At 34.2% G+C, this 71,434-nt stretch overlaps 7 protein-coding genes across 13 annotated transcripts in view; 4 read left to right on the forward strand and 3 right to left on the reverse strand.

Annotated features, from left to right (window-relative positions):
- Window positions 1–4,606: 4,606 nt before the first annotated feature.
- Window positions 4,607–7,471, forward strand: LOC119632186 (nuclear hormone receptor HR78). Of its 3 annotated transcripts, none has more exons than XM_038024988.1 (4): window positions 4,607–5,116; window positions 5,196–5,498; window positions 5,780–6,106; window positions 6,165–7,471. In XM_038024988.1, exons 1-4 carry the CDS (start codon window positions 5,077–5,079, stop codon window positions 7,394–7,396), a joined length of 1,902 nt encoding a protein of 633 aa, XP_037880916.1. In that variant the 5' UTR covers window positions 4,607–5,076; the 3' UTR covers window positions 7,397–7,471. The 3 variants fall into 3 exon arrangements, with proteins under 3 accessions (XP_037880916.1, XP_037880915.1, XP_037880917.1); XM_038024987.1 differs by having other exon boundaries at window positions 4,608–5,116; window positions 5,196–5,504; window positions 6,165–7,469; XM_038024989.1 differs by having other exon boundaries at window positions 4,609–5,104; window positions 5,196–5,504; window positions 6,165–7,467.
- A 64-nt stretch (window positions 7,472–7,535) lies between these two features.
- LOC119631515 (probable aminoacyl tRNA synthase complex-interacting multifunctional protein 2) lies at window positions 7,536–10,807 on the reverse strand. 2 transcript variants are annotated; one of them, XM_038023800.1, is made up of 5 exons: window positions 10,529–10,807; window positions 10,328–10,450; window positions 8,350–8,535; window positions 8,057–8,285; window positions 7,536–7,996 (listed from the first exon to the last, which is right to left on the reverse strand). In XM_038023800.1, the coding sequence occupies exons 1-5, from the start codon at window positions 10,628–10,630 to the stop codon at window positions 7,620–7,622; spliced, it is 1,017 nt and encodes a 338-aa protein (XP_037879728.1). In that variant the 5' UTR covers window positions 10,631–10,807; the 3' UTR covers window positions 7,536–7,619. The 2 variants fall into 2 exon arrangements, with proteins under 2 accessions (XP_037879728.1, XP_037879730.1); XM_038023802.1 differs by lacking the exon at window positions 10,328–10,450 and having other exon boundaries at window positions 7,537–7,996.
- An 87-nt stretch (window positions 10,808–10,894) lies between these two features.
- Window positions 10,895–14,219, forward strand: LOC119632107 (U3 small nucleolar RNA-associated protein 14 homolog A). The gene is made up of 2 exons (XM_038024855.1): window positions 10,895–11,411; window positions 11,477–14,219. The coding sequence occupies exons 1-2, from the start codon at window positions 11,010–11,012 to the stop codon at window positions 13,403–13,405; spliced, it is 2,331 nt and encodes a 776-aa protein (XP_037880783.1). The 5' UTR covers window positions 10,895–11,009; the 3' UTR covers window positions 13,406–14,219.
- A 7,465-nt stretch (window positions 14,220–21,684) lies between these two features.
- Window positions 21,685–31,668, reverse strand: LOC119632549 (serine protease filzig-like). The gene is made up of 13 exons (XM_038025501.1): window positions 31,525–31,668; window positions 31,157–31,465; window positions 30,874–31,085; window positions 28,118–28,189; window positions 27,900–28,039; window positions 26,127–26,133; window positions 24,412–24,672; window positions 24,134–24,341; window positions 23,654–24,044; window positions 23,521–23,596; window positions 22,690–22,771; window positions 21,905–22,203; window positions 21,685–21,822 (listed from the first exon to the last, which is right to left on the reverse strand). Exons 2-13 carry the CDS (start codon window positions 31,449–31,451, stop codon window positions 21,688–21,690), a joined length of 2,178 nt encoding a protein of 725 aa, XP_037881429.1. The 5' UTR covers window positions 31,452–31,465; window positions 31,525–31,668; the 3' UTR covers window positions 21,685–21,687.
- Window positions 31,499–39,303, reverse strand: LOC119632552. Its single transcript, XM_038025508.1, has 7 exons — window positions 37,989–39,303; window positions 36,881–37,050; window positions 36,381–36,789; window positions 36,017–36,316; window positions 35,395–35,606; window positions 35,239–35,335; window positions 31,499–31,620 (listed from the first exon to the last, which is right to left on the reverse strand). Exons 1-7 carry the CDS (start codon window positions 38,458–38,460, stop codon window positions 31,499–31,501), a joined length of 1,782 nt encoding a protein of 593 aa, XP_037881436.1. The 5' UTR covers window positions 38,461–39,303.
- A 3,737-nt stretch (window positions 39,304–43,040) lies between these two features.
- On the forward strand, window positions 43,041–48,622 carry LOC119631479. Its single transcript, XM_038023731.1, has 3 exons — window positions 43,041–43,321; window positions 43,378–47,029; window positions 47,086–48,622. The coding sequence occupies exons 2-3, from the start codon at window positions 43,431–43,433 to the stop codon at window positions 47,147–47,149; spliced, it is 3,663 nt and encodes a 1,220-aa protein (XP_037879659.1). The 5' UTR covers window positions 43,041–43,321; window positions 43,378–43,430; the 3' UTR covers window positions 47,150–48,622.
- Window positions 48,623–57,910: 9,288 nt separating this feature from the next.
- The window catches only part of LOC119632694 (nucleosome-remodeling factor subunit NURF301), a 30,173-nt gene continuing 16,649 nt past the window's right edge, over window positions 57,911–71,434 (forward strand). For all 4 annotated transcript variants that reach the window (XM_038025730.1, XM_038025731.1, XM_038025732.1 and 1 more), the window contains exons 1-8: window positions 57,911–57,947; window positions 58,014–58,351; window positions 61,065–64,949; window positions 67,256–67,609; window positions 67,670–68,044; window positions 68,126–68,235; window positions 69,570–70,562; window positions 71,061–71,313. In XM_038025730.1, coding sequence (XP_037881658.1) covers window positions 58,114–58,351; window positions 61,065–64,949; window positions 67,256–67,609; window positions 67,670–68,044; window positions 68,126–68,235; window positions 69,570–70,562; window positions 71,061–71,313 — 6,208 coding nt within the window. In that variant the 5' untranslated portion in view covers window positions 57,911–57,947; window positions 58,014–58,113. The remainder of the gene's footprint in view (window positions 57,948–58,013; window positions 58,352–61,064; window positions 64,950–67,255; window positions 67,610–67,669; window positions 68,045–68,125; window positions 68,236–69,569; window positions 70,563–71,060; window positions 71,314–71,434) is intronic.

The raw sequence follows: 71,434 nt of genomic DNA on the forward strand, positions 1-71,434 counted from the left end.
TCTAAACCTGTCTGTCTGTCTGTCAGTTTCTATATTTTTGCGTTGAACTTACAAGTAGAAATTTGTGAGACGTATTTTGACCCAGGGACAACCTATGTTGTAAATGGATTGGATCGGACTACTTTTTCGACTTTTACGTCACATGGACACAAATACCATGGTATTATGGTATTTTGACATTCCAAATTTAAAATGAAAAATATGGATCAAATGGGGTAAGAAAGAGGAACGTGAGAAAATTGATTTGTGAAGTTTGCGTATTTACCAGCAATGAGTAGGAAAGTTCGACAGTGCTTTCATAATGAGTGCGGGTAGAACGCATTAACGCGTTAATTTCGCCCAATCAATTGCTTCTCTACGGATTTATACAAGAACTCAAGTTTATGCATAACAAACGTGGTTGTGGACGTACTATTCCTGCACTGAAACTTCATCTATAGTAAACGCCTAAGAAAATATAAAAGAGTAAACTTTCGAACTCTATCTAACTTCTCGAAGGGTGTGGTGAGAGATCCAGCAAATGGCAACAAACACACAATTCAAAATTCACTCAGCCTTTCACCTAATTCATGGAATCATATAACTAAGCGAATAGTCGTCCCTCTACTTGGTCTACAAATGGAAAGAAAAGATGGAAAATCTACATAAAGTGTAGCGTTTTTTACAAAGATCTCAGCGAATTGTCGATTTTTAGTTTGCTGAATAACAGAAGAAGGAGAAGAAGAAAAAGAAAATCTACGTAGGTTTAGACTGAATCTTCAAATCCTCTAAGATTTTTTTTATTAATTATGACTGTTAAAATTGACGATCACAACCAATATGGTTTTACTAAACATATCGGATCTGAATCGTTTATTAATGAATGTTTTTAATTTTTCTTCGGGATTGTTCGGCGTTTCAGCCCATTTATTTATTTTTTTTTTTTTTTGTTTATTTTCAAACTTCATCTATCAATGTTTGATGATTCAGTTTTTTGCGCTTATATAAAGTAACTGTATTTGATAAATATATCTCAGTGATATGATGTAACCGACAAATAGTCTTAAGACAAAAAGAACCATAGAAGCTATGAAAAAAACGCGATGCTTAATAGGTTAACAGCTTCTACATTAATCGATTTTCATGTTAATTTATTTAACAAAAAAAAAAATCCAACAAATGATCCTTGCAATCATATTCCGGCATTGTGAACTGTCACTAATCACAATGGCTGGTGAGTGCCTTTGCTTGCTTGCTCGTTTCCTGTAATATTTGTAGCCTCTTCGAACTAATAATTTTCCAAATGGAATTTTGTGATAAGACATAACCGATGAATTATAAAAACCAATTGAATTGAAACATTCAGTGGATGTAATGAATCCCATAATAATAGTCCTTAAGTTAATTAACGAGATTTTCAGAGAATTCGATACATTAGTCACAATATAACTCTCCCCGTCAATGTTGCCCTAAAAAACAGGCACAAAAATAAAAAAAAATTTATGATTAAATCAAACAAGACGAATATTATATTCGACTATGATCGAATCTTTTATACCCACCATCTTTATATAATATTTACTTGCAGTTTATGACTAAATAGGAAAATATCTATTTTTTTTTTTGCCTTTGCAGACAGAAATGTTCTCACTTTACCAGGAGAATATTTTACAATAGACATTACGCAGACGGACAGGCTGACATGCTTAAATCGATTCAGAATTTGATGCTAATCGAGAATATATATACTTTGTAGAGTTTTTAGAGCTTCCTTCTGCGCGTTGCAAACGTTTTGACAAAATGAATATATCTGTAATCCATCTATGATGGGTATAAAAATTAAACAAATTTCCACACACAGTTAACTTTCATTTAAAACTATTATTACGGACAAATTTGCAGTAGAAAATATTAAAAATAAGACTTTTTGCTAGATAACTGCTTTAAAAATTTCAAAGAATTGATCCAAATATTTCATATAAAAATTTCAGTACTTAACGATTTTTTCCATGTAACAACTTTTTTATACATCAAAGCTTTATATGCGGAGTAATCGAAAAAGTTTTCCAATTCCATTCCTTTTTTTAAGAGGATTTGTTCGTCGCGCTAAGAGACATAAGTAAATGAAATTTCGACAAAATATATCAAGAATTACAAGCTATAGACGGAAGACGATAGACAAACAGACAGACAAGCAAGCCGGCTGACAGGCGGAGAGACACGTTCAAAACAAATCATCAGAATCATTTTCCGAATCGATCAGTACAACAAAAGCTAGGCCTGCCAGTCTTTGTAATGCGCAGTGAACAATGTAAATCGAAAACAAATTATATTTTTAATCATTTATTGAGCATAAGATAAACAAGATAAACAAGTTTAACAGGATATAAAAGTGAAGTGAAGTGAATTAAATTGGACTTTTGAACCTTTTATCTTAAATAGAAGACTAAGGTACCTTCACCCTTCCTCATCTCGGATTTCTTTTCAATTTCTTCTTGTCTTCTTTAACGAACACTTTCATCAGAATTCGTTAGACTCCGTTTCAATATTTGATATCTTATAATCAATTTCAACTTGGTGAAGCTGCGAAACAAAACCCATGACTTACTTTTTTTTATTTAAGATTTATTGGTATTTCAATATCGGAAAGCTCCTGCAGCATTCGAATCGTTTTGTTGAAAATAATTACATAGTTTGTTTCCTATCACAAGACTCTCAAGGTTTTTACCTTTGTCCTCTATGCGTGCAAAAAGGTGACCGTCACAAAGAAGTGAGCAAAAAGAAGCCGATAAGGAGAAGGTGACCGAAGCCAAGTCGCTAAGTCTTATCATCTTTCTAACTAACTAAGCACTCGCTCAAGCTACAGCCAAAGTAAGCTCTAGCATACGTAAGATTTGAACTCAGAAACGCTGACTTACCTGAAAGGCTAGATTCTTACCCACTGAGCTACTTATACTTGACACGTCTGCGCGGTGCAGTACGTATGTATCGTATATATTAGGAATATATTGAACTGGGTTCGGTAAATATAAATGAATGTGAAATGAAAATTTGGGTTTTTTAAGATTTTATTTTCTTTGGAAATTTTTTGAGTTCGAAAACCGTGTAAGGTGCGAAACATGTAAAACGAGTAGTGTACATACCGGAGGATAAGCGCGATACCTTTATATGCTTTCCTAAATGTCATGATATATAAAGCGTGTCTGCTCTTTCGTTTTTTTTTTTCAGATTCTATACGGTGATAAGATTCCTCCTTTGTACACTTTTCCTTTTAAAATTTATAGTCTGACAACACCACATTTCTTTCCCTTTTTTTTATTTCATGATTTTTCAATAATTAAGACAGGGATTTTGGACAAAAACCACGCATTTAGAAAAAGATTTTAGACAAAAACCATATGGACGATGGGAAGCCAGATAAGATGGTCCAATATTTTTTTTTCAAAATACAAACTAGGTGATTATTACGAACCGTTTATGTTTCTTTTATCAATAACAGTAGTAACGCTGTTAATTAGCTGCAATTTGTCTGCTTGCTCTTTCATTCTCGTTCTTTGTATGGGCAAAGATTCTATTAATAGCTCCTCTGCATAGCAGGAATAGAATATTCTAGAACATCCTAGAATATATGCTAGAATACGCTAACTCATATGTGACGTGAAAACTTTCTGAAACATATTAAATATGTATGTAAAAATTTATATTATACAAAGCCTGACATACCGTATACGTCATAAACTTAAAAAAACAATTTCCAACACTTTTTATCTAACACAATACTACGTACAAGTAAATAAAGAATTTTCACAAATTTATAATATAGCTAGTGCACCTCAAGATGGTGTTGCAAGAACAATCCTGTACACAATCTTTACATCTAATATGCCTGTCACAAATAATGTTTTACTCGCAATCTATGCAAATGACACTGAATTATTAGCTACTAGCACAAATTCCAACAATAGCTTAATTCACTTGGAGCGAGAACTTCATGAAAATTTGAGAGATTGCGTCGCCAGTCTTACTAGTATTATTGATAGCAGAAACATAAAAAGTCCGCAATAATCTCCTAGTTTGGACTTTGAATAAAATGCTGAGCCATCATGTCATTTAGTTGTCTCTGATAAAACCTTCACCAATTAAATTGAACAAATTTGCCGTTCTTAATAATTACTTAATGGGTAGCACTAGATGAGGTATACTATCTTTGTAGAAAAAAGTATTATCCTTATATTTGAACAATAAGCACAGCTAAGAAACTTTGCCTTTTACCCCTAAAAATGCGAAGTTGTGCTTCTAACGCAGTGTAAAATTGAAAAGAGAATGTTGAAAGTATCCAAAAACACCTAAAAAGACAAAGAACCCCCAATTAGCACACATTTAACTCATATTACGCACATAAGATTATTAAATCATTTATTTATTTACTTTTAATTTGAATCGCAAAATCACAATTTTTTTATTAAATATATTACGTTGTAAAATACCATCTTCATTTTATCGGTTAAGGGGACATCAATTATTGACGTTGGCAATACCGCAATACGGAAAAAACGGCAGATAAACGCAATTAATTCATGCATAAGTAAATAGCAAACAAAAGAGAAAGAATTCTGATTAGACAAGCATTTTATTTTTTTATATTAGAAAAATATTTTAAATTTGATTAGGTAAAATCTTGCAGTGCGAATAATCGTCGATAGTAATAATAATAAAGATGTAATCAAAATTAGTTTTAACTGTGCAAGAGGCAGTCTTTTCATAAAAAGAAAATTTTGTGACTTTCCTGGCAAGAATGTGATTGACCTCGAGTTAAAAGAAAAATACATGTATAATAGTGAAGAATAGGAGAAAAATAACATAAAAGTGAAGCAACAATTGCAGAAGCGAACAGCAACAACCTAAAGCGTATCTTGTATCTATGAAAAGTAATAGACTAGAAAACAAGTGTTCTGTTTTTCAAAGCTCTTGGTATCGTTAGCATAGCATAACATTTTGAAGTGTAGAAAAAAGGTCAATAATTCAAGTAGAATTTATTAAAACTAGCGAACCCTGAAATAATACACATTTGGAGTGGGGGCTTAAAGCTCCGACAATATGGGCACAAGTGGTTTTCAAGCTGAAGGTGAGACCCAAGGTATTGTTAAACATTACTTGTATACATAAATTATTTTCGATTTTTTTCTTTTGTTTCTTTGTCTTCCTTTTTTATACAGATAATAAAACCTTTGTGAATCACACAAGTGCGAGTGCTGGCGGTGCAGCCAGTGCTAGTGTTGGATCTTGTACATCCAATAGTAACATGAGTGTGGAGTTGTGTTTGGTTTGCGGTGATCGGGCCTCAGGGCGACACTATGGAGCAATTAGTTGTGAGGGTTGCAAAGGTTTCTTTAAGCGTTCCATACGCAAACAGCTAGGCTATCAGTGTCGAGGAGCCATGAATTGTGAGGTCACCAAACATCATCGCAATCGTTGTCAATTCTGTCGTTTGCAGAAATGTTTGGCCAGCGGCATGCGAAGTGATTGTAATTTTCATTTAAATAATGTCGACCAACATTTAAAAAAAAAAAAACACATCTTTCGTATAAAATCGACCTTCCGATCCCATTCCCCATCTCTCTTTCCTCTCCTTCCGACTTTTTTTTCATCAATTAAAATGAATATAAATTCATTTCAATATATGCATGTTTATCATTTTACCATTTTGTTGTTGCGTCTCTCTACGTTGTTTTGTTACGCTCTTTTACTCATTTACTTAATATTCCCTTTACTCTTTGAATTTCCATTATTATAACAAAAGCTGTTCAACACGAACGTAAACCCATAGTGGATAAAAAAGATACAGGAGGAGCCGGCCCATCAACAACGTCGACAGTAACGACGGGTCTGACTGTATCAGGCGGCGGAGGAGGAAGTTCATCTCTGAAGTCCACGCCCAGTCCCGTATACCCAGCACGTGCAAAAACTTCGTCCCTTTTTAGCAACAATATGAATGCAGCTGCTGCAGTGGCAGCTGCCACGAGTGCCGCAAATGCGGCTGCCGCCTTCTCACTGGACAATAACATAGCTGCTGCGGCTGGTATATTTCCAATGAGTCTAAATTTTGCTGAGCTCACCCAGACATTAAGTATGAAGAGTTTTATGTCTCTTTTTAAAAATGTTGCAATGTACTTTTCTTGTTCTAGTGTTGGCTACTCAGCAGCAACAACAACAAGTTCAGCAGCAGCAACAGATGTCTACCCAGTCAACCAGCTCTTCCAATAAACCGCTCAGCTATTCACCTGAACCCAAAAACATTGACGACAATGATGACGAAGAAGACGACTCCTTTGACAATACCTCGACCTTATGTTTACAAAACCTTTCGACAACCGCTAACAATAATAACACCCAGAATTTGAACTTTAACATGGATACATTAACTCCGAATCCTGCCACTGCTGTAGGCCTTATACAATCATCTTTAGATAAACGAATTATTGAAAAGGCCTTAAACCTACTACAGCCTATACAACAACAATTAGAGCGCATGGCGTCAGTTGGAGGCAATGGCTTACTTATTAAAAATGAACTACAAGATGATGAAATGGAGGTGGGTGAACACAGTGGCAATGAAGACGAGTTCAACGATTCTATGGACTTAAACGATTTACTACAGCACGAGCATCGTGAATTTTCTTTCAATGAGTCAATATTTGATAATGATTTATTAAATCCTCATCAGGTCAGCTTTAATCTCCAGACACCCTCTCTGGTTTCATCATATCTAAATGTGCACTACGTATGCGAATCGGGCTCACGCATTATATTTCTCACCGTTTTTTGGTTACGTAAAGTAAATGCATTTCTAGAATTGCCTCAACGGTGCCAAGTGACACTGTTACGTAACTCTTGGCCCTCGCTGCTGGCTTTAGCTGTTGCTCAAGTACGTAATTTGTCACAAGCTACTATCATCAGCACACTTATAAACAATGTGCGGCAATTGGCTGACATAGAGAAAATCGATCCCTTGAAAATCAAAAAACTAAGCGAACACATAGCTCGTTTAAATTCGTTTATTTTAAGCGTGCAAACACTTGAACCGACAGACACAGAATATGCTTATCTACGCTTGGCGTGTGTTTTCAATCCTCATACTTTTTTGAAAAGAAAGGATCATCAAATTCGTTCTTTTGTTCATCGTGTACAACAGTACGTTTTAGCTAGTCTAAGAAAATTGATAGCGTCCAAAAATCTGTCTTCGTATGAGGTCGAAGAACGTTTCAACTCTTTAATTTTGAATTTAATGCCGTTGAGTGCCTTAGAGTCCGACTCCATGGAAGATTTATTCTTTGCCAATTTGGTGGGTCAAGTTCAAATTGACAATATGTTGCCGTACATACTGACATTAAGTGCCACAGTTGGCAATTTAAATTAATTAAAACAACTTAGCTTAAGAAGTTTGTTCTTATCAATTTAGACTGACTTGATAATGCTTTTGCTTTCCTTTTGTAAATGTATAAATATAAAAACTTATCCGTAGCTTATTTACTGACTTAATATAAAATAAAAATAATAAAAATTCAAATTTTGATACACAAAACGATAAGTTGTTTTTATTTAATAAAGAGAGTATTGAAAGCAACGCAACTATTCTGTCTTTATATAAGAGTTACCTTAGCCGCACGATTTCGCCATTCAAGCAAAGCTGGCGTTAAGTCTTTATCACTTATGCCAGGCATACGTTTAAGGGAACTGTGTACACCAATATCGGCGACAGACATTGTGTTGCCGCCAAAATACTGCTGATTTTTTAAACGATTATGTAAAGCTTTTAGCATGTTGGCTTTACTCTTGGGAATCGTGCAACGTAACAGCTGATAGCATATATCCAAAACGGCATCGATTTCATTGCATAGCGGTGAATTTTCATACCGGTACTCTTGAGGTCCAACTCGAGCCAAATAACGTATGATATTTACTTCGCCATAGATAGGTACATACATTGTCGGTGAGCTAATCATTTCGGTGTGTTCACCTGAAATTCCGCACCTTCAATTAAAATCGTTCTTAGTGTATTTAAACTAAATCAACTTACAATTTTTCCATATCAAAGTGATAATAATTTTTGGGTTGTTAGTATTCACAGGCACTGTTTTTAAAGCCTGCTCAAAATCTTTGGCTTCTGTTCCAATATCGCTTACGGTTGCATGAGTGAACGTCTTCACATCCAGAGTATATAAATCTTTCCAGGCGTTTTTCAAAGCTAACAAAGCATAGGGTATAAATTTCGGATGGCCGTTGATCACAATATCATGTAAAGGCTCCTATAAAACGTTAACGTTTTTTAAAACACAAAAATGTTATACAAGTTACAGGTTGAAGGTATACCTCTCTTAAACCGCCGTTAAGTACATTGAGAACATATGATGACTTAGCCATATGTGATGATTTCTCTTCCTTTTCGTTAAAACCCAAACTAATTCGAATATCGCACAATTGAGCTTTCAAGTCATTTAATTGTTGTAAGATTTTCTCTTGGCGCAAAATCACCTCTTGAGCATCATCACCAGATATCTTTAGTTTGCAATAAAAAACATTATTTATTTTTCTCTTCTTTTTTTCGAACGTTAATATAATTCGCGCAGCAAATTTTGCGGCTAAATGACATAACAGCACATTAATATCATTCTAACAATAAGTTTGTCATTAACTTTGAAACATCGCGATCTACGAAACACACACCTTATAGAGCCCAAATATTTAATCGATCTTAGCTTTCATTTCGATTCAACCGAAATCCTCCATCATTTTACCTGTCGATTGGAATACTTACAGTCAAAATTAAGGACCTAAGCGACGCTTATTGTATATCCTTTGAAAAATTCTCTAATGGTAAGTAAAACTTCAAACGTCAACAACTCCAAGTAAATTTCGCCTTGTGGTCCTGAACTTTGACATATGAAAATCGATAGTCACAATTTTTTGCATACCCGGTCAAGGTGAGTACTCGAAATTCGTTCTAACATGAAAACTTTCTTATTTGGTTTTTTATACCCATCGCAGGGTGACAAGACTTGCCAACTACTTGTTGTAGCATATAAAAATATAGATTAGATCAATAAACGCGAGCAATACCAGAATCTAATTGGCAACATACGCATGGCGATCTTAACATTCAACCTTAATTTTTCTTCAATCGCGTCAATTAAAGTGGGAAAAAATCATCTAACTGGAGCAATTGGTCTGCCACCTATTATCAATTGCTAATTTTCTTGGGTGGACGTGACTGATTTTTCGCTATTTTAATACAGATACTGTAGGGTTATAAAGGGTTTGTTTGTTCTCGTAGTACCCATTGTAGCTTATGGGTAATAAGCAAAAAATCACTTTTTCTTTGTTTTGAGAAAACTCTCTGATGGCCTCTGTTTATAGTATAATAAAAGCGTGTATGTTATTTAGTCAATTTGGCCAATTTTCAATACAAAATTGCACGTAAGAACTTCCAACGCCTTTGTCAACTATATGCACGATATGTCATATTTACTATCAGGCGAATGTTTACCGCAAACATTACGCAGACGAATGTCTTTGTGCCAAATGACTTGTGGGTGTTACAAAAGTTTGAACAAAAACGACTGTGCATTCATCCTTAGTAAGTGTGTATAAAAATGTATTAGATTTGAAAAAAACCTATCCAAACTAACTATATGTTCCGTTTTGTTGCATTACATGCCCTGGGAAATTAAGATTTCTACTTTATTATTATAGTTTCATAAATCATCAGATTAAAAAAGTTTATTTGTTATCATCCGCTTTTTTGTATAATTATATTCGATAAGGATAAGTAAGGTTAATTTACCGCATACCAGAAATATTTATGCAAATGTACACAATGTTTGGTTGGAAAGCATTTTAGTAGGTAAACTTAAATGATATATGGAGCAAAAAAATTGCTGGTATAATTTGACAAAAATTGAAAAAGCAAGACATAAGAGAGGTAGATGTTTACGATGGTCATGATACTGATGAATCATAATAGGGATATGTTAGATATTGGCGATAAGTTGCGAAAATAGAGCGAATTAACGACTAAAAATCGATATACACGTAAATAATTATTTGAGGATAATGGTAGACGATGAGTGTATGGTTTTAATCAAAGTAAATGGATATGATTCTCTAAAGCTAAGAGCTAACAGCATCAGCAGGTAATGTTTGTGTTACAGCCACGTCATTGCCACGCCTCTTTTTTAATTAGGCACATATATACGAAAGGATTTGGTTAGTGTTCATTTTTAAATAATTTTTGAAATTTTTCTTATGCGATAATAAAAGGATTTCTTATAGAGGATTTATAGTGAGTAACCTTTAATAGTTGTTGTTGTATCTGTAAAGCCAGCATATCCAAATCCAAAGGACAACATGTGCTAACTGCAGAGGCGGTAGGAGTAGACGTGACCTGGCCTGCACCAATTTTACAAAGTAAACCCTTGCGAAATACACGTGTTTTTCATAAATTTTATAAAAATTCATATGCGGGATTACCGATTCCAAAAACAGAACTCACCTGCACAGAGTTCTTATTTTTTGTAGTGAGACTTTTCATTTCGTACATACAAGTGGGTAACTGTATGTCGAATTGCGGTAATAAAGTTTTCATTTCGTACATTATTCAACTATTTTAACACAATTAGACAACTTTTACAGTTATTTCCTCCACTAACAAAACACACTAAAATAAATATATATAAATATATAAGGACTATAAGAAACTTAGCTGAAAATCGTAGCAAAGAAGATGCTCTTGTTCTTTTTCAACACTCATTAAACTAAGGCTCCGAGACAAAAAATTTAGTAAAAATTGTTACCATAGTTTATTAAAAATCGCAAATTTATGGTTGCCAACTTTACATATACAAATAATAATAATAAAGCAGTTTTCTCTCTCATTCCAGTAGAGTTCTTCTCATCCTTGCTTTCTTTCAGCAAAATAAGAAACGTGTTGAAGTTCTTCTAACAAACAAAAAAATAAAACTTAAATTTGTATAATGAGTGATGATGAAGAAAGAATTAACCAAAGGGCTCATAAACAATTGCTACAGGCAATCAGCGGCTTGGGGAAAACTCAGCACATACGTCATTCAACTCGCAATGAGCCCAAACAGCAACAGGACGAATTCCAGTTAGTTAAAGGAGGTGCAAGTGTTCTTGAAAAGAAATTACATCCAGTAGCTGTCGGTGATATTGTGCAGATACTTAAAGGCAACAAAAAGCATGTAGAAGCCGGCAAAGAATTAAAGAATGTAGTGGCCACCAAGAAGGTGTTGAACAAGCCCTTAGAGAAACCATCTGCTGAAAGAATTAAACGTACCATTGGCTATGAAAATGTGAAGAAAAAATTAGCAAGATGGGATGCTGTAGTAGCTAAGAATAGAACCGAAGAAACCCAAGTATAATATTCAAATATTTTTATATTAGATCTTGCCTACTTTTTTTTAACTATAATTTCCTCTAGATTTTTCCTTTGCGCTATGAAAGGGTTTATGTGGACACTTCTGCTAAGCGTACACTAAATTTGAGTCTGAAAACAGATTTGATGCTACAAATGGAGGAAACTGAAAACAAATTAAAAGCGCTAAAACACCAAAATGTAGGTGATCTAGAAGAACAAGAGAAACAAGAACAATTGCTATTACAGAAGAAATTAACACGTGAGGAATTAACTGCCAAGCGAAAAGAACTAGCTTATCTGAAGATGAGAGAGTCTCAAAAGTCGGCTAAAGCCCGCCTTCAAAACAAAATTAAATCCAAGAAATATCATAAACTCATGAGACGTCAAAAATTGCAGGAGCAAATAAAACAATTTGAAATATTGCAGAAAACCAATCCCGAGGCAGCCTTAGAAAAACTGGATGCCTTAGAAAAATCAAGGGCATTAGAAAGAGCAAGTTTACGGCACAAAAATACAGGATCTTGGGCAAAAAATTTGCAAATACGTGCTAAATATGATAAAGATGTACGTAAGGATTTATCTGAACAGTTGCAAATGAGCAGGGAGCTAACTAATAAAAAACATGATATAAGCGAAGATGAGGAAAAAGAGGAACACGAGAACGAAACGCCGAGCGATACAGTGCATGGAGAAGAAAATGATCCGTTTAATCCGTGGATGAAAGGAAACGGTAAATCTAAAGATTTGCATAAAGAGGAAGAGCAAAAAACACATTGGCGAAAATATTGGTTGGAACGTAATGACAATGCGAAAATGCTCGAAGAATATAAGAAATTACTAGAAAATGATCAAGAGAAGGAAGATGTAGAGCAGGAGGTAGGGGAACCACCTTCTAACGAAAGTACCAAGAAAATAAAGAAGGTCAAGCAAACTTCTAAAAAATCAAAAAAGCCGAAGAGGACCGTTAAGCCTGCAGTCATCGAAAATGGTTGGCTTGTAGAAGAAGTAGACCCCACTACCGAAATATCTTTAGATGATATCTTTGATGCTGAGGAAGATCGGATTAAAGAAAGCCTCAGCAAAAGATTGAAAAATCTATCTGAACAGTCGAAACGTATGAGTAAACTAAAGTCGACACAAAAAAAGACAAAAATACTTCCTGACGCTTTAAAGACACTAAATGATTTAACTTTTAGTACTAACAATAAAAAACCAATCATTGATGAAGAGTTGCAAACAGAAGACCACGATGACAAGAACACATTTTCTAAAAAAATGGAAAATTTAGGAAAGACACCAGCCGAAAAACAGAGCAAAGAAGTTGAAGTTCCCTCCGACTATCCCACTATAGAGGATTCTATAGATCCAACTCAAGTAGCCACGATAAAATTGAATCAACATCTGAAAGACTTTAATGTTATCAATGAAATAATTGACGATCCGAATATGGAGGAAAGTGACAAAGAAGATGCTATTAATCGTGAGCAACAAATGACAATAGCTGAGGCATTTGAAGATGATGATATAATAGCTGACTTTTCGAGAGAAAAAGCGGAAAATTCAGCACTTAAGAATACCGATATTGAGCTAACAATGCCCGGTTGGGGTTCTTGGGCTGGTCCCGGTATTTCCGAAGAACAAGCGACGAAGCGTAATAAACGTTTAATACTAAAATTAGCGCCACCTGAGAAAAGACGTGACGAGAATAAAAATAACGTGTACATTAACGAGGAGGCTAGTAAGCATTTAAGAAGCCACTTGACATCTGATGTACCCTTCCCCTTCACGTCCTTGAAGGATTATGAGAACAGCATTCGAGCCCCTGTAGGCCGCAATTTTGTAACCGAAACGTCGTTCCGTTTACTCACTCGCCCGGCGGTTATAACACGCAAAGGTCAAATCATAGAGCCAATGGATCGTAGCGAGTTGGTGAAAAGGCCACGCAAGCTTAGGAATCCAGTCGATATAAGAATTTCCAAAATGTCGAAATAAAACTATTTTAAAGTTATTGGTACACAGCGGCAAGAAATTTGTTTTTAATTCTATTTTGTGATTTCATTTCGAAACAACAATCAGCCTTAAAGTTTAAAGGAGAAGCTTTTTCATCCGAATCGAATTACATTCCAATTTCAATGAATCAATCGTAAAATTACTACAATTATCAATCAACGCTATCGTTGATTGTGTGAACTGATATCGCTGTTCATATCACCTACAGTTAACCACAATTTGATTGCAATCTGTTCCATGATGTTCTCCAGTGATGGCCGCGGTTTTACGCAATTAATGAGACTTACTCTTACCACATTACTAGAAAAAGATAAATGCGACAATATCTACTTTTAAAAAATTTCTTCTGTATTGCTCACCTCAGAGTACTTTACTCAAGAAGACACGAAGCGACCAATGAAAGACCACTGATGGTTTCACTTATTATGTCTTTGGTTAATGACAATAATAGGCCTATAAGCATCAATTATTTACACTTAACAAATAAATTCAGTTAAAATATAAAACAATGATCAGGAACAATTAGAATCTATGTTAGCAACGGAAAATAGAACATATTGTTAACTAATTTTGTGAACACAACGTGAAGGAGCTGTAAGCATCTGCCGCAAATACTGCGAAGAAGGCCAAAGAAGAGTCCCAGGATTCTAGGCAGGCTTGATCTTGAGCAAGTTAAAAGATTTCTTGAAATATGCTTACCGTATAGTACGATTTTTGCCAACGCAGTGCCTCTTATGCTTTCCACGCCTTTGCTGCTTGAATATCTCGTTCCGCATTTTTGTGCTTGCTACTGCTTCTAACGGTATTACCCTTAACGAGGAATGTTCAACCTCTTGAGTACCCGATATCGCAGATCTGCGAGAACATGTGATTCAACGGCGGGAATTGTCGCAGAGCTGCAACCCGAAAGAGTTTATTTAATAGCGATTTTAAAATGTTTCCGATTTACTTTCATTTTTGAAGAAATCATGTTCACTCTCCTTTGCAACAAGTTACAACAAGGTAGAGCTTCGTTTTTTTTTGCCATTTTTACCAGGTTAATATTTAAACAAAAAGAATAAAAATAAAAAGAACTAGAACTAGAACCAAAGGACACGTCCCATAGCTCCGATAGAAAATTTTGAAATGAAGTTAAAATACTTTCAGTAATGAAATTAGATTGTAATCAGTTTATAGAAACTGAGTGGCCACGCTTTCTTTTCTCGGCCTACTTTTCGTTGAAAGAAAGCAATTGAGTTGATATAGAACAAGTAAATATTTTGGCTACGACACAACCTTTTGCTGACTTAAGGCATAAAGAAGCCTATAGCAAGAGACCGACACGATAACACTCTACGGCTTCAAATGTAAGGAAATGATGGCCGACAATAGCGGATAGAAAATGGTAATGAACATTTCAGGAAAGAAGAAACGTTAACGAAATGCTAAATTCGTACGGTTTAATTATGCTTAAGTGGTACCTTTACGAAACTATGGCTCAAGAACAAAATGGATTTCGCAAACCAAAGATATTCGTTGAGCAGCTTTAAAACTTCGTTTCGATTCGAGGAAATGGGAAGAGAGAAGAAAAACATCCAGTTGTCATATTCTCAGTCAACAGAGCGAACAATTGGATGGTTTTTACGAACAAAATAGTGTACACTTCAGAGGGAGATATTTATTTTATTTTTAAATAGCAATTGTACTTGAACCAGTACACATTATGTACAACGTAGCGATTTTTTGTTGACGACATCGAAAAGTAATAGTCTTTATATATTGGATTAAGGAATAACAAAAAATCTGAATGCAAACAATATATAATAAATATAAGCCAATTATAGTTGGGTGTGGCTGGATCTTTTATGTCTAGTATCTTTAACCTATTTCCGTTATTGTTAAAAAAATAATAACGAAGAAGGGAACATTTCAACACTCCCTAGATTTGAGTGGGTGTGAACTTTTCCCGTTTATACTAAGCTGAGGTAGGCTCACTCAGAGAATTTACCAAACTGCGAACCTTCACCTTCAAGCTCGGCATCACTCAACTTACAATTATGTAATTTCAAATTTTTCATAGCGCCTTTGGTCTATTTGAAGGTACATTCCTTGAAAAAATGCATTTGAAACGACGTCGTGTGCAGTGATAAACTAGCCTGGGGATTACTGTATAATAACGTCTCCCCAGGGGCGTATTTTTTTTTGGCTAAAAATCTGGGCTTAGGTCGAACAATCTGAACTAATAATAACACTGTATTATGAAATCTGGTTTCAACTTTTTAATTATGCGAAATGTTATAATCGTCTGAATCGCGTCCAAATTTCAATACTTTTGTGTGTAATTAGATTAAAATTTTAATATTTAAAAATTTTTCAAGTCCATTTTACATCTTAATGGTTGCTCTTGTTCCTAAAATTCCACCTGGTTGCGTTTTAATGTGATCGATCTTTTTGACAACGTTTACCACTACCTTCTTCTTGTAACCGTCGGCGTCCATATTGCTTTAGCGCTGCTAATAGCCACCACATGCTGAATATTTAAGCGTCCGAGTATGGCTGCTGGTGCATCGTTTAACGGATCGGATTTCTTTAATATAAAGCCAACTTCGAAGAATGACTCGATGCTTTTGCAGAGCCGAAACGCCACCGCTGATAACGCGAATATCGGTCGTGAAATTGATCGCAATACAAAGGTTTATTATTTAGACAACGTATTGTCCATGACTCAATTCTATATGAGATGAACAATATTATCTACCAAAGTTCAATTTAAGGCTTTGCCTAATGTGGTCAACGAGTCTGAACAAGCACAAATTCGTGTAGCCCGTAAATAGCAACTTAATTTTACTGAAGATTTGGCGGAGGAAATCAATAAGATTCAACAGAAATAGACACAGCGTGGATACTTTCGGTGAAAGTTGGACCAACGATAGCAAAAGTAATCTTAGTTTAGCGTCCGAAAGCTAAAGTGTTACCCAATCGGTATGCATTTCTATTACGATCGAATATCAAAGGTTTAGCTCTTTATGAGCGACGGCCGTAAACAGCGTGGAAATATCGTTTCGAACAATTGCTGGTGTGCTGTTATAGGCGTTTGTTTTCTTTTTTAAAAAATCTTCGCTGGTTAAGGAGACAAGGCGTTGAACTCTTTAGAGAACAATTCTAACGAAAGAGTTTCTGGTACAACAAAATGAATTGACAAACGGAACCGTCGTCATCGTGATGTTGCTTAACATAATTGAAGTTATTGCACACATCCACTTCAATCTCCTCCCGAAATATTTCAACCAATTTGCGCAGTTGGTGGGCAAGGACAGCAGCGTGAGAAACAATTGGCGAAATCTAGGCAATGAAATATAAGTGTTTGTCGCGTTGATAGACGCCCTGTTGCTTTGCATTATTACGCCCCTGCAAGAAGATATATTTGCTTTTAGAAATTTGTAGAACTGCTGAAATAGGTGTTCGAAATTTTTTACTTTACCTGAAGGGAAGTTGAAGAAGCGACATTGAATGAGTGAAGACTCTCAATGCTGAAAGGTTAAAGAGCCAACGTCTCGGTCATCACCGTCGCCTTCAGTTCCGATAATTAATGCGTGCAATTAGACGCTATTGCGCTTCACGGTGGACGCAATCATTCCAAAAGATGTAAAATAAAAATTTGTTCACCTCCAGCCGCCGCACACGCGCTTATTTGCCGACTACTTCTGGTTTTCGATCATTTGTTCTAGTTTGCTCTGCCCATTTTTTGCTCCTTTTTTAAGTGCTTTTTCTGACATGTTTTGAAGTTTCCATCAATTTTTTTATCCAAAATTTGATCGGAAACTATTTTTTAATACAGCCAGAAGTTTGTATGTTGAACTAGAAACGTTAAGACATGCACTACGAATCCTGCAATTTATCAACCATTTTCTCAAATCGAAACGAAGTTTTAAAGCTGCTCAACGAATATCTTTGGTTTGCGAAGTCCATTTTGTTCTTGAGCCATAGTTTCGTAAAGGTACCACTTAAGCATAATTAAACCGTACGAATTTAGCATTTCGTTAACGTTTCTTCTTTCCTGAAATCTTCATTACCATTTTCTATTCGCTATTGTCGGCCATCATTTCCTTACATTTGAAGCCGTAGAGTGTTATCGTGTCGGTCTCTTGCTATAGGCTTCTTTATGCCTTAAGTCAGCAAAAGGTTGTGTCGTAGCCAAAATATTTACTTGTTCTATATCAACTCAATTGCTTTCTTTCAACGAAAAGTAGGCCGAGAAAAGAAAGCGTGGCCACTCAGTTTCTATAAACTGATTACAATCTAATTTCATTACTGAAAGTATTTTAACTTCATTTCAAAATTTTCTGTCGGAGCTGTGAGACGTGTCCTTTGGTTCTAGTTCTAGTTCTTTTTATTTTTATTCTTTTTGTTTAAATATTAACCTGGTAAAAATGGCAAAAAAAAAACGAAGCTCTACCTTGTTGTAACTTGTTGCAAAGGAGAGTGAACATGATTTCTTCAAAAATGAAAGTAAATCGGAAACATTTTAAAATCGCTATTAAATAAACTCTTTCGGGTTGCAGCTCTGCGACAATTCCCGCCGTTGAATCACATGTTCTCGCAGATCTGCGATATCGGATACTCAAGAGGTTGAACATTGCTCGTTAAGGGTAATACCGTTAGGAGCAGTAGCAAGCACAAAAATGCGGAACGAGATATTCAAGCAGCAAAGGCGTGGAAAGCATAAGAGGCACTGCGTTGGCAAAAATCGTACTATACGGTAAACATATTTCAAGAAATCTTTTAACTTGGTCAAGATCAAGCCTGCCTAGAATCCTGGGTCTCTTCTTTGGCCTTCTTCGCAGTTTTTGCGGCAGATGCTTACAGCTCCTTCATGTTGTGTTCACAAAATTAGCTAACAATATGTTCTATTTTCCGTTGCTAGCATAGATTCTAATTGTTCCTGATCATTCATTTATATTTTATATCGATTTATTTGTTAATTATTTACAATTGATGCATATACACCCACTATTGTCATTAAACCGAAGACATAACTGAAACTAAAGAGTGTTCGTTATAATTAACTTGATGTCCTGGCCAGGTTTTCATAAGCAAAAATGAAGAAAGTTTTCCAAGATGGAACTAGTGGAAGGTAGTAACAATGTTTATGCATATATATTCGTAATAAGACTGTAAGAGCTTCGTTTATAAATTTCCCCAAACTATGATGACAAAAACTTTGGACACAAGTTCTCTTTTAATAAAGTACTTAAATATTATACTTTCCTAATCACGGCTGATGTGTTGGTGTGGTTCGATAACTTTCTAGTAATTTGTTCAATGGGTTCACTGTATTCATCATCTCAAATAATGTTTTAATTCTGTGTATAAATTTATTTACAAACTATGGATAATTTTGATGTTAGGCCCAACATTCATTTTTTACATTTGATTTAAAGTAAAAAGTCAGGAAGGTAATCAAATACCTTTTACTTTGATTCGTCACCAAGCTGAAAATTAACAAACGTCTGTTTTTGCTTTACGTAAGATTAACATATTACATTCGTTGCTATCATTTTTGTTGAATGAAAAAGCAAGAGGCAAATTTTTGTTAACATTGATTTGTGGTTATTAAAATTCAAAAGATAAGAGTTGGGTCGGCGCTCCGATGAAATAAAGAAACAAATAAACTTGTAATGTAGCAAGCGGTAATTTATAAATTTTATAAAGATTTAAATTAAAACGACATTTTGCGAAAAAACTAATGAATTGGCGGCCACAGTTACTATGAGATTTACGAAAAGTCGTAAACTAACACCAACCAAAGCAGCCGTAAGAACAAACAAACCGCGAAATGGAATATATTGTATACTGAAAAGGTGGCTTGTTTTGTGCCTTAGTCTTGCTGCTATACAGGTAGTATCTGTGCAAGATCGTTCGCAGGGCTTTGCGCAATTTTCCTTCTTAGAAACCTAAATAAAACTCTTCAAAGAATCTGTTTTATTGTCCTAATTGATTGATATTGATTCCTATTATACGTAATACCAACAATTATGGACTTAAAGCAAATTGTTCATTTTGCAAAGTTTGCCTTAGATAGTAGTTAAGTATAGATCACCTTCTTTTTCGAGATTCTTAAGAAAAATTTCTAAGGTCTGCTAAAATCACTATTTAAAACTCCTGCTGTAATTTTACTAACTGTAAAAGAAATGCTCGACAAAGCATTCGAATTTACTGGTATTATTTAATTTATTTAATGGAAGTACATAGTCATAATGTTGTGACAGTCGTCGTCATAAACGGCAGTTAGCAAAAAATTAAATTTGTGTGAAAGATTTAAAAATGTCAGGCGAAATATAGTACGTATGGAAGCATTACAAGAAAAAGTTCTATCCTTAAAATATTGGTCGGTCAAAACGTTTTTTGAAACTCGAAATAAGTAGTGTAAGGGGATTGCCAACGATTCTCCTCCGCGAAGCTCGATCCTCTTCCCTCAAATAGCATAAAATGATGTCTTCAAGCATTCTACCTAATATTCGTGTATTGATTAACCCTAGCGACTATCTATTAATATTTAATTTAATATTCAATATGACTTTTTTTGCTTAACAATTTTTCTATTCTGAAAAAGTTTTAGAAGAATTGGTATTGAATATAGAGTAAGTATGAGATAAAGATATATAGAGTAAGCCGATGAGATTTTGTTTATTTAGAACAAGATATTTTTGTTTTTAGTTTTCTACTGCAGTTGTTTTTTCTTAGAAATGCAACTTTGAGCAACCAATCCTAACTTAGAACGAGCAATAGTAACGCTCAACGCTACTCACTTTTCGTCCGACTTGAAGTATAAGAGACGGCGTATTTAATATCTGTTGTACACGTGTGAAGCAAAAAAAAAAGCGTGAATTACGAAGAAGAACGAAATCGTAAGTTAACTTCCAGATATGCAGTTACCTCAATCATGATACCTTATCATTTATTTAATCCCATGATTGCCCACACATACTTTATCATTTCTAAAAACTATGGAAACAAACTATTCGATCGACGGGAAAGTTCATTCGTATTTTACTGCCCCCAGGTAATTTTACTTGGCGCCTGAGAGGCCGAATAGGCAAAGTGTTTTGACTAACAATCCAATGAGCGTGGGTTCAAATTTCAAGTGCGGTAGAGAAATCAATAAAGCCGATAGTCTTAGATGCTAGTGCTTTAAAACTTTCTAAGACTCGGAATGTATTTCTCTGGGTAAACTAATAGTTATATTAATAATAAGAAATAATACTTCTCAGATCAAGGCAAACAGGTAGAATGCAACATGTGATGTCTTAGTATTTAGCCTACGTTTTGTGGGTGGATAAGAGGATCTTTTTCAATACTTTTCATCAACTAGTTACGAAGTGAGTAGTGAATACAGTCGATGAAGTACATTTAAGACATTGCATTTGGTACGAGTTGTTGAAAGGAAACTACTCGTTACTTGCGTGCATGAACTTGCGCAATGCATTGTTGAATTGAGTGAATTTGTAATTGTTCGAACCTACCAAAGATGGTCTGTCAAATGTCGTTCTGAAGATTTCAGTCTGTCAAAGAAGATCATCGGTTTGAGTAGCAAAGACAGCATGCGTCCATTTTGGAGAGAAACCCACATCCAAGTACTTCGCAATGGGCGTCCAACGCTCGAATCGTGAGGACCACCTCAGACATCTTTAAATTGAAATGTTTTATTTTAAACAGAACACAATTTTCCCCCCAATCTAGTATTTTGTAAGCTCATCTAAATTTGAAGACGGACTCCGCTGTTCACAAATCCTCTATTTTCTTTGTTTCTTTTTGTGGCTTGATGTCATATTCAGTTCAAATTTTTTATTTACTTAATTAATTAATCTATTGTTAATTCGATGAATTCTTGGACAAATTCTTAGAAAACCATTTCGAATATGCTTTCATGCTTTCTTCTATTTGTACGGGTAGGTAAACAAAGAATGAATAAAAGGATTAAGTTCAAATAAAGGTGTTTGAATGTATGTAATGCATTGCGTAGTATTCTTGCGGCAATAAGAAGCGAAGAGAGTACCACGGCTACCTAGTGAAATGTTCGTGATGATCTTTCTTTTTTGCCTAATACTCACTGCTGATTTCGCGTTTGCGAATTGCAGCACCATTTCCCATTTCCATCTTACACATTATTGTTTAGTTGCTCACTTTTCAATAAGATCAGAAAGGCATTTCTTGAAATTTTTTTTATGCGTTATTTAAAACGCCAACAATTTTATGTACAAAAGCAATTAGAGAATAATAATTAATCACATGGTCGATATCTGTTCTATAATCCAATCCATCCAATATTGAGTGCTTATATAAATACCAGGAGCTTGACCGCAGCCATGACCATAGGATACAACTCCAATTAAGTAATAACGTGTTATGCCTTTATAAAGCTGAACAATGAAAAAATATGATTAATAGAAGCTTACAACCGTTTATTCGGTTCACAAATGCAAATATATATAGAAAGCATACCTCCGGTATCATTAAAGGGCCACCTGAGTCACCTTTACATGTATCTTTGCCACCCACTACAAAACCCGCGCAAATCACTGATTCATCATACTCCTGTGCTGACGAATGAGGCATTAAAGTAGTATAAATTCGACGACAGACCTCATTTTCGAGAACTGGCAGCTGAACTTGTTTTAGGATAGGCGATGTTGCACCACCTTGACTGGTGTAACCCCAACCAGCAACATATGGCATTGTATTAACGTAAGATTTCGAGCGTAAATGACTAGACGTTGGCATGCAAATCGGAGCAATTAAGTCTGCCATAAACAAAAAAAGAACATCAGTCATATTGATCTAATTTTGAAATTTCTCTATTCGCCACCGAATTATACTCTACACCTTTTGTGGTACAAGGTTGTATTAAATTTATGCAGATATATGGAATACCCACAAAAAATTGAGATAGACCAGATCCACTGTTATTACATCTAAGTTTGTCTGTCCGTCCGTCCGTAATAACATAACAGGGTACAAAGTTTCATCAAAATATCTCAAAAATCATGGTTCATAGGTAGAACACCCGAAAATCCAACGGACGGACGGACATGCTTTAATCGATTCAAAATGTGATGCTGATCAAGAATACCTCTGAAGCTTCCTTCTGCGCGTTGCAAATGTTTTGACAAAATGAATACACCACTCATCCTTCGGTGATGGGTATAAAAATGAAATGAATATACGCTGGTGGTGGGTGGTATAAAAGTGGTAACAATTTGTCTAAATGTTTTTAACAGTTCACTTACCCGAAAAAGTAACAATTTTTTCCAACAACAACACAGCCATATCCGAACGTCGGTTTTTACCAAATTGCGGATGTATAGAATACTATATTAATGGAAAATTAACATTTTTTTCATAAGTCGGTATGCACTTAAGTTAAGTTAAAAATAAATTTTCTTCGATAAGTCGTATGTATATAAAGGAAGCAACATTTGCCTGTCACCATGATATTCCCTCCTTATCACCGTTTTGAGTATACACTTATGCTATCAGTAAAGTTTAAGAGGTAGAGTATTCAAACTTTTCCTTAAAATCGAGGGGAAGTCCAAAATATGGTATTTACATTCTTACTATCTGGAACTGTTTGATACAAACTTACACAAGATACTTGTCACTGTGAACTTGTAAGGCCTCAAAAAATCTGTCAAAAGATTCTGCCAAGTATGTATATATTTAGGTAGCGTAAAAATTTCAGTTAGTTTAGTGCTGTCTGTTTATGTTGAAAACTAAAAAAAGCTTAGCACAAAAATCGCCTGGATCGGCCCATTAGTACATTCACTATCGAGTTAAAAAAAATATTCTTAAGTTTCGTGCGCTTGCCTCATTAGCACATTAGCACTGAAGATTCGACTTCATGCCAGCATGTGTAGCTTTTGTAACAGTAGATCTTGTCTAGATATAGATGATAGACTGGGATTGATGAAAGATTTTCACTTTCAAAAATGTATAAAATAATAAGGCGAAGGTTGCTAGGGTAAAAGGATACGAGTTTGCTACGACATCTGCTTGTCTCTTTCTTTCGCTCAGTCTCCGCTTGTTTATGTTTGCTTCTCTTTCATTTTTATACACTTTACCTTTACAACGTTTACATCCATGTGTTCGGTTTCCGTTTCATTTGTCAAATCGTATTCGCCCAATCGAACAAATGATCTGAAATGAAGATATTTTTTTTATTATTATTTTATAGAAATTTTCGAAAGCACTTACAAATCATGGCGTATACAATGGGCAGCAGTAATGACGTGTTGAGCGGACACTAGAGTACCGCCACATCTAAATGGCCGGACACTCCAAGGATCGTAACCGATTAAGGCCATCCAAGGCCAGGCGCCAATTTCGCTATCGTCACCGTCAACAATTTTCGTAGTACTTAGATTTACAAGACCGCAACCCTCCTCTTCGCTCGGCAATTTATTGTAACGTTGACTAGCATTATTGTACCGATTATTAAGAATGTTCTTAATATTTATCTCTGGACAGCACACTATCGTCTTTTCCTCCCCACATAGAGTATGCGATAATCTTAGATATTTCTTAAATTCTTCATCTTCCGAATTTCGACGTAGTTTATTAAATAATTCCGGGCAATTTTCTAACGCTAAGGAGTTAAATGCAATGCAAAAGTGATAAATAATTAAAAGCTTTAATAAAAATAAAATAAAAAAAAAAAAAAAAAATTTTACTCACGTTTACAGAAACCGCTTTGAAAATCCGGTGTATCACATGAGGTATATGTTTCATTAGCAATGGATCGACTGCTACTATCGTTTTTTGGTTTTTTGGTGGTAGTAGTCGTTGATGAAGTTGTGCTAGTTGCAGTCGTAGTTGTAGTTGTAGGAGTTGTTACAGTAAGATCCTCATTATTATTACTTTTAACAATTATCGTGCAGCATACCTTTAAAAGGAAAAGTACGCACATTAGATGTCATTGTTTTCATTCATGTCGTTTAAAGAACTGCGCCTACCAAGGGATACTGATCTGGAGTGATTTGATTACCGCAAACACGTTGCGATTCCATTGAATACCGTTTGGCCATGTTTGGATGAACTCTGGTGAATAAATTCACAATTTCGGGGCAATACTTTAAAGATGTACAAGCGCCTATTTCGCCACTAGGCGTATAGCAAAAGTGTTCGCGATAATTGATAATATGCTGTGCAAATGTATCAAGATCTTTTAATATTAATAAAACGATAATATTTTTGAATAAATTAACAAAAAACATTTTCCGCAAATTTTATAAACAAAAATTAAAAATTCGAACCTTCACTATCGACTAAATTCTAAAATACTAGCAATTGAATTAGTTAATACTAAATTTATGTTTTTTACAACTTTATAAAACAAATGCAATGCTGCTCATCGATTATTGATAATAAAATCGTGTAAATGTAAATGCCAATAAGAATTATACATACCCATTTAGAACGAATCTTAGCTACCCATCATGTTAAATAAGATGCGAAATCTCAAAGCTTTTCGTTAATTATAATAAGCATTTTAATTGCTTATCACATTTTTTTCTAATTAATTAATTGATTTCACTGCAACTCAATCTTCGATCAATATCCCCGATAGCTTCTAACTTTTTATGAATCTTATTTTCGATTCTGTTATTATTGAACGCGCATTTATTTATGTGTAAATTCCCCCCCCATCCCTCATGCTTTACCTAGAGTTCGAGAGTATAAAAGTATATATAAAATGTGAAATTTCAACTGAAATTTCTCTTAATTTGCGTGGCCATGCGAGTTCCGGGTATGGCGTACGAAACAGCCGACTAGAAATTTATCTGATAAGCTCTCAGTTCTCAGCGCATTCCTGCTGCTTATTATAAAGGAGAAAACAAGACCAAACTGGATATTTTGTTACTTGTGCCTTTCCAAACTTCATATCATAAATAAAAAATTTATTATAATCAACGATTTGAAAATCTTCCTCATCTTTCATAATCATTATATTGCAATTAGTACTTAATATTCTTCCAATCTATTATAGATGTTCTCAAACCAGACAGTGAAACTAACATTCAAGATGATTTATTTAATAAAAAGTTTTTTCCTACACATAACGTCATAAGCTCGCGCTCATTAAGTAATCACACAACGCAGTTTATAAACGATTGTAAATATTATAACATTATTGCATCCGATTGAGAAGATTCTTGTCTGCAAAATCTTAATATAATAACAAGTAGAGAACTACAACTAAATAATTCTTTTCCTGAGAGAGAGAGAGAGAGAGAGAGAGAGAGAGATGTAATTATACAAAATCCTTTTTCATCTTTGGAAAACTGCATTCTTTTCTTGTTTAGGCGACTTATATTGTACACTGGTTCCTAAAAAGAATTCCTTTTATTTTAACGTAACGAAAGTAACCCATCTACAAAGTACTGTACTCCGTCGTACAGAAGCTTGCGAAAGAGCAGAGAGCATATGAAATATGAGACTTGAGTAAAAACCAAAACAAATTCCTAGAAATTGAAACACAGCATATACATGTAGCGCGGATTGTGTGAAAGAGAAGCTTTGTCTACGTCCCAAAAATTGTACGCGTTTTCCGATTGTAAAATAAATTTCCGGTTATTTGATTTTTATAGGATTAACAGTATTTATTAATACGTTGCGGCACAGTTTCTCTTCATTAAAGCAGTGAATCTGCTTATCTCTGTTTTGTTACGCGCAACCTAGAAGGAATTTGGACTCAAGTATAAACTTAACACTTCTCTTCATTTTCTTTGGCTGAGTCGATGTACAGATCTTACAGAATCTTAGAAATCTATGCGCTCTGTAATAATTTTTTTATTATGTTTTCGGATATGTTATCTCAGGTGTGTTAAGTGTATATAGAAAGGATATGCATACGTATTTTATGCTATAGTATACGGACTCGACTTTTTCGCAAAAAGATGTATTCCTGATCCGAATCCGCGTTGATATCCATCCTTGCTTGTATACGATATTTAACTGCGCAATAAAGCGAAGATCCATTTATATATGTTATCTCGTGTACCATGTATCGGGTATCGTTCAAATCATATTCTTATATATCTCTGCAAGGCTTTGTATAAACAATTGTACAAAATAAAGTAACAACAGATGATTGCATAATTCACATTGTCATTATGTGATGTTTAATCAATTTTGAAAAGCTCTGGGTTAGAATTAGCTGAAGCATATTAAACAGAAACTCTGCACATTGGTGAAGGAATCATCAGATTTTTCATAATTTCCTATTTTCGTATTAAATCTCATGTAAGCGATAAGAGAAAATTTACGATAACGTTTTGTCGGACAAAGCTTAGAAATGCTGACTACAATTTTAATTTGCGGACAGACGGACGACTTGAAATATCTATATCGATGCATCTATTCATGCCAATCCAGAATATGTGCATTTTATACCTTTCCCGACTAATTTATTTATGGATTACTCATATATATATATATATATATATATATATATATATCTACATATACATACATACATATGAATATATGAAAATTGAAAAGACCACAAAAACAAAATAAATCGTAAAAATCCGAGCAATGATATTCTTGATTATTTATTCTATTCATAATAGCTTATCATTAGGAAGTCATTAGGAAGAAACGGACGAATTACGCGTCGGATCAAAGCGTATTTTAATACACTTAACATTGCTTATAGATTGACAATATTGTTATTTTGTCTTAAGATTTTTCTATAAATGACGTTTTTAATTAAAATGCGAAATTTGTTAATTTTTCAACTCTGAATAATTACGTTATACGAGGGTCAACTGTTTTTTTTTTTTTTTTTTTTTTTTCTTTTCTTTTTCTCTTTTCCATTAATTAACAAAACAAAAAATACAATGCTCCATACATCAATGAAATGGTAAATTTCATAATTGATGACGTTAAGGGATTTGACAAAGGGGAATTTTCAGATGACTGAATTTTCATATTCATCATAGATTTAGCTAGATCCGTCAAAGCGCACGACACTTGTCAATCAATAAGTAAAACTATTTTACTCATCGGGTTTTTGGTCGAAAAAGTTTAAAGTTTGCAATTTTCTTCCATATAACGACTTTTTAAAATAAAAGTCTAATATAGGCAGTGGTCGAAAAAGTGAATCGAGCGTTCGTCCTTGAGTGAAAGCGTGTCAGTGCACAAAATTTCATCTCAATATCTCAAAAATTGCGACCTAAGTGTAAGTTAAACACAAGATTACATGGACAGATGGACAATCTAGTATCTAAAACGGCTTACTTTAGAAAAAAAATCCCGCAGTAATTGCATTATATTTTTTAACGAAAATCTTGAAATAAATTACATTTTGATGCAAAACATGTTTTGAGCTCAAATCGATGAATGAAGATTGGGTTAGTCTTGCTTATGATTTGCTTATGATCCTATTAAATTACAATATCTGTAGTCGTGTCGTAGTGAAAATAAGCGATTCATTTACATTTCTAAACCGGTATTATTTAAAATCCAATCCATATAAGAAACGACACGCGTATATACGCCAGGATATTCAGGGTTATTGCATTCTTTACCGAATGAAACAATGCCCACTAAGCTAGAAACCAAAGCACCGTCACGATTCTATGATCGTTAATAGAAAAGAAATAATAAATAAAAATTATTACGCAAATTTAATAAAATAAAAATGAAAATAATTACCTCTTGAAATATTAAAGGACCGCCAGAATCACTTTGGCAAGCATCTGCACTACCATTACCTGCGCATATTACCTGAAAGACAAATAATTTAAATTCAAATTTATTGGCTTTGTCCGATTGATGAAGTATGTGGAGTGCCAGTTGCACTATGCAGTTCTTTTTCTAAATAATTATTAACAAAAACCCCAAACGATTTCCACTATATATATCGTATGAAGTGCACAAATTTTGTTCGGTTTTTTTTTTTTTCTCTTTTCTCTTTTCTTAAAGTGTTTATCTTGCCTTGCAAAAGGCAAGTAATAGTTTTTCAAAATTCAATATTTTGCCTCCATTGGGAAGGTATCGGCCTAGTTGTAGCATTGTGCTGGTTATCGACTTTCCGAATATCGTCATAAGAATTGAAGTACAAATCGCACAGACAATAAGTGATAGTTTGTGATTCATATTGTTTCGAAGGAGTAATGGCTTATGAATAAAAAAAAGAAGGGGAGCAAATTCCACCCAAGCGAGGCTAATGCTTCCTTGACCAGTTTTGCTAAATGGTGTTCAAACGCCATCTCGTTAAGCAAGCAAAAAAAACAATAATCAAAGACTATGACCGGATCGTTTCGAAATTCGAAAAGAATAAAATTTCGATACTGTATCGATGGAATAGCAGCGCAATCGATTTTTCTTATTTTCGTTCGGGTATTGCTGGAGGCGCCTATAGAATTCACGGGGAATTTTTGTCGCTTTATCTGTTGTAGATTACGGGTAATGTAAAAAAAAAAAAATTAAATTTATTTGTAGCTACTCGCAATCTTTGGCGATGGGTGAAAGAATGATGCCATTATTGCGAGTTATATATAATGTATGGCTTTCCAACGATTCATACTTTACTTCTTTTTCCCATTTCGCTTTCTAACTTTTTATTATCACACATCTGTTATGTGCTACCACGATCTGCATTTTTTCGTGTTGCGTTGTTGTATACATGAGTGATTGACTTATATCACTGATATCAATTTACGTAATTGTGATGATACGTAAGCAACACGATGACGGGCAGGATGAAATGAGCAAATGGAAAAAGCTAGAAGAAGATGGCCACAACGTAGTGGGCGTATGCCCATTCCGTATGTGTTATGCCCTTGCCGACTGAGTATTACCCATACCCACAACTAAAGTAAACTGTAGCCACACTTGAGATTTGAATCCGCAAACATTGACTTTAATAGTCGCGACCCGGCGATTAAGCGTCAATGGCAAATATGAAGACTCAAGAGTCGAGGACGGCTATGCCATGTTAATAACAGAATGTTATCTATGTCTATAATAAATTGTATAGACTGAGTAGTTGATAAACCAACAAAAGAGTTAGGGACAATTTTCTTTAACAAAATCAGGATTGAGTGCAGGAGGGGAAAAGAAGCTAAGCATTAGTTTAGTGTACTGCATGGGAATATTAAAAACTTTTTAAAACAATCTCACCGCCATATTATTAGCGATGAGTCAAACTTTTGCAGCAAAAAACTTTTAAACGAAACTGTTGGAGTTCGTAGAAAACATAAAACAATGCATGAGCTATTTAAAATAAAAAAGTCAGTTTAAAAAAGAACTTGAATCGTAAGTAATCAGCGTACATGATGATAAAGCCGGCTTAGGTGCAAATGGAAGAGAAATAACAAACATGAGGTTTATACTTGGTTTAAAGCGGTTCTTCTAATATGCTAGAAAGAGATTTCTAACAAGTAAAAAGCGTTTGTTCCCCTTTACGGTAAATCACTGTCATTCCAATCCCGCGTAGATACAATACACATACACACACACTCACACACAATAAGTGCAAAAAACATTGTTGCGGAAATGCCAAATCCAGTTCATTCCAATTAATTGATTTTCCCAAATAACAAATTCACTGGAGAGGGAAAACCCAAGTTCCCATTCGCGGCTCGTCATGCAGCTGCCGGTCGGGGAAGACGCTTAGCATAAAAGCAGGTTAACGGATTACGAATGAAATTATTAACTTAGCTAATACTTGTAAAATTGCTTGTAAAAATGTATAGAAGTAGACTGTTTCCGGAAAGGCAGAATCTGTCCGACAAGAACATTTGAGCCTACAAAGAATATTAGACTTGAGAAGTCAGGAGTACTGCCAAAGTAAAATGTAAATAGTAGTGAAAACGTGCAAGTGTGTTTCGCTTATAGAAAGAATATCCACGATCCAGTGATACGAATTGTATCCGCGAAAAGCGAATTTCGTAACAATATTTTGTTAAATGCGATCGTGTTGATTAGAAAAGTTTTTCCAGCAGTTACACAAAATATTTGTACCATTTTTTGTTGTTTTGTCACAATGCTATATATTTTACGACAACTCTGATATACATTTCTATGTCTTACAAGTAGAGCAGTCCATATCATATACCGTCAACCTTCGAGGGTCTAAAATTGTGAATTGTGTGTTTATTAATTGCTGACGCTTGACTGACGATGGCTCCCTCATTTTAAACGTCTCTCTAAATATTTCTACGGACTAAGCCAGTTTTTAAACTAACTCTGCAACTACTAAATCTCCGTCTTCTACAATAATTTTTGCAATCGTGAATAATCTACTAAGACGCACGCCAACAGATGTGTGAACGGACGGCAAATAATACATAAACTCAACCTATTGACGATTGCGTAATTGGTTAAGTAATGTGGCTACTCTATAGAATCTTTTGGTGCCACCTACAGTGTAGATGCAATGACATATTTCAAGACTTTTTAATTACCCCATCGGTAAGTTCGAAGCCTCTGAATACAGTTGAATAACTTTTGCGACATTTCTCCAAGCTTACAATGGGCAGGATAGCCTCCTTTAAGACGTGCGAAAGCGGTCCTCCATAACGCGTGCGACCCCAACCGAGCACTACAGCAGGCTTACCCACAAAATCTTGATTAAAAAACATTGCATCTGTAGGTAGACAGATGGGGGAAACATGAGCTGAAACAGAAGCAAAAATTATATTCCTTCGCAAAGTTTCCCAAGTATTTAAGTATTTTGCTAATGCTTACCGTTAAAACTGATGGGCATATTTGTTTTAATCAGAGCTATATCGTTTGCTAGAATACGTCTATTGAATTTGGAATGCATAATAACTTGTTCTATACCGTACTCTATAATCTTTTCAAATGGATTCGCGAGATCGCAGGCACCAACTCGCACTGCCCATAAACGTGGCTTAAAGTAGCTTCCTTCAAGTGTGTCCACAACGCAATGGGCAGCCGTCACAACAAACGTATTGGATATTAAACAACCACCGCAACCCATGCCGAACCTCCATGCGATCCAATATTTTAACGCAACCATATAAGGGTGCGATCCTATAACATTAACAATAATTCGTTACGGCTTAATCACAACTCCTTCAGGGAAAACTTACCCAAAAACGTTTCGCGACCATCTACGATACGCGATTGAGGCGGTCGGGTTATACCGCATTTCCATTCGCCCTGATTCGATAATTGCAGTTCGTTACCTAACGCGAAAGCGAAAAAAATAGTTAAGACGCACACACGTTTGATATGCATATTCACAATTAGAAGATACATGTCATTAGCTGCGCTCTTTTATACTCAAGCACAATGAATTGTTCATGATTTTTGATAAAGGGACTTAGGCGCGTGTGTAAATAAGTTTTCTCTTATGTTCTTAGGGGTTTATGTCTTTAACGCAACGGCAGAATTATGAATGAAAGAAAGTATTATAGGAAAATTAGATTGAAATTGGGCCTGCGTCTCTAAGTTGCATTAATAGACTGCGCAGACACCTGCACAGAATACTTGGCTATTCACGTGTCTTGGAAAGCTAAAGCAAAGAAGGCAAGCTTTAATCTCTTCACAATAACAGTTAATTAGTTAATCTGCGCTTGTCGACCACGCTTCTAAAAAAGTCAAAATGCTAATCGTTCTATACCCTACACGATTGGAAACTTTTATTATATATGTGTGTATATCGTCAGCCAATATATGAAACAATAAAATTGAAAAAGTTGCCAAGACATTTTTTCATTAAGTAACTCTTTTAATGAACCTCGTTGGACCAATTGAATCCTTTGTTGAACATTTAAAATGTTTCGCCATTCTCATGACGCTACACTTTGGATACTTTTCTTGCTCATACAACTTGCTTTTGCATAGGTCATGCAGCTCGCAATTGAGAAAAATTTGAAATTGAAAGCTTGTGCCTGGACAAACAATCACATTTTCAGTCATGACATTTTTATATAAGCGTTTGTTTTTTCTTCGCACTGAACATTATAGATTCTACATATCAATTCACTTTCAGAACATAACCTCAAAAAAAGTAAAGATAATGGAAACCAGGCGAACATATTGCAAGATTTTATCAACGTAAGTAAAGATTGTTTTCAGGGAAAGCACTGCTGTTTGAAGTTTACATTTAAAGCATTAAATTGCTGTAAAACGCTAGAAAAGTTACAACCAAATCTCTTTTACCAAATAAGCTGCGTAGAGTGCAATCAAATACAATTTGAATCTTTTCTTCGCATTTTCCTTTTATTTAAGCGTAATATTACGTAATACATGAGAAATAGAAAATTTTGTGTACCTAGCAAATGCCGAGAGATAGTCAAAAGTAAGAGCAGATAAAAAATTGCGAAAAAAAAAAAATTTAATTTAATCTTGAAATTAAAAAGTGCTTTTAAGATTAAATATGAAATGATGTATTTGAACACTAGTTCTTTTAGATAAAATGAGATTGTCGCAGAGTTCAAGGGTATGCCTTAATGGCAGCAAATTTAACTATCTGATCTAGAATAAATATTCTTTAATCAACACATCTATCGCACAAAGTACGAATACACCTTTAAAAGTGTTGTGAGGCTTTCGTTTAAATTGCTCCGTTACTGACTCTACCATTTTAGGCTTACTTTAGAATTTGCATAAATCTGAAATTCGAAATACTATAACTAAGGACTGCTAGACTGATCATCTGCTCATCACATCACATCATTAGGCATGCTTTTGTGTATTAAAGCCAGCCGGACCATGCTGTAGATTGCCTAATACACATTTTATGAAATGGCATATGGCAACGCATAATGACGTACCACGGAATTGTGATTATTTGCTCCACGTAGGTTTTATTTACAATTCTTAGGAGATCTGCTGAAAAATTACTTACCGCGACTTATATAAGCAATTCAATCAATAATTCTTAAAGTTTTCTCTGTTCAACCGGTACGATCCAACTCTGTTGACTCCGCTGACCTGTGCTCTCCGCAAATACCAAATTTCATTAGAAAATCCTCACGCTAATCCTTTCTGATCTATAAAGGGTTCTGCGAATTGTTGTTAACCTTTCCATGAATCTTCACTTCACAGTTATTCACTTGTTTTGGTAATAAGACACCCAGAGTTACACATTATTTTCATGCAAAGGCATAGCTTTCGTGAAAGTCCACATAATGAACGATGACGAAAACGTCACTTGGCGTGATCTAAATTTAGCGAACTTAATCTACTTTCCAAAATTTTATTGTTTCTTAATTTCCGTCACAAAAAACTAGAAAATACACTTTCTCTCCATTGAAAGTATCATGCTTTTCATGAAAAACGCTCTATATGCTCGGATTTAAACAATAGACTGTTGCGATCCCTTCCGTTATCACGAATAAATTTTCATCAAAAACCATTAACAATTGGGGCTCTTTGGCATATAAAGGGTTAAATTGCCTGACAATCGCTCGTATCCGAAAAAATACATCCACGTTCGGTGAGGTTGACTTCTTCGTCAGCTTACTATTATTAATCGATTTTGATCGTCAAATAGTCGAAATTATACCTTTTGGCCGTATAGAGATTCATTTTTCGTTTCGAAGGGGGTTCAAAAAATTACCCCAGCCAAACCAAATTTAAAATGTCGAGTAACGATGCTATTACACGACGAGTTTTATCGAGAAATTTAGAAAACTGCAAAACTGTGTTCGTCCTTGAGTTGAAACACATCAGTGTAAGAGATTTCATCAAAAAATATCTTAAAATTTGTTTCAGACAATGTTTTTAAGCAATATGTAGTATAGTAAAAGGTGAAACATCTCTTATCTTAACATCTTTTGGATGTTACGTATGTCGGCATACACTGGATATACCGTCTACCACAAATGTTGTAAGGTATAACTACGAAAGAAATCATTGTAAACTGCAGTTTACAGTAAGCAAATCTATCTTAGTTATGAAATATAACTCTTTAGATGTAGACCTAAAATTTGATATAGATATTTATCCAATGCCCAATGCCAAAGTCTCGATCTCGATCGATGAACAGATAAAAACCTATACATGGTGAATGACGCACAAGAGATATTGAACTAATAGCTGATATAAATATCGACGATGGAATGCTTTTAAAATTCGGTGTTGAAAACATTCGATTTAATGAAAACAAAAAATTGCATTTAATTTAATATAATAAATATATATATAATTGATTAATATGTAATAATTCTGTTTTTTTTTTTTAATTATAATCAGTATTATTTTTAATCCAATCTAAATAAGAAGATATCCGTGTGTAAACTCCAGGAAAATTTGGTCGAGCGCATTCGTAACCATAAGAAACAATTCCTAATAAGAAATATCGATATGTCGCACCGACCAGCTACAAAAAATAATATTAAAAACAAATTGAAAACAAAAAATTAATGAATAATTAAGCAAAGTGTAGGAAAAGTAACGACAAAAAAAAAAATTATATTCGATTCCCATCGAATCTTTCATAATCGCCATATTTATCTGCAGAAAATAAACTTGAAGAAAATGGAGTTTTATTACTCTAATATATTGGATGGGCGTGGTCAATTTTTCCATCGTATCTGGAAGTTTATGTTGTTGCAGTTTATATGCATTGAGCATTTGCAAGCAGAGATGTTCGCAGCTAATGCTGCTCTATGGACGTATCCTTTGAACAATTTACCCTATATTCAATATCAAGTGTGCAATGTAAGAACGTGTCAAGAGCGGTAGAGTATTCAATAAAGCGCCACGACTAGCTTAGTTAGGTTAAGATTTTAATATTAGAATTTATTTCTCTGGCTAAACTAATGATAATAATAATAATAATAATAATAATAAAAAGGAAATAATTGAATCAAAACATACCTGTGGTAACATTAGTGGACTGCCGGAATCGCCTTGACAGGCATCCGCATTTACACTGCCGGCACATAACAACTAAAAACAATTAAACAATTTCAATTCAATGATAATTTAAAATGAAATTTTTCACTAACTTTTTCGGTAAACTCAAGAAAATTAAATTCGGATTTGTATTTCTGTTTACAACGTTCGCGACTCACAATTGGAACTTGAACATCCGTCAAGACAAATGAAGTTTTCCCGTGATGTTTACTTGCGCCCCAGCCCGCCAAGAATGGACGTAGACCCACGAAGTTATGGGTAAGAAAATGATTGCCCTCAGGTAAACATATAATAGCAATAAAATCTATTCGAATTCCACTTTTTATACAAATGTTCGAAAATGCATTCATTGCATTGTGCCCATGCATGTGCATTTGTAGCAAAATTCCGAGAATTATTCTTCACAATTGCTTCCCCGATCGCACTATTGCTCTGCATACAAAACAACCTTGTACAGTGAGTGAAATCTTAAAATTGGACTTGGAGAAATGGCAAAATGGCTCGTTCAACAAGCTACTGCTGCTCTTTGCTCGGCCATCGCAGCTCAAGTAAGATTCAAAACAGACCGAACAAAATTCTTGCAGTCTATAGATAGCGGATAGCGTAAGTTTAACATTGTTCAAGCAAGCATTGTTCAGAAGCATTTGCGAAAGTTTACTAAATATCGATTTTCGCTACAAATGTATGCTTTGGCGGAAACATTATAGTGCCTACCGCTTAGGTGCGCTTCGGTTGTTAGTTCTATTACAGCTACGTCGTTTGCTATAGTAACAAGATCAAAATTATCGTGAATTTTCATAGTCTTTATATGATAATCTCTTGCTGTGCTTTCAAAGACTTTCATCAAGTCATGCGCCCCCAGGCGAGCTATAGTAAGATTCGGGTTTATGCAATGCGCTGAAGTGACAATATATTTAAGAGTAATTAAGCTTCCGGCACATAAAAACTTCAATATTTCCCCACCACCGCCATTCATATCCCGATAGCCTAAAGCAGCTATCCACGGATAAGTGCCTGCCGGTAAATACTGTTCATTACAACGGAAACTTGTCCCAATGACATATTCTCGAAACATTACCTTGTTTGGCTACTGCTCCGCCCACCACTCGATTAATTAAACCGCTACTAATACCACAATTGTCTTTAAACTCGGTAACACCTTGCTCTAGAAATGGCTGAGTGATAGTGAGCAAGGTTCCTGTTTCAATTATTTTAAGCGGCTGAAATCTAATCGATTCTGTGAGAACATTATTAGCAGCATTTGGTGGAGGAACGGGGGGTGAGCCATTGTTTCTATCATCAACATCGGACAGAGGAGCAAATTGTAAAATACTTGGCAGATGAGGATACCGCGATGGTTCGAGCGCATGCAAGAAATTCGTGTGCGATTCCGATGCTATAACGGAACTTTCAAATGCATGCATTGATTGAAATTGCACGGGTATAGTTCCAACGGCCTTTTGATTCAATCGTTTGCTGCAACAAATCTTTGAGAAAATTTTAAGTGCATTTAATATAATAAAAAAAAAATTAAAAAAAACAAGCAAAAAAAATGTTTAATTTCATTATAAAACATACCAAAAAATGTTTACCATCAAAATCGCATATCCTTTGGCCAATGAACGTGTTAAAATCGATTGCTTGAGGCGATTTTTTAAGTTCATTGTAGAACTCTTCTATTAGATCAGAACATTCCGTGATTGGTGTACATTTGCTCAAATGCAAATCACTTCCAGTGCAAGCTTGACCTTTTCATTATCATACCGTTATTAAAGGTAATAACATAACTTTCGACTTTGGCCGAACTTTTCATATTCACCATCTACCGTTTACGTGGACTAAAGAACCCTTTTATGCGTTTGCATGGAAGAGGAGAAGAGAAACTAAAGAATAAATAGCAGCCCGAAATATTATTATTCAGTGATTTTTATTTAGAAATTTTTTAAAGTTGAAAACTTGCTCATTATATGGCGAAAATGAAGGGACAGACGGACGGACGGCTTAGACAGACAAGCTTAAATCGATTCAGAAAATGATCAGCATAATAATTGCTTTTGGGTGCTGCATACCTCAGCACAAAATTAGTATTAGTATATCCCATGTCACCCATGTCACATGTGGTGTAAATCGTGTAAATTATCGGGATAAGAAAGGAGGAAAATGAGATAAAAAAAATCAAACAAATATCAAAATATTTTCATTGCGAATTGTAACGAAGATCAGTTTGAAACTTTTTACTCGACCCGCTGAGCGGGATAGACAATAAATGCAATAAAATCAAATTTTTGTGCGTGATGGGACAAGACTTCTTATTACGTTTCTAACTGCTCTACGCTCCGGTGTCATCGTTAAAGCGAAAGAAAATGTAATGCCGAATCATTATGTAATATAAGTCGTTATTGCACGATTTTATTGGAGGCATAGTTTCATTACAGTCCTATGGTATGATGGATAATATGAACGATGGATAATGTAAAGCTATTGCTAGCGCACCAAATCTTCTTCTTAATGTAAGATTTTCGACATATACAAAATGTCCGATTACTATGAAGATTAGAAAAATCAAGAGAAAATTGAAAAGATTCATTTTCCCTCCAACTATTGATAACTGTTATTATTATTATTATTATTGTTATTGTTATTGTTATTGTTATTATTATTACTGCTATTTATTCATTTCAATCACTTTGTGCTTTCACTTGTGTGCTGCGTTTCGTACGAATTCTTGCAAATTTCGCATTATCCAAAGGTGAGAATATCATTATGTCGGGATGCTGTTTTAACCGATTTTTCTGTTGACGGGGATCTATGCAAGGACAATATGATATAGGACTTTTACCATCGGTTAAACACATCAAAGGATATGCTGGACATGGTGACAAAGTAGTTGTCGTTGATTGAATTATAGTTGATCCTGTATTGTTGAAATTTAGCTCAGTGCTCGGTCTAGCTGTTGTGCTCACGGCTAAGCTGCTCGTTTGTGTATTCGCTGATTGATTCGTCGGAGTCGAGGATGTTGTCGTCGAACTTGTACTTAACGTAGTGATAGTAGCAGTAGTTTGTGTTGCTGTATAATCCGGACAAAGTCCTTTAATATTCGCCAAATAGGCAAGCAACGGCCATAATGAGATCCTTAAACACAAATCATTAAGAAACATTTCGAAAACAAACTGAAAAACGGCAGCATTTTCTGTGCCAGTTCAAATGTTTACTAATTCATAATTCGATTTTAGGAAAAATCGTTGAATTAATAAAACACTTCATGTGTGATGTACCCGTACTCGTGCTCGAAAGCTTATTGTTTCGTAAAAACAACAGTACACTTAATTCATGCGTCCGCTGACCAACGTGATTGATCAAATATTTTTATACCCTACACCATCGGTGGCAAAAGAGAGTAGATGAAGTTTGCGCAGCGATTCATGTAACACCCAGACGGACTTGAGATAGATCCAGATAGTTATTATATCGATCAATGTCGCATCATTTTATGGATCGCTTTAAACTTGCCTGTCCCGGTGACCGTCTTATATTCCGATATATTTCAGTCCAACGTCGAACGCTAATAAAAATTCTTCGCTCTACTCGTTAACGACTCAATTAATGTATTAAGCGAAGCTGTTTAGGGTGTTTGATGGTACGCAGTGGCCCATTATAGACTTATTATATATATTTCGAACAAACAACAGGATGTTCATTATTTTGTTTTACGTTCTGCCTTTTGTGTTCTAATCCAAACATCATATGCAATTATTCTTTTAATGATTTATGATGTCGACAATTATGTTCGTACATTTGCATATATCGTACATTTGCATATATTTGCCATAGCAGTTAAATGAATCGATTTAATTACAATGTGTTCATAGTTTTGTAGCTCATTTAATCCCCTACATAATCACCAACCAATCCCAGCTTGCAAGGCGTTTGCAATGTATTTGATGAAATACAAAAAACTCTTGGCCGACTTTGCCCATAAGGCATTGAAGATCTTCAACTCACGAAATAGTGGTTACCAATGTAAAAATAATCGATTACGAATATGTCCACGCTACTGCTACAATCCGGAAAAACTTAACAAAATCTATTCTTACGGGATTAAAAATTTCCAACAAGAACTACGCTACCGGAAGTAGAAATAAACTTTAACAGTGCTTTCGTTTCTTTCTTTCACGGAAAGAAAGTCTCGAACATGTAGACCATATCAATGTGTTGTATGTAACGGTGACGATGAGCCTCATTTTCGATGAACTTTTAAGCGAAATTACATTGAGTTAAAAATTAATGAAGGTTGAAGTTTCCTTTATTCAACAAAATTAGTTCAGTTTCCGAGAACTAAATATGGATATCGCTCTAGCGTATTGCAATACAATGACGTCAAGAAGAGCAAGAAGAAGTTAGGAGGACACTAGAGTTCATTCTATGCGTACAGATCCATAAAACTCGTAATTTAAACCAATTATGTTAAATTGGCAAACTTCTACATCAGATCAAGTTGGAAAGATTGACCAGATACAGGCAGGGTTCACTTTAGCTAAGAATGTCACACCTGGATATTATTTATGGATGTTAACGAACCATCATACAAATTTGTCCGATACTGAGACAAGTTGCACGCGTCATGTCACGTCACACGCAAGGACACATCTTAAAAAAAGAAAACTTCTGAGCAGATTCAATAAGTTCAATGTACCCATTATAACTTGATGCCCATGGTGGTATTTGCCACAGATAGAATCTGCAAATGAACGGATCTATAAGCACTTCCAAACCATTGAAGAATGCAATTTTATCAAGCCCATGGCAATGTAAATAGTAATTAATAGATAACGGAGTAGACTCGGATGGTGGTTCCGGTCGAAAGTCATAGCATTATTCTCGCGCCAATTCGATAACTCAATGAGATTGTACCGCAATACCAAACTGTCACTTACCAAGTTAAAGGAGCGAAAGATCTTGATAACGTCGGCGAACACTAAAACATTCGTAACTTATTATATTATTACATAAGTAAGATTTTTTGTTTTTCTGTTCAATTTATATATTAATTTTTCGAATTATTTTTAAATACAATAAAAAATGTATTTTGAATCATTTCAATATTTGAGCTGTAATTATATATGCTTGTATGTTTATTAATTGTTGTTGCAGTTCAAATATAATTTAGCTTTATTCTAAAATTAAAATCAAATTTATTCGTTTAATAACATAAATATTTGAAAAGAAATAAGTAAAAATCCCATTTCATACTTACTCTCCATAAGCCTGAAAATTTGTCCTAACAATTGCTCGTTTGAACATCAAAGCAGTCTTTACTACTGCCACTGCCGGTGAAAATGTCTGTCAATTGACCTGATCTACCCAAATCAAAATGAAAGCGTAGTAATTTAAACAACTGTGATCTTCCGTTGAACCTACTTGAAGGCTCTCCGTACATGTCCAATTTTATAAGAAAATATTACGCAAATACAAAAACAACCTCCAATTAGACATACATCCTAATAGAAAGATATACAATCACAATGTAAATGCTTTAAACAATAGGTATAATTATATATCTTCTGTTTTGTTATCCCGGAATAATAAATATTTTGAGTTTTGTCTTTGCATACTTTTAAAGTTCAGTTACCTTAATAAATGACGATGTTTCACAGATGGGTTCAGCAAGCGAAGCTACGTAATCTGAACTTAATCTGTTTGAACGATCAGTCGGTTATTGATGATGAGGATGTGAGTGCTAAAGAAATTTTGGGCAATAATTCGCATGGTAATGAGAGCGCTTTGCCTGGCAGCGAACAAGTTATATCGAAATCCTCTGCCAAAGTACTGCGACGGAGTAATCACGTTTTTGATTTGAAAAGAACATCGCCCAAAATGAGAAAGGTTCTTCAAATAATAAAGCTTAGTATACTAAACTCGAACTCGAAAACCCATTGTGGTGCCGCAGTGAACGGAATTCATCTTGAGCAACCTGATATAACCATCCGGATACTTGTTAAGAACCGCCAAGGTATTGTCTTTGAATTTAATAACCCATCCTCTAACAAACACATTTCACTCCATTCGCTTCCTTTGGAACCCACAGTTAGAGGCATTTCTCGCGTAGGTTAGAAAAAAAATATAATTTGTAAATTCATGTGCAAAGACACGGTAAAAGAACCATGCCTACCTTGCCCTGGTGAACTGGCTTTATACTGTTTACATTATTCGAGAGCTCATCCCAACTAGGCACTATTTTATTGAAATCGTTCTTTCACTCTCCTTATAGCGGCAGCAATGGAGAACTACGAAGCGGCTTATCTTCCACCCTTAAGAAAGCTACGTATTCCCTTCTAGTCGCTATATCGGCGTAGAAACTGTTAATTCTTAAAAATAACTGATGGGCTCCATGTGCGCACTATGAAACTGAAATTAACAAATTGGAGAAAAATTATAAGAATTGGAATCTGAAAAAGTCAACGCTGAGAACTTGTCAGTGTCCTGAATTTCATTTCCAAAATATACATCAAATTAGCTGTTAGAGTTATTCTTGCGAGAAGAATTGTCGTAATGTATGTCGGTATATAATTTGTAATTGTTGCTATAAGAAATCGAAAAATAATAACTTATATATATGTACAAATATGTATAAAATGTATGTACAATAGTTCCTCCATAAAATGGACGATTTTAGAGTATGTTCAGCACATCAAACCCTAGGGGAAATACATTAAATAATATTAAATTTTATATTTAGTTATGTCAAAGTTATTATAAATGGAACGTTTATTTTTTTTTTGTCACCAGCAACTGAAGTCTCGCTAACAATAAATTTGACACAAGTTTAAAGACTCGGTTTGATCCCTTGACCATTTTCATTGCCGTGGGACTAAAGTTGGTAAAATTATGATTTAACCGGTCCGTCTGCACAACCTGCTAGCAATACACACGGAAATAAAAAAAACCAAAAAAGTCTTAGCAAGATTTTGTTCGACATTCATATGTTTATTTATTTTGTTTTTTAATACATTGCTTTTATAACAAATTTATCTAATTCGTTTTAAGAAAACATAAATAGTTGTATTCAACTATCACCCTTCAAGTAATTTAATGATATGTGGTTTATTAAAATTTATTTTGTCTGAAGATAAAACAGTTTAATATTTCAAATAAATATACTATAAATTATAAATTACATGGAATTCCAATGTCAGCGCGATTGCCAAGGCATTATTAATGTTAATTTTGTTTTCTTGTTTCTTATATGAATACTCAAAAGAGATGGAAGTCTTGTGTAACTCTGTTGTGTCAAAATTGGTTGTCAATAGAATATTTTCGATATAAAACAACTCTATTAGAGATGGACAAATATTTTCATAATATTGAAGCAATCTTCACATATCTTATAAGCAATCAAAAAATAGATATTTATAATATTTGACGAAAATTCCTTTTGTCTCTTTGGCAAAACATTTCGTTAGTTCAAATTATTCGGTAGTGTTTATTGCAATTTGAATATATATATACATAAAAAGAGACTGGCTACTCTAGTTATCATAATGAATATATCGATAACTAAAGATATGTTTTAAATTGCGATGCATAGGTGTTATTTACAAGAATTTGAGAAAAAGTTTAGTAAATTTTAAAGAAACTTTTTTGCCTTTCTTTAAAATGTTTTATTTAAATTTTATAATTTAATCCTTTGTATTCTATCGTGTTCTCTTGAACATTATTCTTATAATGCAATAAAAATTCACGAAATTTGTTTACTTATGCGATCCCTCTGATCCAGAGACTCAATATGAATAAATGCAACTCTCTCAAAAAAAAGTGGTTACTGCCAACATACTAAATAAGTATGAAGCAATTTCAATGCAACACTAATCAACGATTCAATTGTGCTAAATTCCTATACGCCCCATTCACTTTTAAGTTATTATGATATATATAAAATTGCATCGATTTTGTCATAAAATTTTAACAATATTCATGGGAACAGTGGAATTTTAATACGTTCTGTAAATGCGTGGTTATGTGGTAAATGATGAGGATAAATAATATCGTTGATTTTCTAATTGAGAAAGTGCTTTTAGGTTCTAATTCGAGCACCCTTGAAATGACAATCAATTTATAATTTAATTGCAACATGCCGAGAAATATAGCTACAAAGAGAGCTGCTTCCAAAACAAATACATGCGTAAATTCATCTTCGAATACAAATGGGCACTCAGATAGTAAAAAGGTCAAGAAACTAGAAGGTTCCACGGCAGTATCATCGGAAAAAGTGTGTCACAGGAAGTCGCAACGCCGGAGAATAGCAAGAGATATTTTTTTGGTGTTTGAAGAGCAGCCAAGTACTCGACGTTCTCGCGGTTCGACAAAAAAACCATTAAAACCAAAGTTTGGCCACTTGAAGATAGGAGAAACAGTTAGATCGAAAGGTCTGCTACGCGATATTAAAAATGAAACAAAATGCAGTGTAAAGAGCAAAATATGCAACTCAAGTTCTTCAAAAAGCATCAAGGGTGAAAAGCTATGTGTATCTTCTTCGATCGGTAATGAATGCTCCGTGAATATAACTAAAATTGCGGAAGTGAAACGTGATATGTCCCCAGTCTCACATTTATCAGGTAACGTCCCTATTGCGAAAATAAACCCAATTTTTTTGTGGGTGAAACAGGACGATACGCGAATTGTAGAAGTTCGCTGTGAGGATTATGATAAACGTAATCGAATTCGAATTACTAAGACGTCGAACGGATGGCGAGCAATTCCGTGTACTGATCCAAATTCGTCTAAAATTGTAAAACTGTACTCCACGCCATTTTTAAAAGTAAAACGCGAAATTTGTCAAGAAACGGTCCAGCAAATATACCAGGACCATAATTTGCCAGAGAATTGCCTAAGTTCGATGAACTTCAGGGAGGTTGCCGAGAATGACTTTGATGTGAAATCCAGTACGGTTGCAATTAAGGACATAAATAAAAAGAAAAAATCGAAGAAGCAGAAAAAAAGGAAAAACAAAAAAATGTGTTTATATGATAACTCTATTAAGATTCAGAGGCTTTCATCAGTTGAATTATCCCAAACTGCCTCTGAAGCAGTTACAATAGGGTGTGATATTGACACGACATCCCAAATCAACCTGTTCGAGGAAAACGTCGAGAAAATCTCTGATTTGCCACAATGCTCTGAGACTTATTGTAGTGAGACAGACTTCGATATAGCTTCAGATAAAATTTTGAATTCCATAACAAATTCGCTCTCAAAACAGACGCTGGACGTCGCACCCGCGGAGACATATCAAGAAGAAGCTGGTCTAAAACCTAATTTGCAGTTGTGTCCAAAAACAGGCTTATTTTTACCAATCAACCAGAGTCTGACAAACAAGTTAGAAGAGAATCATGGTTTTGACATGATTGACAGCACATGCAGCACAGTTTTATTGGTACCAGAAAATTCAGACGCTAACCATCAAGATTCTTTAGTACTAGATATTTTGGAGAATACGTTACGGGGTGTAGAGAGCAAAAGAATTTCAGAAGATATCGCAGAGAGTCTTGAAGCTAAAACAAAAAATTTAAAAGATTTGTTGGACGATGCTGATCTTCTACAGCACTGCGACGATAATGCCAGCAGTGACGCCGAACTCATAGATTCTTTAATGAAAACCAGTTGTGAAAAGAACTTGATCGACGATAGCGAAATTTTAAAAAACAAAACAGAAATGAAGATTCAACAGCCCGAAGAAGCAATTTCCACCGTGGATGAGACTCCTAAGTGTCTATCGTTTAATGAAGCTGGAGAAATTGAGGGCATCAGTGACCTTTTCCAAGCGAACAACTGCATAGAATCATTTGGTAAACAGGCAGAAAGTAATCAAACAAGGATTCAACAAGCAGAGTCCAATTCTTGTGAAACGATGCCACTGATAGGTGCGTTAAATGCAATCAGCAACTCTCCTAAAGATTTGAGTTACAAAAAACGTGAAGAAGTCTGTCCGCCGTCCGAATCGCGAAGTCAGTGTGCGGTTACGTCTAGTTCAGATGTTATAAAATCACCACGAACAGATGATGAATCTCTATTGGCATCAACGTCTGTGTCCCTTAAAAATCTACTTTTCGAACAATTCATGAACTTGAATACTTTAACGCATTCACAAAACGAGCCTATCGATTTAGGAAAGCAGAGATTAAATACAAATAATAATGTGTTAAATAGTTTAATAGATACTGTTGTAATAGAGGAAGATGATGACAATGAGCCAGCAAGCAAACGATTTCGAAGCTTACTTAATGGCGATGTTAAGGGAATGGGAACAATGAGCGATGAAGATCCAGATCCATATACTCAACTTCAATTGCTGTTACGAAATTCTCAATGGAAAGTGCCAGATCCGATTCTTGTGCCAAAGGATCGTTTGGGTGCTGTATTAGCCTCACCTGCTCGGGAAATTCCACTCCTGATAACAACTCGTCCAGAACTCAGATTGCCAGAAGCTTTTGCATATCCTGAAATAATTCAAAATCCGAATATTTTAGTTATTTCAATGGCCCAACTAGAAGCTATACTTAAGAATGAAGCGGAAGTTGAAAAGACTAGAGCAATAAGCACAGGACAATCATCATCATTAAATACATCACAACAACACCAATCTGTGCCCTTTAAAACAATAAATGAAATAAGTAAATTTAATTGCCAAACACCTCAAATTCCCGCTCAAACTAACAATGTTATTGTAAATGATGATATCTCATCCAAAACGGTGAACAAGAAATGCGTCCATGTGGACTCAAACTTGGCATCCGGTATAAATGCTGCAACTTTGGCGGTGCTGAATCAAGTCTTCTGGCTTCCTTATTTTGGGCAAATATCGCAAGACCTGATCAGTTCTTTGGAAAAACCGTTAGCAATGCAACAACAACTTCCAAGTTTTTTACCATTTTATAATTCCCAAATGGAGTTACAACATCTGGAAGAAGTCTATAGAAATTATTTAAAACAAATTTCGCAAATTACGAATGCTGGCAACGGCGTGGTCCATTTAAAAGCAGAAAATGCGCATGAAAATACCCAAGGTTTGAAAAATGTTTCCCAAACGCATTGTCAAAGTGCTTTAAATTCAAATGAAAAACAACTGCGCCCGTTAAGTTATTCCACGCAAGCCAGGCAGAATAGCGATTCGGTTAGTTTTAAAAACCAGAAAAGGCCTAAAAATGTACTCTCATGTGATATGCTTTCAAAATCCACGATGCCCTTAAACGCTGTTGAGAAAAGTCCGTTTGAGATTGATGGAGCGGACAAGCTTTGTAATGCAAAAGATATAAATTCAAGTCGCCGTAAAACGCAAATAAAGCAAGGGGTGAATTCTCAAAAAGACATTTCCGAAAACAAGCCCCGATTAACATGTAAATCACTTGCACATTTATTGGATCCTGGTCACAAGCAACAAAATAGCTTCTTGTCATCGTGTGAAAATGCTACTACTTCAGAAGCAATAGGACTTCAAAAATCGGGCAATAAATTTCGACCTTTCGTGGCAACAAATAAAAATGTATACGGAGCAGCGGACTTGAATGAATTGGCGCAGTCTAGCCTCAGGGTAAATTCGGACGTTATAAACGATACCAAACACCAAAGAGGTAATACTAATGTAAACTCAGATTTAATCCATCAATCACGGTCTATTGATGGCGGTGGAAATATGGATGCGGGTACACCGCTATGGCATCCTCTATTTGGAAGGTTCATATTATAGTTTAATTTTAATAAATTTTAAAATTAAAAATTTTTATTTGTAGTACTTCAAAACCTGGATATTGCAGTCCATGGCAGTGGACCACTGTAACGGCAACCGGTGAATGACAATCAAGGGCTCTTAGTGGGCCCACATTTAATAATAACAATGAGCTGGTCGACTTTTATGTCAAAGATAGCCACAATTGCAACAGAAGCAACGACAACTTCATTACCAACAAAACAAAAACCTCCTCAAATATAACAGTAAATGCCAATAGTAAATGTGTGAATGCTATACCTGAAACAGAATCACAGTATTCGTATCCTTATGAGAGTATGTATCAAAAGCAGATCACACATGAATCAGCACCGACCACAGAAGAGTTACAACCCACAATGTACCCCTATAAAGAATTAGATAAAAATTTATATAATACAAATAATTGGAGCCAAAATCAACAGCAAAATTATCCGTGGACAACAAGCAATAACGCCAATGATGTCTTATATTCTTCATGCTCAAATCGAAATCAAGAATTTCAAAATATTTCACCATTTTATATGCGATTTAATACCTATCTGCCACAAACAAATTTCCAATAACCGATAGTACGATTTTGAGAAAATCATTACTAACCGCCGACAGTAATGAAGAGGTTTTGTTCTTTGTTATTTATATTTATTTCTTTTTAATCAATTTTTTGTTGTTTTTTTATTTTTATTTTTTATATAAGTCGATGAAACGTGGTTACCATTCTTCCATTAAATTAACGCCTTCAACACAACCATATATAAGTAGTAATATTATCACCTAAACGCGAAATGTTGGAATACTTGCAAGTTCTAATAGAGGAAACCGTAATTTCATATTCTTAAAATAGAAATTACTTTATAATTAATTAGTGCACAAAATTGCATATTATCAACATCTAGAGTCAGATGACAGACTGTTTCAAAGCGAAGACTTTTTGCTAACACGAATCTATATATATATATATATATATATGAGACTCACGTTACCTTGGATAAGCTAACTAATTTCTGATTTCGTAACACTAGTTTGCTTATTCGGTTGTTAACGTAAGTCGAAAATTCTTTATGAATAAGAAACTTTCAAAGTAACAAGTTTACAAAGGGAACAAAAGAGTAGTAATCATGAGAAATGTGAGAAATGTGGACAACTTTCGATGACGAATTGATTACGAAAGTTTCGCATCAATCAATCAATCAATCAATCAATAAAACTTTCTGATGCCGCAAAAAGCATAACGAAGTTACGCTCACTGGTACGGCAGATATTGTTTATTTATTTTAATTTTTAATTTAATTTCTTTCGCTGTGTGAGAACGTATGACGTATACAAACACAAAATTCATTCATATACACATAGATATTGTAATTTTCCACTTTCCTAAAATTTGTGTTTTTTGCTTTTATATAAAATTTTCACATCCGATGGTTATATATAGTAAGTTTGTCGATATGTAAAGCGCATATATTTTTGATTAATCTAAAATTCTTATTCGATTTAACTGCCCTCGTTTATCTTCTGACACTTTAAAAACTATCAAAAATTGAAATTTGTATACCGCAGTAGTATAACAAATGTCGAATGTTAAAATTGTCCCTACTTAAGCAATTCATGTCGTACATCATAATGAGGAAAAATATGACTTTGCTTTAGTCTCAAATTTAACATGGCTCACGTGTTAGCAAAGAGACATATTTAAAAAATAAAAGTTTATGGTCAAAAAACACACGCAGATTTACACATGAGCGTGATGTTGCATTCATTTGCTAAATGCATTACAAACGAGAGAAATTTCAAAGAGCAAAAAAAAAAAGAAAAACTTGAAAATTTGCATTTGCGGTTTTTGCGAAACTTCAAAAACAGACGACAGACGAATACGGCAAAATCGAATCCGAATTGCTTGCTGATCAACAAAATATATACCTCACAAATCTTTCGAGTGTATTTCCCTGTATACATGAAAACGGAATAACATATATAACTTTAGTATACCTCTACTCTTTCGTGACGGGTGTTATATGCTGAATTTGGTAAACATATTTACACAAAAATTTGATGCACATTTGAATTTTACCTTCTTGCTAGAACTAAGGATGTATAGATAGTATGGGTAAACTTTTATAAGAATTTTTTTTTTTTTTTTTTTTTTTTTTTTTTTTTTGTATCTAGTAGGAGTGGCTTTCATTTTATGTGCACAAGCCATTTTGGTTTTCATAAAAACAAAAAACACAAAAAAAAAAAACAAAAAAAAAAAAGAGAAAAAAGAAAATTGTAAAATTTTGCAATATACACTAAGGGTGCTATCTATATTAAGTCTATTTTATATTTTAAAATCGAAATGGGGTAATTGGAATGTTAAAGGGTACTTAGTACAGTGCTTTTTTTAAATCTTTTGTTATTTTTTTCTTTAGAAAATTGGATTAATAAAGTGAAATGAAAAATTTTGAAGAGATAAAAGGATGAAAGAAATATTGCTCTCAAATCCCCACCTAAATGAAATGTACAAACTTTGAAAACAAAATCGCAGTAAACATTTCGGGTAATGGATGCCAAATGTTCATAATAAACCGGTGTAGAATTTTGGCATAAAATGCCGTAATTCCATTTTGCTTTCCATTTTTTATGTTCCCACCACAGGCGTAATGATAATATATTCATAACGATTTCCTATAAAAAATTTGGCGTTTGCCTTAAATGACCTTAGAAGTAATAAAGATTTGTAAAAATGAAAAAAATCAATTCTCTTTTAGTCGTCAGGCAATATACGGAATACGTTCGACGCGTCGGGTCGCACTTTTAATGACTTGAAATGCAATAAAAGTCTATTTTAAGTTACGGTTAGTTGTCAAATTTTTTATTTATTGCATTATTATGCTAATCTGAAATCTCTTTCTATATACATATATATATATATATCAATTGTCCTTTTCTTAAATGTACCTATTAATCTTCTTGGGTAAGAACATTTTGCTTTACATATTGCTCTTGTGTTCTCTTCCTTTTGCATCCTTTAACATTATCTTGGAGAAAAATCGAAATTGTAAAATGCTCTTTGATATAGTCTCAAATTTTTTTGCATAGGTTTGAATTGTAAACCAATCATCTAATGTTTACATTTCAAGATCCAGTTGAAACAGTCGAAAAATTATTTTTCATTTTTTTTTTTTTTTTTTTTTTTTTTTTTGTATATTCACCGCTTTATTATTTATTTATATCCAATATTAACTTTGTTGTTTCTTCAGCAACTGTTTATTGGCATAGCTTTGTTAGGTCGCTCTAATTGAGTTGGTATTTGTCTTAAGTTAAACGAGAAGAAAAAACAAAAAAAAAAAAAAAAAAAAAAAAAAAAAAAATGTTATAGCTTAGAGTGTTGCAGAAAATTTAAATAAAGCAATTTTCACTGTTAATTTTTTAAAACGGAAAAAATATAACCGAACATATAGAGAATTTGTTTTCTTTAAAAGTATTTTATTTATTTATTTATTTATTTATATTTTTTTGTTTTTTGTAAATATCAAATTAAAAATTGATATAATTGTAAGTATGAATGCAGAAATTAATCCACAAAATCATCTCTGCTCATATTTAGTTTGATTCAAAAAATAATTCAAATAAGAATTTTCGAACATCGGTCAATTATTGTTATTTACGATAAACGACGTAAATTATGCGTAAATAAGTAGGCGGGTCATATTGGTCGGATATGCTCATTACCTCAAATAAATGATGAATTTTTGTTTTGTTAATACCTAACTCATCGATCGGAAATCGCTAATCAAGCCAGTTATTAGTTTAAATATTTCTTGGTTATAACTTGAATTTCCCAGATAATGATCGTATTGTTGTTTGGGGCTTTAAACTTCTTAGTTATTTACCTTTTTACCTCATGTGATATATTTCTAGTAAATATCAATGGGGAAAAGAAACCTGCAGGTGTTCAGGGTAATTTTTTACTGAAGAGTTAAATAAGTTTGATATATCCATGTTTTCAAATTTCACTTCGATCAGGTACGATCGATAATATATATATATATATATATACATATGGCAAATTTCTATGCCTTACATGCAATTTTTTAATCTTGAAGAGTTCCAATAATTGATCTAAGACGAATGTGGAAAAGTGAACTGTTAATATCGTTTAAAGGTACACTTAATATGTATAAATATTAGGATGAAAAAACGATTAAATCAATTATATGTGAAGATCAAATGGAGGAAATTCCCCTCTTTAATTTACATTTAACACTAGAATTACGCAGGTTTTGCACATACCTATTTCCACCAAAAGGGACCATTTTGATCCCCTATATTTGTCGTAAAAATAAAGATAGGGTGCCGAAATTTGACACAAACGGAACTCAAATTTTATCGATCGGAAATACTTTTGGACTGACAATGGGGGTGAGCCTGACGAACGTTTGGGTCACATGTTGGTCGAAATTGTTTCAATTTCTTTCACAACGGAGACAAGCACAACTAAATATTACATCCCGTTTTTAACTTCACATTCTTAATCGATCAAGCAATGCCTATGCCAAATTTGAAATTCTTATCCTTTATTTCACGACTGTGGCAAGTTGACAAAAATAGGATATCAAAGTTACCCCTTTTGGTTGGAATACGTATATTTCATTAGGATCACGAAAACGGGACCAGCTAGGAAACAATTAATTATAGGCGTTTAAAGATATTTTCATATATGAAACGATATTTCCCAAAAGAAATGTTAGAACATTGCATGCTTCCTAACCGTTTTTTTGAGGATCGAAAATCGAGTCGAAAATCTAGTGTTAAAGATCATATATATATAAAGCATATATATTATATAAATGAATTTTGGGCACCCACTACCTGCAGCGCTGTTACTCTATTATAAAATCCATTTTTATTACAGATGACATAATTAACGAACGTCCTTCCGCTAACCAATGATCATATCTGTGCTTACTTCAGATATCTGATTGGAAGAAAACTAAATGAGAATATCTACCAAGTATATGCAGATATTTTAATAACAAGAGATTTTAAAAGATCTATATAGATATATCTTTGCAATTTGTATTTCGGGATTCAGAAAATGTGTAATATTTGCGTCAATCTATGCAGCGACTGTGGTGGGCTTTTACTAAATTGGTCCGCTTAATCAAGAGCTCCTGTTCACAGTTGCCTAAGAGGGGAACTCTTTCAACTAACTATTCTTTTCAAAATGTTTTACTTTTTTAATTTTACATGAAAACAAATTTTGAATTTATTTTGATTTTTTCGTTGTTTGCATCAGTCCGCTACTGCTGCAAGTGACTGAGGTTTCAACATGCATTGTCGTCGCGTACTATTATTACTTACTGATCTTGTATTAATTTTGGATTCAAAAATTTTTATCTGTTACAAGCATTTAATAAAGTTAACACACATACCACATAGGTAATAGATATAAAAAACTTAGCGTAGTAGTTAATGTTCATAAATTTAAATTAAGCAATTTATTGAAATAAAAAATAGAATGAATTAAAGACGATTTATATATAAATAAATCCTTAAAGAGAATTCAAAAATCATTAATATTTAAGCGCGATTATGTAATGGAGATATAGGTGGAACTTAATCGGCATAACTTTCGGGTTCTCTATCAATATTTCTACATGCTCTCGCAGTAACGACGAGGTACTACAATTAAATATTAAATGGGTGCTTAACTTCCCAAATTAATAGTCACCCTTCATCGAGTAGAAACTTTAATACGAAAGTTGACACAAGTAAGAGCATTATAGTGGGACAAAGACGTCCGCTAGACACCCTACACCATTGGGCCTAGTACAGTTATCTGGCAAAAATTACACATTGCAAAGCAACAATTTTCACAATGGTCGCCACATTGAAGCATGTCCAAAACATCACATGACGTGATCACCCAATTTTAGCAAACTTAACATAAAAGACAAGAAATTAGAAAATTCTCTCGTTATAAGATTTTCTCTATAGCGTCTAAATAACAGATCTAGGTGCTTTCTATTCCTTAGCATTAATTTTTTTTGCCATCTTGTCACTAAGAAGTTGTTTTCATCATAAAATATTAAAAATTAAACCTTTTTCTGAAGGTCTTACAAGAATGCCTCATGAGGTCCCTCTCGTAGAGAATGGGGTGTAAAAAGTACAACCCATGTGACGAAAATTTGGTTCACTTCATGTTTATGTCATATTGTTATCATAAACAAACTTTCACCTTATGTGAAATTTGCATTTCCTGAGATTTCTTATAGACGCTCGTAAGCAAAAAATAGACTCACGTCGTCCAAATTTGGTAAGGTTGATTACTTTGCAAATTTACGGTAATGAAATAATTTCTGATGCCTGACGTCTGTCTATGTACTTTTGCGTTCAACCTGCAAATTGCAATTTTTTAGATGTTTTGATGAGATTTGGTACACTACGGTGTTTTGGCTTAGGCATGCACGCTGTTGAAAATGGGTAGATCGGTCCATTTGTTCGTCCACTTCCTATATAACAGCTTAATTTAAAAAGTCGTAATGTGAAAAAAAATTGTAATTTTTAAATGTAAAGATATCCTCTCGACAAAAGTCGCTGAGCAATGGTACTTTGTCATCCCAAATTGATATAAAAAATTTGGTTCGGTTAAGGCAATTTTTTGAGCTCCTTTTCATATCACTGTTCTTAAGAAAACATAAACTCTCTATATCCTAAAAATATATATATATTTTAATATTTTATCATGGAAATTAGTTTATAACAGTAACTTGACGCATAAATAAACCTTTCGGAATTTGGACCAAGTACGTCTATTTCTCGGATATCTCTGCATGAGAATAATATGTAACTTTAGGTGTATTATTCCCAAAACGAGTGTATAACTGTATTAGACGAAGTAGTGTAGGGTATCTAAAAGTCGGCGTTACCCGACTGTAATGTTCTTACTTGTTTTTAAGCAACAATAAAAGGAATTACAAAAAGAAGTAATTCTGTCAATATGAACTTGACTCTACATTGTATACATTTTTATGGACATTCTTAACTTATTTTTACTCTTTTTCTGTAAATTTTAAGAATTTTTCCTCTAGAAAAAATACATTATAGGATTTACTTTATGTATATATTTTCGAAAATAAATTTGCATATTTTTACACTCTCACACATTTTTTACTGCATACCATACACGTAGTGTCTTTTGGCAACAAGTAACAGCTTTAAAAGTTTTCGTTCCATAAAACCTTCATTGAGGAATAGCGCGTTATTATATCTGTCTCAATTTATAAGTAATGAATGAAAACCTGTAACACAGAGGTGCTTTCAGTTTATGTCAGGCTGCAAACGAGTACTTTCACCGTAAGAATTTGCAACGATTTTCGTAGATGTGAAGCCGGCACCCAAATGCGTCTTAAAAGGAAAATGAATAAATACATGCGTTAAGGAAGGTTGTGGTAAAACAAAATTAATAAGTACAAGAACCAAAATATCAGCTTCGAGCTTTTTAACGGACAAACTTAGCTTCCTTAGAAATATATTAATGCCTTAATTAAAGTTAATTGTTCTTTGTATTTGTGATAAATGAGGAAAGCTAGGTTAATTACTAATGTTATCATATTTTTTGTTTAAAAATCAAGTGAAAGTCATTCTCTACTTGCACGAGATTATTACATGACGCACGAATAGTAAAAAAATTATTTTTCTTACATATGAGTTTTTAGACATGTGGGACTTTGCCGGCTTTATCAGGCTTGACAAATCATGCGGTTTCGCACAAACAAGCACGAGAATAAATGATGATCGTTTCTTCTCAATTTTAAAGTTATTTATCTAATTTTTATGTATCTTACATCAACCCATATTTTATTTTATTTTTTTTTTTTTATGTGATTTGCAATTTTTGTTTCTTTTATTCTCATGGTCATGCAGATAGATTTGCTCAAACGACATCCCAAAAAGTTTGTCAACATCACACATTTGAAAAAGTGGTCTTACCCAATTCTTTCTCATTTTGTTTCAATTTTCTATCTGGGCAATTGTTTTCATCTCGTTTATTACTGATCAATAAATACGTTTGCTTACATTTATGTTATCCTTATTCCTTCCTTATAATTTATAAGAAAGAAGAACCTAAACAACCTCCAAAGGATTTTCGCCCATAACCTTCGAAACCTTGAAGACATTCCTAAGAAGTTATTACCAAAATATTTCTCAAAGACACGGTTCAATGCATAAAAAAGCTACGCAAAGCTGAGAAAGACAATTCTTGGGTCGTTATGCGTGTGGTTCACGAATTGTCAAAATGTAACTGATTGTGTGTATTTTAACTACTTGTACGTATACTTTGCGTTGCATTGTGTGTGGAAGCAAATTTTAAGCATAGTCTTAGATACATGTAGCGTTATTTCTGACACACAAAACAGTGATGTATTTATAAAAACAAAACAACATCATGTGGTTCACATTTTAAGCACAACATAATTTTAACGTGATCACTTACATGTTTATTAAAAAAAAGAAGGAAATTTGAATTGGTTATATTAATTGGGCTATGCACCCTAAGGCACCCTAAGTAGGAATAGATTCATTAATGCATTACATGCAATTATTTCAGTACAATAATATTGGCCATACAACATTGAAAAAGTAACCAACGTCACAAACTTTCGAAATTAGTAACAGAGGACGTGGAAACAAAGTGGCACTCCGGTTTACTTGTGACAGCAGTTCATTTTTGCCTTACTTTCTATGTGTACTTATTTTCTGCAAACGCAAATCTATCCACTGTAAGATGTTACAAACAATGATATATTGTTCGGGGTTTCCGGGTGAGACTTCGATTTTTTCAACTTCCTACGAGAATCATATGAATGGCAAAAGAAGGCTGTTTCTATTAAATTTAAAGTTCTATAGAAAATGAAAAAATTACAACTACAGGAGATTTTGTTTCATTTTATTATTATCATTATTGTTTTAATTTTAGACTAATGAAATAAATTCTTAGACTAAAAAAATACATTGAGCACTAGCAACACAGGCTATCGGCTCAGTTTCATTTTAAAATATATTTGTCAAATTAAAACGTTTAAGGAACTTGTTTGCTGTCTTCAACTGCGTTAAAGGAGTGCATGTCTTCTTTTAAATTTATTTTTTTTTTTTGGTATGTTGAACAGAGATGGACTAAGCCAATTGATTTGTGGCTTATATGTCCAAATAATAAATTGTTGTCTTTTAAATTTATTGCTCATATTTCTTCGATCCACTCATCAATAAAGAAGCCTTTTTAGTTTTCGGGTTAAATACAGAAAATGTAAACAAAAACATATGATTTTAGAAGCATAAATAAAGGAATAATCGTGAACAGAAACAAGAAATTTATAAATATTTGCAATAAGGAAGCTAATATAAAAATAAACAAGCCTTTTTATTGATTATTGATAAAGAAGGTTGATTATATATGTAGATATATATGGTAGGTATATATTTTTCTATATATTGATTCATTTATCACTCGCAACAATCGTAACAATTTGATGAATATATTTCAACTTAAAAAAAGATATTCTCTATTACAAATTACGCAATATAAAAAAATATACATTACTGTAAAATAAAAATAAATTGGACGAATAATTTCTAAATTTAAAGTAAATTGCCTTTATTTGTTCTTGTGTGTCGCTTTCTTCTTGTGTTATATTTATGTATACATGCAAAGCAATATGAATTGCCAATTCCCACAAAATTTTGTAAAAAGTCAGCAATGTTGAAGCCTAAACCCGAAAATAGGAATAACAACTCATTGTATCTGCTCCTATTTGCTTTGCTGCTTACATTTATGTTGATAACTTTATTTTTCCCAATCAAATCATATGTTATTTGCTTAGTTTGCTTACAAAATCATTTAAGGCTTATTTACCCGTTGAGCGGAATACGGAATCATTCTGATGGAGATCTAATAAGGCATATATATATATATACATATATTTTCTTGAATGAGTGCATCGATTCACTGATAACTGTTTGCAATCTGTTAAAATTATGATTAAGACCTGACACCTTTGTAAAAAGTAGATGATTGCAATTTTTTTACCTATTCTAATTAGATAAATCCGATAAAAAAATGGGAAACCAATTTACGAGTCCGCTTGTACTTAGCATAAAACAGACCTTTTTTTCGTTCTTATTCGATTATAGTTTAAAGTTTTCTCGTAATAATAAAAATTGTGTTAAATTTGTCTTCCTTGAAGCTTCTGTCTAAAGGCAAAACTAGCGAAGTAGTCATAAAGGTTCAATTAAAACAACTAAAATATCATATGCAAATAAATAGTAAATATGAACTTCAGTTTACACGATAATTTATTTGGTATCGCCAAGTTATTTAAAAATAAAGATTTTTAAAAACCGTATATTCATACATGCTATCATATCTTATCCTGTAATAAAATATGACAAATGCGTATTTTATATCTATACGTCATATATTCATAACCAAAGGAACACATTATTAGAATTGGCAGAAGTTTTGAAAGAAGGTATTTCAAAATGTATTTTTCGGGAACAATTTTTTCTATAAAATATGAACTAATAATATCTTCTTCCTCTATATATTATAAGTTGTAATCCCGTTCAAAATTATTACTTGCGTTTTATAGTCATCTTTGTCAAAAAAAATTATAAGAATGAAAAAAAAAACAAAGATATCTTGATTTCATTTCCTAACGTTTCGTTTTGTTGCGGTTTGTTATGTACAGTGTATAAAAATTTCTCTACTTGGAACGTCTAATTCAGGAAATCACGCCAACAGCTGCAGTGGTGCCAACATTTTAATTATGAATTTTCCTGAATTCTATCAAAATTTATAGTGAAAGGTTTTTCTATTGCTAAAAAAAATTGTTAAAGTAAGAAGCAAAGGTAAATTAAGTGAAATTATTATATTTAAGATGCTTATTATTCCATTAAATCCTTTGGATTTTATAGATTTTCTAGTATCAGACAATTATTGTAGGACGCATAGTTAATATAAGACGCGTTGATCAATTATTAAAAGTTTGAGTTATATATTTATTAACAATTTGTGATGAGCGGTCGTAAAAGAGGTAGACCGCCGAAAACACCCAATGAGCGGGCTGGAGGCAAATTTAATTATCAGCTTCTTAAAAAGCCGAAATACTTGAGCAAAGCAAACGATTCTCAAGTAAGTACGCCTTCAGCTTCACGTGCCTCTTCGCCACAGGAAAGTGATGGCAGTCGAATTATAAGCCGCAAATCCAATAGAGGACGTGGACGAACTACAAGTTCATATTCAAATAAAAGAAGTAAGTAAATTTGTTATTGGTCTCTTTTGATTGAGTATCCGCAACAGATACAACTCGTCAATTTATAATTAATAAGAACATCGAGACTCCATCGTCAACAGGACTAACTAGCCTACAAGACAGTGTAAGAGTTACTCAAAAAATAAACGATTATTTTGTTGTATTTCCAATATTTAGTTTTGTTCACGCAATTTAGCTTCTGTTTATCGTTGGTTCTGGTTAAAATACATATTTTCAATGTACGGAGTTGAAAGGAAAAATAACATATTTTTCACAGAAAAAAAAAAAAAAAAAAATTTAAAGATGAAGGAAGCAAACCTAACCATTTTGAGTGATAATTTTACCTGATTTTTATTAATTTCTCTATAGGATATTTAGAATCAGACAATATTTAAAAGAAAAAGAGAAGAAAGTACGACAAATTTTTTTCTTGAACATCTTAAATATCTAACAGAGCCTTAGGTGAAGAAGTAAAAAAATCTTTTATATCACTTTTTCACTGAAGTCAATTCTTTGGTCTCTAAGAGACGAACCTCAGAAGTAATAAGTATTTCATTGAATCATTTCATTTTTTAGATTTGTCTTTCTTTATCTAAACACTGAAATGCCAACTAAAAATAAGAAGAAAAAAGAAAGATTGTATGAAATTGAGAAAAAAAAATGTGAAGGCAATCCAAAGAAACAACAATGACAGGCGACTAAAAGGAAATGTTTTCGCTTTTCAAATCCTTGGGTAAAATATTTCTTTTTCGAAGGCATTATTTGATATAGATATATATATATATATATAAATTATTAAAAACACTGTTTTCATATGGATTCAATTATGTAGGAATGGTGAACCGTTGAATGAAAAATACGTTTTCTTACTTGTTTTTCGCCTATTTTCTCTTTATGACTCCATGCATTTCAAAACGTTATCGCTACCGAAGATTGTTAAATTGATCTAATGTTCAACTTCCTTGCCTTTAGATTTTATTGACTTTCTTCTCCTAAAAAACTTCGGAATGGATTATTTTTTTTTCGAATTATAGTTTTTTCCTTCCGAATGTCATATTTGTTTTGAGTTTACTTACCCTTCAAACTAGGATTGGAATACAGTTTCATTTAAATTTTTAAAATTTTTCAACGAGGATCATCTGTTTTCATTATATTTCAAAGGTATTGTTTGAAAGTCATTCATGAACGGATAATATCATTCTGCTACCTATCTGCCTGTTTTTCCAATCATACACTCTTCTCTTGAAGATTTAAAAAAAGTAATGAGCGTCGAAAAGTTTCGGACAATATTACTAGCATCAAATGCGCTAAGAATATTATTTCCCTTAAATATTCAAAGTAATATAACAAATTAATAATATTAATAATGATACTATGTTGTCTAATAAAATCAGCGGGAAGTAGGGTATTTCATAAATATTTCATGCGAGAAAAATTGCATTCATTCCCCATACTGCATTTTTAGCAATTAAATTCATTCTTCCGTTTCACCTCATTTCACAAAATCCAACTAAAGTTTACTTGGATTATCCTGGATTACATTTTTTATGAAAAAGTAAAAAAAGAATCCTGATTTCAGTTTTTCGCGGAACCCAAATCAATTTTCTTAGAATTGAAAAATGTAGCTTTGCTTGCGATACAATTTTCACACGTACCTACGTTGTTTTAAAAATGAAAGAAAAAAGAGCGAAGGTCTGTTATTATAAAATATCTCCATTAGAATAATAAAAATTGAAATTTGAAATGACCCGTTCCTGTTCTTTATTGCTTAGCGCGGTACTCAAGTTGACTTCGGTTTGCGATTGCGGGTTGATCTTTTGGGTAAACACGGAATATTAATCTAATTCAGCAACGTTGTCATTACAACATAGAAGCATCAAAAGAGTTAGACTGTGAAATATACTATCGTCGCAGAGAAGAATGTGTCCTTGGTATAGAGATCCAGCAATTCGAAAAGTGATAGTGTTAAGGAATAATGTGAAAGAATAAAGCATTACGTAAGTTGTAGTACATTTCAGCTATGGAATAGTGCAATAATGTTTTACACGATAGGATATATAGAACATTAGTTCAAGAGTGCGCAAGCAATGCAATGGTCTAGCAAAGATAATATTGATATAATGCGGAGGTCCTATAAAGTTAACGTTACGCTCTGAATTTGAGTACGACAATATAACTAATGTTAACGAAACAATGTGATAGCACTTCGGTATCGCCGGGGGTTGTTTTTAGTAATGTGACTCTCATGCATCAAAGTACAACAACGCGTAATATAAAATGAATCAATTTTTTTTTTTTTTTTTTTTTTTTTTGTAATCCAGCGGTCGTTAGAAGAAAAATGATATGGAAAGTTAAATGAAGGCCTATAACTAAAGTAGGCCAATATCCATTTATCATCCATCCATATAAACAATATGGGCATTAGTTTACCACACAATGAAAGTTTCGTACAACAGCTTTCCGTCGGTCATCACTTGTTTATTTAATATACACTATGTACTGAAACATATATAATAAAAGTTGTAAAGGTGTAAAAAGATAACATTAAAAATCATGTGCGCGACATTGAAGAAATAGTTGTTTTTGTTTTATTGAGTTTGAAGCCCTCACTAGACATTATTGTCGTAAATATTCAAAAAAAAAAAAAAAGTTTATTAAAATGAATATTTTCAACTTTTTATTATTTTTAAATTTAAATTTTTGTCTTTAACAGGCTACGAATCTGAGTATCATTATGGATCAGATTTTGGCGATACTACGGATAAAAGTGATGATGATATATTATTGTCAAACACTGAAGAAGATAGTATTGATGGAAATGAAAGTGAATCAGAATTCTCCGTTTGCAGTTTTACACAGGGTGGTGTTGGTAGACTTGCTAGGCCACCTAGCCCTGATCCTATTTGGCTGCAAGATCGTGAATTTAGCAGTCTGGAGTTACCTGAGTCCTCTCAGGATCTCTTAATTGATAACATACAATTAATGGACGCTCTTGGTGTATACGAAGTACTAAGAAGATTTCGGCATTTAGTCCGGTTATCACCATTCCGATTTGAAGACTTTTGTATAGCTCTTGTATGTGACGAACAGAGCGCCTTACTTACAGATATACATATTATGCTTTTAAAGGCTATACTTCGCGAGGAGGATGCGCAAGGCACGCATTTTAGTCCTCTTGATCAAAAAGATAGTGTAAATATAAGCCTTTATTTAATTGATTCAATTACTTGGCCGGAGGTTTTAAGAAGTTACGTTGAAAGTAATGAATTATTCGATAAGAACGTATATGATATATTATGTTCTGCGGAGTATCCCTTTACTTCATCAATTAATCGCATTAAAGTCATTCAGTTTCTTACCGATCAGTTTTTAACTACAAACGCAATTCGGGATGTAATGCTGCAAGAGGGTCCAATACATTACGATGATCATTGCCGCGTTTGTCATCGCTTAGGTGATTTACTATGCTGCGAAACTTGCCCAGCTGTCTATCATTTAGAATGCGTAGATCCACCGCTTTTAGATGTCCCAACTGAGGATTGGCAGTGTAATCTTTGTAAAGCACATAAAGTTTCTGGCGTAGTGGATTGCGTTATGCCTCAAGAAAAGCAAGGTGTGCTTATCAGGCATGATAGCCTAGGCTTAGATAGGCATGGACGTAGGTTTTGGTTTATCGCTCGTAGAATTGTTATCGAAGATCAGTCTGGCAAAAATATTTGGTATTATAGTACAGTATCAAAATTTGAGTGCCTTCTAAATATTTTGGATCAACACGAATTAGAGGCTGGACTTTATGCACAATTATGTGAACAAAAAGATGAAATCATTCGTCAGTTAAATATAACTGCATCTCTCACAAACGAACACAAAAATAACAAAAAAACTTATTTCGAATTTGAGAATTTCGTAGTGAAAGATGAAAATGCTATGGATGACGATAGCGATGAATTTAAAAGTTACCAAAACACAAGTGCAGAAACAAAGGAAGATATCAATTCTAAATTGCAAGAGTTCAAAGCAATTTCTCAACCAAAATTGCACAAAGGTGCGCATGGAGATTATTTCAAATTAGGAATGGAGAATACATTTAAGTCGTACGTTAATCAATATGCATCAAACTCTATAGCCCTTAACAAACCGCAACGCAATGAAGAGAGAGATAAGCGACGTCATTTATCGCATAAATTTTCATTGACTTCGGCATCGGACTTTAAATGGATAGGCGCGACAATGGGTACGATTGATAATATTATAATAACGTTGCGGCAAACATTGATCACGTTTGAGCAGAATATCGCAGCTGCCTTTCTCAATCCAAATTGGAATGTTTTAAAGAAAATATGGACATCAGCAGTTATGAATTGCCGCACGCCCACTGAATTCGCTACTGTTTTGCTCTTATTTCAGGCTTCGGTTAAGAGCGTTGTGTTTGCCAATGTATGGCATGAACAGTTGGGTCATACAACTTTAAGACGCATAACTGCGGCTGAACGTGAAGATCGCAAAAAATCGGAAAAGCGTGAGAAGAGAGAACGCGATGACGAAGAGGAACGAAATCGGTTAGCACTTAATTATATTAAATATACGCTTGGTCTAAAACATCAGGTATGGAAACAAAAGGGCGAGGAGTACAGAGTTCATGGACAGTGGGGATGGATGTGGTTATCATCTAGCCGACGTTGCACTCGTTCGCGCCGCGTACCTACTGTAAGACATATTATCTTGCCTCACAAAATCAATGTTCATTACACAAAAAACGAGGATATAGAGGAAATTGTGACCGTAGACCCGCGCACCTATAAATTTATCTTACAATGCGAGAAGTCCCGTTCTCAGGGTTTTGATTACAATTATTTAGAGAACTACAAAGATATTAAAGTTCAACCTATGAATTGTGAAGATATTGCTCTTATTGATGTTTCAAAGTCTCTGAACATGCCAGGAAGATTATTATATCCAAAAATTGCAAAAAAAAGTTGTTTAGATAATTTACTATCTCGTCGCGTACAATTGAAAGAGGCCGAGGAGCAATTAGGAATTAAAGCGGAAGAACATGATATTAAGGTGCCGTCCTCTCCAGCATTCAGTTCAGCAGCACGTTCTCATCAAACGTTTTTGGAAAAACGGCTCCTACGATTAGAATCGCAAAAGGCGCATCATCATGCGGCAAATAAAAATGCGAATAATAAAAGCGTAAATTTAGATCTCGTTAACTCATTAGCGAAAAAAATACAAGTGGTGCGATTACAATTTAGTCAACTGAATAGATTCGCCAAACAATACCGCTGTTATACGAAGGAATGTAATACAAATTCTAACGCTGTCTCCCAAATAACCCAAAATACGTGTTACTCGCCTTTATGTATGCAGAAGGCTCGGGCTAAGAAGGAATTATTGGTGCTTCTGCGGAAAGCACATACTGCTGGAAACGGTTCTAAAGAAACAGTGGCTGCAATCCTTGGTGCAGTTAAGAAACCTTCGATATTGGAGCAAAAGTTAATGGAAGGCAAAAGAGATTTGCTACCATTTGATGAATCTGATGACTATAAATGGTTGGACGAAAGCCCTTTGGACTTGTTGAATGATTGGGAGCAAGCTAGGAATGTAGCGATTGCTTACGATGAGAAGCTATTAAAAGATTGCTTACTATCAAAAGAAGAAATGATTGGGATAACGAAAGTTGAATCTGTGGAAAGTAGCAGAGAGGGGTTTGGTGGTGAAGAGAAAATTGATTTCATAGACAATTTGGATGTATGCAGTAATGTTGAAATAGAAAGTTCGGAAACAACAGTTGATGGATCACTTAATGTATCTTCAAATATGGCACCCGAAGATGTCGGTCAGCAATTTTCAAAGAAGATTACAAAAACTCCTAAAATAAAAGCCAAGGCATATATTGGCACAAAAGATATGCTAGATCAAACGATGACCAAGGATGTAGCGCAGAAAAAGCAAAACCGAAGATTTCCCATACTCCCGCGAACCACCAAACGTGAAGATATCAAATATGAAAAAGAATTCTATCCTAATGGAAAAGAGAAAATTTATTCAAGCTCATCTTGCCGAGGTCGCATCTATTTATGGCACGATACTTCAAAGCTGTGTCAAAAAAACAATTCCGATGATTTGACTAAGAAACCTGCTTTATATTCGAAATTTCCGCTCATTTCTAATTTCCTCACACACAAGCAAAAAAGAAGTCTCTTAATCCTGCCGCGATACGAAGTTCTTAAATTAGCCCGTCTTGGAGCGAAAGTACCAGCTTGCGGTTTTCATCATTTAGCGAAAAATAATCAATTAGTTTGGCCATACCCGTGTTCTAGACCGCTATTTAAGACTTGTTGGTCATATCGTACTTGCAATGTTACAACTCTCTCCGCAGTCGCCTTGCAACTACGCGTTCTATGGTGTTGCTTGCGTTGGGATGATATGGCCGCTAAGCCACCTTCCGCCGATGGAAAGCATCAAATGACTACCGAAAATGAAATAGTAACATTAGAATTGCTGAAATTTAAAACTGGGGGACGCTATGGCGAAAGAACTCAATATCTGCGACGTAAGGTGGTAATTCCCTTGGAACTACCAAAAACAGTTCGAGGTAAGATTTACAGTTTCTTTAGGCTATCACATTGAATATTAGATTATATCGTTACATTGCAATCAATCTATCACATAATTGGGAAAAACTTATCCGATATTTCGAATGACACTGTAACAGAGTGAAAAAGACTAATCTAATTTTTGACGAGTTTTTTTTGGGATGAAAGGAAAGTAGGAAAGAAGAAGAATGAATATATCCGAGGAAGTTCTTTAAAAGTGTACATTTAATTATCAAAAAGAAGAGAAAAGGGAAACAAGCGAAAGTATAGTGTGCCATGGCCACTTGGCTTCTTGTAGTTATTCATATAGCGACTTTTCAATATAACACGGTATATGGGCAATGATCGCACATCGGTGTATGCAATTTCATCAGAATTTCGCAAAAAGGTGCGACCTTTATGTTGAATACAGAAATACATAGATATTGGCGGACAGTGTGACCAAACAATTTGGATCGATTCAGAAAATAATTTTGAATCGATTGGCATACTAAAAGGTGAGTCTATCTCGGATCATTCTACGTGTCGCATATATCCGCAGAAATTTAATATACCCTCGTACCACAACTGGTCTAAGGTATAAAAACATGTTTAGAAAAATATATCTATAACACAAGAAGTAAGAACATTATAGTCGGACAAGGCTGACCATTAGATACCTACACCTACCTTAGATACTAAAACCTACACCACTTCGTCATTCATTAATTGCTGTCGTAATAAGGCAAAAGTTACACGTTATACATTATTTTTATGTAAAGGCACACGTTTCATGAAAGCCCGCATATGACAAGATGCCAGTGATGTCACTTGACGTGATCCTTACTTACAAAAATTGATCTACTTGTCAGAGATTTTAGTATTTTTCACTTATTTCCGTCGCAAAAGACCGCAAAATTAAACATTGTCGCTGTGTAAGAGCAGGCTTTGTTGGGATCTACATAACAGTGCTATGTGACCCAAACCCCCTATGGCTAATGTTTTTGCTAAATTGATACTATGGCGCAACTTTTCTCTAAATAGTTTACTATTCTATACAATAGAGAATTGATTTGTAGATTGGGAAGAACAAGAAATGGATCCACGTGGTGGTGCACTTAATTTTTAATGTTAAATTACTATTGTGGACTAATCTTCAACATGAAGCAGTGAAAATTGAATCGTTTTATCATATAAAAAGTCAGTTTTTGTCGGAATGAATATAGGGGAAGAGATTCAACAAATTGCGCCATCCGATCCGAAAGTTTTCACATCAGTTTGAAATGCCGAAATACTGTTACTAAGCGGTTTTTGTGGTAACTTGTAATTTCTCTTCATGTAGTAAATTTTCACCATGAGACATTGTATAAAGTGTGATCGAAGAAGTTGTTCGTGCTCAACTATTTTCAATTATGTTTTTACTTGAGCCAAAGCATGTCACTGTACAAGATTTCGCCAAAATATCTGAGAAATGGCGACATGTGCAGGTTGAATATAAAAGTGTATAGACAGACGTCAAATGGACAGATAAGTTTACATAAAAAGGTGGGTCTACCTTAAGCCATGCTGTGTGTTACATACGTCCGCGTACCTCGTGACCCAAGATAGAAAAATCTTTAATTTAAGGATCCTTGCGTTTCTATGCGTTTTTTGATGCAAGCATGATTCGAAGAAATGAGAAATCCGTTTAATGGAATGCGTTTAATTTGCATTCCTACCGCCAAAGAAGTACATAGGAGGCTTTAATAACACATGTTTTCGGTGTCATTGGCGAGTATTTGGATGAAAAGGCCCTGTTCTATCCAACTCATACGTATTGCTCTCCGGACTGTTATTTTAAAATTTTGAAAGCTGCTTGTGGTCGGTCCATTTAGAAAAGTCGTTCCACGTAAGGAATATCTTAGACACATGCTTTTTTCATCAACCAGAGAAATCGGCAAGAAAATGTATAATTCCCAATAGCCATGTTCATAACTGAAATCAGTGTCTTCCTTATAAAAATTAATTTCTTAATAATAAGTTTTTTCCACACACTCTTGAAGGTCCAAAGTACCTATATGGCAAAAAAAAAAAAAATTCTGGGAAATTGACGGTGGTGTTACGCATTATGGAGGTGAATAATTGAAATCGTTCCTAGGATTATTTTAGCCAAGCTTATTGGACGAAAATTGATGTTTAGTTCTTTTTCGATTAGGTTTACTACCCCAAAAAAAGTCTTTTTTGTAAGCAATCGAAATCTGGCTTTTGCGTCATATTCTCGGAAAAAAATATTAAAATTTCTCATATTTAATTACTATTAATGTAAACGTATTATCATGTTCGTTAGAGGTGACCTCTATTCGTTCTGGACTTCGGAAACGGAAGAGAGCCGACTCACCTCAACCGACAGAGCCGCAAATATCCGAAGAATGGGTAGACGAGGACAAATTAGAATTGTGGGAAATCAAATTTATTGGCGAGAAAGCTGAGAAATCGAAATTGATGACAACGCGGGCTTTTGCACAACGTCAAAACGAGGCGACAAATAGTCAAATGACAACAGATAGCACTTTGAGTAAACCTTCAAATGTCACCAAACCCACTGACGACGTGAAAGAAACTGTAGATCAGCAAGTAAAAATTCAACGAAGTGCAAATGTACAGAAAAAGTCGAATGATATGTCTAGAGCATCGACGCAAGGTAAATACGAGACACCTTCGTTTTTTTAAGTGTTATAAGAATATTGTCTTTAAATTGCAGCAAATACACAAGCAATTGGAAGCCGCCGTGTTATCGTCAAAAATCCAGACGGTACCACAAGGATAATCCAGCAGTCACCTACTTCATCTTCAGCGCAAAAGTCGGGTTCAAATACTTCCACTACTACATCTTCCTCACAGCAAATTAGTAGCGATCATGCTAAACAAAATACATCCCAGCTAGTAAAAGCATCGTCGTCATCAACTCCTACGCAGCCTCAACAACATAAAGTTCAAATAATAAGAGGGTCAGACGGAAAGGTAAGCGTTCGCGGTCTCAGTCCTGGTCAGCAATTGGTCCAAATGCCAGACGGAAAATTACATGTATTAAGTACAACTGTTTCGACGACTTCCTCCAACGAGGCGAACGGCCAAAGTAAGCAAATTGAATTTTCTGCGCCTTTCGTGAATAATTTTTTTTTTTTTTTTGTTTTTCCTTTTTTGTTATTTATTAAAGCTATTTTGAATAAAAAATTATGTGTTAAAAGCCAATCGTCACTGTCAAATTCACCAGTCGTAAAACAAATAACGGTGAAGCAGATCGCAAGAGGTTCCAACGTTCAGAAGGTATTATTAATTTCAACTTTTATTTTATTGCCTTTTTTTTTTTTTATTATTATTCTCAGTTTGTTCAGGTCGAAAACGGGTTTAAAACCCTTAAACATATATATTTCTCTCTCATTTGGTTATACTATCTATATCCTTACGGTATAGGCGATGCATTAAGTTTACCAAATGCTTGTAACACAGAAACTATTCTCCGTCAGCGTAAGTAGTGGAATCAAGTTTGACTACAATTTTTTCTTATCAGGTTAACTTTTAAAATGAACAAAATCGATTCGTGACCCCATCATTAAATTCTAATAGAACTCATTATTTCTCATTTTTTAAAACTTTTCCTCAATAAAACATCAAATACCAAAATCGAACCAATTTTTGAAAGGTCATATGCGCTGAAAATATAAATATCAGGGAGTGTAGTGTGTAGATCAGTATGAGTTTTAGTTTGTAAAGTCAACTTGAAGTGGAAAATTCTGTACCCAAGTTCGCAAGGTCTACGATTTTCCATTTTTCATTGGCATAATATAATAATGATAATAATAATGACAATAATTCAGAATCACTTCAGAAAAGATCTCAACCCGATCGTCCCTCGGCGCCGTGCGCCTTGTTTTCTTGTGTGTTTTGTATTTTAATGAAATTTCGTGCACTAATCTGTTTCGATCCACGGATGAACATTGTTTAAAATGGTTTTGGCCGAAACCATTTTTCGACCGTTTGCATGCGCTGGGCTGTATCACACTATAGTATTTTTACTTGTTTTAATAAAATGTTGGTGTTCCTCCCAAAAGTCATATTAGTATGTGTGTAAATATGATTTCCAAGTTCTGTGTCTTTGGTGCACACTATTATTGTTGCAGACTTTTGGTAACTCAAGCTGAACCTGTTACTGATAAACATGTCATTGTGTAGCAGGAACACGTCAGACTTCCATGTTATAGTTCTATCGCTCTATGTGTAGGTCTTATGTATTTTCCTCATTTTTTATTGTCCAAAATAATTGAAAGGGTCGCGACAAACTTAAACATTTTCTTGCACATCAAGATGATTGTTTCAAATCAAAAAAAAAGGAATTACCGAGAATCTCGGAGCTAGCAGCATTTGCATGAATAGATTGCTTGTGTTTCATTTTGTTGCGCTGTTCTTCCTTCGTCCACCACACCGCTAATGGAATAAAAATATGAGTATCGCAACAACTGTTTATACAAATAGGTTTTGTAGTTGTATGAACGAACAATCAATCAATCAATCAATCAAACAATCTGGCATTCTTTTTGTTTAATTTGTTCTCGGTTAAGTGAAGTTGAAAATTTATTCGAATTATTTAATCTATTGATTAGGTGGCGAGTCCCATTAATCAAATTCGAGGCAACGTAAAGGTGGCAGCAACGCAAGTAAACCATCAGCCAGTGGTCAATACTTCTAGTGCACCGAAAGTGCTATCAAGCGTTGGTCAAGTGACAGCTACCGGTTTAAGTGGTACTAAAAAGATTTCGAACAATCAAAAGTTGCAACAATTAGTTGTACAACCTGGGCAAAAATTGTTAGTTGGTCAAAATACTCAAGGACAAAAAGTGATTATACAACCTATACAACAGCCTGCAGCAACTGCAAGCAGTTCTCAAGTTACGGCGACTGTTCAAACCGTTACGAATCCGCAGCAGACTCGAACCCAAAGTCAACAGCAGCAGATTGCAACTACAAATCAGACGCCAACGCAATCGCAAAAAGTCATACAGCAAATCGTTAATACCAGCAATGTTCAACAGCAAATCGTTGTTGGAAGCCAACGAATAATACTAAATCCTGGACAAACAATTGTGACGCAAAGATCAGTTCCGCAAAATCAAACGCTGCAGGTGGTACAATCCAAACCGGCGCAACCAACTTCGCAATTACAAACACATATGATAATGTCTCCACATCAGTCCACGCAAATGCAGCAACAAGGCCCGACGAAAATCATTAAACAGGTTGTAATGCAACCCTCACAACAAACACCTGCTATCAATGAAACGCAGTATTCGCAAAGTATTTCAAAAAGTCAACAACAGTCTTCTAATAATTCATTGGACACTACTAGTTCTAATTTGGCAAGCAATCAACAACAGATTATTGTACAGAATTCGGCCTTAGCTCAGCAATTAGCGCAAGGAAAATTACAAGTGGCAACAATTAATGGCCAGCAAGTAATAATTAAGCCGCTCGGCAATAATCAGGCTCAAATCGTGGCCCATATTAAAACGCAAAGCGATGGTAATGCACATATCGTAACAAGTACGAATACTGAAAATCAAACATCTCCAATCAAGAGTACAGCATTAGCACCGCAGGTACGAGATTGACCTCTCAAATATAATCGTTAATGCACTTTTTTACATACATTTATACACACTCGTAATTCTGAAAGGAACAAAAAAAAAAAATATGCATTCATGCCATCATTAATCGTTGGATTCATTTTACAACAGAAAATATTAATTGATTTCATTCAGTAAACTGAATGTTGTTTCTAGTTAAAATTCCAAATCGATTTGAAAACTTTTTTCGAACTTAGACACGCAAACAAATTGAGCTAAATTTTCATTTTTAAGACTGATTTTAAGATTGAGATAAGCGTAAATATCCCCTCTTCGCCGACGAACGCAAGCAATTAGACTTCCTGACGATATTACTTACCTAAGTATAAATCATTAGCTTAAAAATGACTAAGAAAATGTTTACCGACATGCAATGAATTGAACTTTGACGTTTTTATGCAAAGCAATTGTACCTTATTGTACCCCATTTATAAAAGGAAAACTAATTAGTTAACATGCATTATTGTGCAGGAAAATCCTCAAACGGTGCAAACCATTTCTATGCAGCCGGTGGAGCAAGTGGCTACTCAGCAATCGGTTATGTCGATCGAAGAAGGCTTACTACAAGGCCAACCTCCTGGTACGATTATCAAATGTGTAACTGCTCAGGTCATACAAACCGAGCAAGGTCCACGCATTGTCCTTCAAGGTTTGGTAGGGAATGACTTTACGCAACAACAATTGGTACTTGTCCAGCAACAAGTAAAACAACAATTACTAAAAGGTAAGATTCGTTTTAATTATATACAGCTTTCCTAACTTTAAAATTCGCAGTGAAATTGCTCTCAATTTTTCCGCATTATGTGTAGCATTTAAATGACCATAACAAAAATGTGTGGCGTCAT

The sequence above is a fragment of the Glossina fuscipes genome, unplaced genomic scaffold, assembly GCF_014805625.2.
Source record: "Glossina fuscipes isolate IAEA_lab_2018 unplaced genomic scaffold, Yale_Gfus_2 1, whole genome shotgun sequence".
NCBI classification, from domain to species: domain Eukaryota; kingdom Metazoa; phylum Arthropoda; class Insecta; order Diptera; family Glossinidae; genus Glossina; species Glossina fuscipes.

Coding starts and splice junctions, on each gene's coding strand:
- LOC119632552 (XM_038025508.1), bottom strand. CDS start 38,460: ATGTTTCTTAATGATTTGTGTTTAAGGATCTCATTATGGCCGTTGCTT. Junction 37,051..37,988: donor CACACAAGTGAAAGCACAAA/GTGATTGAAATG, acceptor GATAATGAAAAG/GTCAAGCTTGCACTGGAAGT. Junction 36,317..36,380: donor CGGAGCAGTAGCCAAACAAG/GTAATGTTTCGA, acceptor ATTTACCGGCAG/GCACTTATCCGTGGATAGCT.
- LOC119632107 (XM_038024855.1), top strand. CDS start 11,010: ATGAGTGATGATGAAGAAAGAATTAACCAAAGGGCTCATAAACAATTG. Junction 11,412..11,476: donor ATAGAACCGAAGAAACCCAA/GTATAATATTCA, acceptor AATTTCCTCTAG/ATTTTTCCTTTGCGCTATGA.
- LOC119632549 (XM_038025501.1), bottom strand. CDS start 31,451: ATGGTTGCGTTAAAATATTGGATCGCATGGAGGTTCGGCATGGGTTGC. Junction 31,086..31,156: donor TATGCCCATCAGTTTTAACG/GTAAGCATTAGC, acceptor CTTCTGTTTCAG/CTCATGTTTCCCCCATCTGT. Junction 24,045..24,133: donor TCAAAGCGGTTTCTGTAAAC/GTGAGTAAAATT, acceptor TTAACTCCTTAG/CGTTAGAAAATTGCCCGGAA.
- LOC119631479 (XM_038023731.1), top strand. CDS start 43,431: ATGCCGAGAAATATAGCTACAAAGAGAGCTGCTTCCAAAACAAATACA. Junction 47,030..47,085: donor TGGCATCCTCTATTTGGAAG/GTTCATATTATA, acceptor TTTTATTTGTAG/TACTTCAAAACCTGGATATT.
- LOC119631515 (XM_038023800.1), bottom strand. CDS start 10,630: ATGTACGAAATGAAAACTTTATTACCGCAATTCGACATACAGTTACCC. Junction 8,536..10,327: donor TACAACAACAACTATTAAAG/GTTACTCACTAT, acceptor TGCAAACTAAAG/ATATCTGGTGATGATGCTCA. Junction 7,997..8,056: donor CACTTTGATATGGAAAAATT/GTAAGTTGATTT, acceptor GCGGAATTTCAG/GTGAACACACCGAAATGATT.
- LOC119632186 (XM_038024987.1), top strand. CDS start 5,077: ATGGGCACAAGTGGTTTTCAAGCTGAAGGTGAGACCCAAG. Junction 5,117..5,195: donor AGCTGAAGGTGAGACCCAAG/GTATTGTTAAAC, acceptor TTTTTTATACAG/ATAATAAAACCTTTGTGAAT. Junction 6,107..6,164: donor TGAGCTCACCCAGACATTAA/GTATGAAGAGTT, acceptor TTCTTGTTCTAG/TGTTGGCTACTCAGCAGCAA.